The following is a 72089-nucleotide window of genomic DNA, read 5'->3' as shown; positions in this document are numbered from 1 at the left end:
ATTATTCTTCATTTAAGTTCGTGTAGCCTTCATTTCAAATTGCTACTTTATTATGTTATCAATTTTCTCAGTTATTTTCATAAAACTCTTACTAAAATGCTTGAGCATCCTTATAAACAAAATTCTGAACTCTGTATCTGTTAGCTTGCTTGGATTTTGTTTAGTTTCTCTTCTAGAGATTTCTTCTGTTCTTTTCTTTGCGACATATTTCTTTGCTTCCACATTTTGGCTGCTTTCCGGTGTTTGTTTCTATGTATTAGGTAGAGCTGCTATGTCTCCTGGACTTTGTAGAGTGGCTTTGTATACTAGGTGTCCTGTAAGGTCCAGTGGCTCAGTCTGTCCAATCACCTGAGCTGGGCCTTCTAAGTGCTCCCGTGTGTGGGCTATGTGCACTGTACTGATGTATTTGAGCTCTGGTTGCTGTTGGCATCATTGGGAGGAATTGAATCCCAGACCAATCAGATGTAAGAACCAGCTGCAACTACAGCCAAAAAGCTGCTGTTCTGGAGACATCCCTATGGAACAGGACTTACTTCAGTGAAGCCTAGGTGTTCCCCAAGTGCGCCCCTTGAGTGTGTCACTCGTGGATGTGGTAGAGTTGTAATCCAGTGTGGTGGAGTCTGACCACCAGGTGCACTGTACCTGGGGCCTCCAAGGAAGTGCAAAGTCAGCCTCTGCCAGTGCCCTGCCCAGGGACACCCAGCAAACCTTAGTTGGTTGCTACTTGTGCTGGGATTGGCATTGTCCGGGAGAGGCCACACTATGAGCCAATGCAGACTGCCACTAGTGCCAGGCCTGGGGCCACTTATCAAGCTGCATGTGGCACACTGATGCTTGTTTGTGAGATTTTAAGAATGTCCTTAGTATAATGCTTAAGACTTGCATAGAAAAGCCAATGGAAATGGCCTGGATGAGCTTGCAGGTAGGGAGGGTCAGGGCCTCTGGGAATCCCTTGGACAGGGCCAAATGTGTGAGTCAGGTGCTGGCCATTCAAATATGGCGCCTGCCTGCCAGCTCTGTTGGGGGAGGACTAGCCAAAGGATCAATGGCCTCTGCCAGCTCTTCTGCCTGGGTGGAAGCTGCCCCTCCACTTCTCGCCCCCAATTTCAGGCAGGTTAGTTCCTCCCCAAGTGTCCCAGGTTCCTTTCTAGCTGCTGCCCAGCACTGGGCTCAGAGGGAGCACGTCTGAGTGAGTCCGTGTGTGGGCTCTTTAAGAGGAAAGCCTGGGGTTCCCAGAGCCTCCTCAACCTTCAGCAACAATCCCAGCTGGTTTTCACAGCTCGACGTTGTGGGGATGTCTCTTCCAGGCCCTGGGGCCCTGGGCTGGGGACCTGATGTGGACTGGGACCCCTCACTTCTCTGGGTAACCTCTGCCACTGAGATGTCCCTCTGGGGTTTACCCCACGGCACCAGGTGTGGGCTCGTGGCCACATCTTCGAGATTCAGCTGTGATTCTCCTGCATCTCCGCCCCTCCTGCTCGTGTGGGTGCTTCCTCAGCTCCCTGGTTGTAGGGCTTCTGTTCAGCCAGATTTCAGGGGGTTCTGAGTGATGGTGGTTCTGTATTTTAGTTGTAATTTTGATGTGGTTGTGGGAGGCACCGGGGACCTTGGTTACCTATGCCACCATTTTGTTTTCTCCTCTCAAAAATGTGTACTTTCAAGAAGTACAAATTAATAGTTACAAAATAGTCACTCTGATAAAATTTCAGCATATGAAACATAGTCAATAATATTGTAATAACTATGCATGGTCCTAGTTGGGCACTTGAATTACTGGGGATTGCTTTGTAAAGTATGTAACATGCTAACCACTATTGTGTACACCTGAAACTAATAAGAAATAAAATTGAATGTCAATTGTAATTTAAAATTAAAAAAAAAAAATAATTGTTCAATAATATTGCAGATAATATTTTATTGTGTAACAAAGTATTAAATAATATTACTAAATAAAACTATTTTTATTTATTAATTTGATTTACAAAATTTTTATCTAGAGAATGGATTTTTAGAAGACAAATGATTTTTTTGGATGTGTCAAATTTTAGTGTAAATTCATGCAAAATAACCAAACAGAAAAAGTATAAGTCTTAGATTTATTACAAAATTACAATCTCTTATAACCAGAAATCTTACCATATATTAATGTACAAATAAATTTAGCATAGCTTAGGTAAAATAGTTGTTATGTCCTCTTATGAAAAATGATCAATTCAAAAATCTACCATGTAATGCTTAGAATGTGTGCCTTTAACAGAATGTCATTTAAAAATCATAATTTTAAAAATGCCACAAAACCATATTGATTGTGTGTTTGTGTGTGTTGAAGTATAAAGATAATGAAACAAAGAAAAGATATAAAATGTGGACAATGAATTTTCTAAAATAAGGTATAATTTTAAAATATGTTCAAAGATATAAAATGATACCACAGGTAAAGATACTGTATCTAAATAGTCAACTTCATATACCTACCTATTTTAGGCCTAGAAAAAAAATAAATTTAAAAAATGTATTAGTAAATCAATCAAATAAATACCTTAAATTTTATCAAAGTATGAAGAGTAAATTTTGATATTTCTGTACAAAATGGAGTTCATTAATCCACTGTGAATTAGACATTTATTAGGCTTATGTAGGAGTTAATTTATAATAGACACCCCAGTTGTCAAAGGCTAAGCTTATACCTACTATTCATCAAAATATAAGGTGAATATTAAGCAACCAATTTAATTATCAGCAAAAGAGTAAACATGATTTTCAATAGGAAATAGAGAAATAATGTGTAAGCGAAAGAATAGAAATAATCCCTTCAACACCAAAGTCTATACTTCTTTAATCATTCTCACAATTTTTTTCTTGTAGTCATATAAAATTATCAATCAATCCCAAAATGCATTCAAAATATTTTGTATGCCACATATTGTATTATTATTTTATTATTAGCTTAAGGAAAGCTAAAAATGTACTCACAACCATAAAAGCAAAAAACCAAGGAAAACACACTATAAGCTCTGAGATAGGATATTGCAGTAGGAACATATCACAAATGAATAAAATTGTTAAGCCCCTCAAAATCAGAACAATGTATTAGGGCATATTTTAAAAAACAATCTTATAGCATGTCTCCTCAGGTTTTTTCAAAAGAGACATAAAAAATCATATGTGTGCCTGGCTGGCATGGCTCAGTGGTTGAGTGTCAACCTATGAACCAGGAGGTGGCAGTTCAATTCCCAGTCATGGCACAAGGCCTGGGTTTGGGCTTGATCCCCAGTAGAGGGCATGCAGGAAGCAGCCAATCAATGAATCTCTCTCATCATTGATATTTCTATCTCTTCCTCTCTCTGAAATCAATAAAAATGTATTTTTTAAAAAAATCGTATGTGTAACAAAATAACCCATGACTATATGAACTATAATGGTTCAGAAATACATTTTATAAAATTCCTAAATATCTACCAGATACCTGGTGGTGCATTTGTCACTTGCACCAAACAATACCAATATAACAAATTGCCAAATTAAAGGATTTATAATTAAACATAAGTGAAAAAGAGTTTGGTACACAACCAAATACATGAGAGTAGATGAAAAAATGTATATTCCAGTTACTCTTTTAGTTTATATTTGCTAGGAACTAAATATTCAGTACTGTTGTAGAATGACATAAATGTTTCATCTATACTTTGGATTAAGCTATGGACATTGTGCCCTGGTTGGTGTGGTTCAATGGGTTGACTGTTGTCTGGTGCACTGAAAGGTCACCAATTAGATTCAGGTCAGTGCACAAGCCCAGGCTGTGGGTTCGGTCCCCAGTCAGTGTTCAGGTCGAGGTAACCAATTGATGTTTCTCTCTTACATCAATGTTTCTCTCTCTATCTCTCCCTCTCCCTTCCACTCTCTCTATAATCAATAAAAACATTTTTTTTTTTTTTTTTTAAAAAAGCTATGGACATTACAACAAATCAAGTTCACAACTGAGTTAAAAAAAAAAAAAAAGGAAAAGGAAAATGCTATGACCTATATTCAAACACTAAAAATATTACAAATAATCAATGTTGGTCAAGAGGTGTGAAGTATAAATTTATGTTCTTCTAGAAAGTATTGTAATATAATATAACAGTATTTAATATTAGATTCCATTTGACTCAACAATACTCCTTAAGGAATCTGTATTAAGAGGTTATTGAACAAGTGTGAAAATATTTATGCACAAGCAATTTTGTTATAACAAAAGATAATACAAAATGAATGATAGGAGCTTAAGTATTTACAGATAAGCATTGGTAAGAGATTTATAATATGAATTTAGTATAATTATATAATCTTCAAGTGTTCAAAATAATAAAATAGATCTGTTACTGATATCTAGTTATATATAAGACAGTTTTTTTCTCTTTTATTTTTATGATTTTTCCTTAAAAACATGTTTGCATTTTTACAAATTAATATTTAACAACACTAGGTCACATTCTGAGGATAAGAAAGAAAATTTTTGGATTTCCTTAATGTGTATCTAAATGTAGCTATATAAGAAAGTATTTCCAAATGTCGAAAAACTTTATGGATTAGAATGGAAATCTGAGGAAGGCTGTGGAGAGCCTTTTTGGGGAAAGACAGGCAGGCAAATTTTGGTGCCAGCTAAAAAAATTACCTATATAAGAAGAGGGTTAGAGGCATTAACTGCATCTGCAGCTGAATATAATTAAGAATACACAGGAAAAAGCCCTGCAAGGGCACATGCCTGGGTTGCAGGCAAGATCCCCAATGGGAGGAGTGCAGGAGACAGACCATAGATGTTTCACTCACATAAGTGTTTCTCTCTCTCCCTGTCTCCTCCTCTCTCTCTAAAAATCAATTTGAAAAATCTTTCAAAAAAAGAGTACACAGGTAAAACTGATATTTACAATGTTTGGGGGAGAACAATAATTTTTTGTTGTTTGTTTTCAACATTTTTTGGGAACATTTCAAAACTACAGAAAAATTGTACTTTTCACCTAGATTCACCAATTTGCTTGATTTCTTTGATCTCTTTCTCTCACTCATATGGATTGTGTGTGTGCATACATGAATGTATATGTGTATTCATGTATATATGATATATATAGTTGTTTTCACTTGACTAATTGTGAGTAAATTGCAGACATAATGACCTTTTAACACCAATAACTAGCATGGGTTTTCTAAGAACAATGGCATTCTTTAGAATAGAGACTACATAATGATCAAACTAATAAAATTTAAGCATATTACAAGATATCACCCACTCTATGGTTTATAAAATTTTCACTAATTGCTCAAATAAAATCTTTAAAATATTTTACGATTCCAATTCAAGATCAAACATTGCATTAAGTTTTCATGTTCTTTTGAGTTTCTATTAATTTAGAAGAATTCCTAACCTTTCATTTTTTTTATTCTGATATTTAATTTTATTTTTTTAAATTTATTTTTATTTAAGTATAGTTCACATAAAAATTTATTTTGTTGATATTAGTTTCAGGTGTACAATATAGTGATTCATCATTGTTCTACCTTATAATGTGATCAAACCCCACTAATTTTAGTAATCATCTGTCACCATGTAAACTTATCACAATGTTGTTGACTATATTTCACTGCCTCTTTTTACCCATCCCCCACTCCCTTCCTTCTGGTGACCATTACTTTGGGCTATGTTTCTATGATACTGTTTCTGTTTTGTTTGTTTTCTTTGTTTTTATATAACACATATAGGTGAAAACATACGGCATTTGTCTTCTCTGACTTATTTCACTTAGCATAATACCTTCTAGATCCATTCTTGTTGTCACAAATGGCAAAATTTCATGTTTTATTGCTGCATAATATTCCAGTGTATATATATATGTACTACTTTTTTATCTATGCATCTACCAATGGACACCTAGGTTGCTCCTCAACTTTTCTTTTTCTTTCATGGCACTGACATTTTGAAATAATTCAGGCTTGTTTTTAATTTTTGTCAGAAGTTCTTTTCTTTTTTTTACTTATTTCTTTTTTAAATTCTTATTGAATTCATTAGGGTGACAGATGTTAATAAAATTATATTGGTTTTATATATACAATTTTATAATACATCATCTGTATATAGTATTGTGTGTTCACCACCCAAAGTCAAGTCTCCTTCTATGACCATTTGTCCCCTTTTTGCACTCTTCCATCCCCCCAACCTCTTCTCTGGTAATCACCATACTGTTGTGTGTGTTTATGAGTTTTTCTTGTTTTGCTTACTCCCTTCACCTTTGTCACCCAGCCCACAACCACCTCTCCCCTTTAATTGCTGGCAGTTTCATAGATACAAACCTGGTGTTTTATAAAAGCTCTCAATTTTGGTTTGTTTCATCATTTCCTAACAATTAGGTTGATTTTATATTTTTAGCAAGACACCATAGAAGTCATGTGTGTCCTTTACAATTTATCACATCAAGAACACAGGAGGTCCATTTGTTATAATATTGTTAACTTGGATCACTCAGTTGAAGTAATGTCCACCAGATTTTCCCACTGTAATAGAACACCTTCTTCCTCTTTGTGATTATTAACCAATTTGTGCAGAAGATCACTAAATTATATATCTCTCATTTAATCCAGAAACATAATTAATTATAGAAATTGTAATCAGCAAGTGCAAGAATCTGGCAAGAACTAAATCAGAAGGTTCCCTAGATATGATGCTTATAAAAGTTGATAAACCTCGTGTTTCCATGTCCTTATATTATACCCATTGTTATGTATAATATCAACACAAGTATATGAGAAAGTCCCAGAGAACTTTTGCTCAAAATTTGTTATATGAATATATAAAAAATGTGATGGACTGGAACAGTCCCAATGTGATCATTCTAGTTATTGAAGTTCAAGAGAGCATTAATGAGTTCTGAAAAATATAATTTCCAAAAAAGACAAGTAATATTTGATAGATATTAAAATGGAGGTATAGGCACTGAGCATTTCAGCTGGCATAATAAATGATATATTTTCTTAGAGAGATAAACAAAATGTGAACAAAGATAAAACACCAAATGTGGTTGTTCAGACCTTAAAAACTTTTGAAATGTTTCTGTTTAAGAAGCTATTAAATATTCAATCTACAGATTGCTTTGGATAGTATGGACATTTTAATGATGTTGATCTTTCAATTCATGAACATGGTATATTCTTCCACTTTTTTATATCTTCCTTTATCTCTTTTTTCAATGTCCTGTAGTTTTCTGAGTACCGGTCTTTTACATTCTTGGTTAAGTTTATTCCTAGGTATTGTATTTTTTTGTTGCAATGGTAAAAGGGATTGTTTTTTAGTTTCTCTTTCTGAGAATTTATTATTTGTTTATACAAATACCATCAATTTCTGGATGTTAATTTTGTATCCTGTCATTTTTGCCAAATTTATCAACTCTAGTAGTTTTTTGGTGGATTCTGTTAAGTTTTCTATCTACATTAACATATCATCTGCAAATAATGACAATTTTACCCTCTCCTTTCCAATTTTGATGCCTTTTATTTTTTCTTCTTATCTGATCTCCGTGGCTAGGACTTCCAGTACTATGTCGAATAAAAGTGAAGAAATTCAATGCAATCCTTATTAAAATAACACTGGCATATTTCACAGATCTAAAACATAATTCAAAATTTTATATGGAACCAAAAAATAGTCCTGAATAGTCCCAGCTATCTTGAGAAAGAAGAACAAAGATGGAGGGATTACAACACCAAATATCAAATTATACTACAAAGCCATTGTAATCAAAACAGCCTGGTAGTGGTATAAGAACAGACATTTAGATCAATGGAACAGAACAGAGAACCCAGAAATCGACCCAAGCGATCATGCTCAATTAATATTGGACAAAGGAGGCAAGAGCATACACTGGAGTAAAGAGAGTCTTTTTAATAAATGGTGTTAGGAAAATTAGACAGGTACATGCAAATAAGAAAAGGAAACTAGGCTACTAACATATACCATACACACAAATACGCTCAAAATGGATAAAAGACTTAAATGTAAGTCGTGAAACCATAAAAATCCTAGAAGAAAATGTAGGCAGCGAAATATCAGACATCTCACTTAGCAGAATTTTCACTGACACATCACCTAGGGCAAGAGAAACAAAGGAAAAAATAAATAAACAAATGGGACTACATCAAACTGAAAACCTGCACAGCAAAAGAAAATAGCATGAAAATGGAAGGGAACTCACTGTATGGGGGAACATATCTGCCAAGTGCTCATAGAAGTCAACTGAAGGAAGACAAACAATCCCATTTAAAAATGAGCAGAGGATCTAAATAGACACTTCTTCAAAGAGGACATACGAATGTCAAAGAGACATATGAAAAATGCTCAAAGTCACTAATCATCAGAGAGATGCAAATTAAAATGATGATGAGGTATCACCTCACACCTGTCAGAATGGCTGCCATCAATAAATTAACAAACAACAAGTGCTGGTGAGGTTGTGGAGAAAAGGGAATCCTAGTACACTGCTGGTGGGAATGCAGACTGGTGCAGCCACTATGAAACACTGTGGAGTTTCCTCAAAAGATTAAAAATGGAACTGTCATTTGACTCATTCATCCCACTTCTAGGAATATATCCTAAGAATCCTAAAACATCAATCAGAAAGAATATATGCACTATGTTCATAGCAGCATTATTTACAATAGCTAAGATCTGGAAATTGCCCAAGTGCCCATCAGTAGATGAGTGGATAAAAAAGCTGTGGTACATTTACACCATGGAATTCTATGCAGCTGTAAAAAAGAAGGATCTCTTACCCTTTCAGACAGCATGGAGGGACCTGAAGAGTATATGCTAAGTGAAATAAGTTAGTCAGAGAAAGATAAGTATCACATGATGTCAATTATATGTGAAACCTAATGAACAAAATAAACTAATGGATAAAATAAATCCAGAGTAATGGAAACATGGAACGGACTCACAAATATCAGAGGGAAGGTGGGGGTGGGTGGGAGGGTGGAAATAGATTAACTAAAAACTTATATGCATAAACCATGGACACAGACAATAGTTCAGCGAAGACCTGAGGGAGGCAGGACAGATATGGAGTGGAAGGGGTCAATGGAGGAAAAAAGGGTCATCTGTAATACTTTCAACAATAAAGATTTTTTTTAAAGAGGCTATTAAACATAAGTCAGCATGAGAATAAAAAAATTCTATATATTTGATTTTTTCTCACAACTGTTTCAGGAAATAAAAAAATCTAGAGGGATTAAAATAACATTTAGCTAGAAATAAAGTTTATATTGACAGCAATGAGAGATTGGTTATATATGAGGAAATAGCTAAATAAGTGAATAAATATGAATCCACTTTCTCAGTGTTGAAGAAGGAAATTACAAATGTAGAATGGAAAATAATTAGAGTAAATCAGGTGGTATTGAGATTTTGGATTAAATTAGTATCTGAAGAGCAGTTTCTAAATACCATTCTACTCTAAAAGGAATCAGAACTTCTTGGAGAAAGGATGATTTCACATTTTGGCATAGAAAGTACAAGATGAGTTTTGGGCATTTTCTAACACTGATAAGTAAGGGTTGATGAGGTTGTGTCAAAAGGACATAGTAGGCAGTTTGCATAGATCCCACTGGTCAAATATGGGACAATTTCAGCATTAAAATAAATCATTATAGAATATATTATAGTCCATTAAATAAATTAGAAAACTATATCTATGTAAATTAATAAAAGAATAAATCATTAGTTTGATGAACACTTTTTTAATGTAGATTCTATTATCACAATATTTTATAATTACAAAAAGAAAAATACAGAAATGTTATGGTGGAGAAGCCCGGCAGACAGTTTCTTAATCAAGTAAGTGATCAAAGTGAATGTTGTCAGCAATGGAACAAATTGAAATTCTGTGCCACCTTATTGAATGCAATAAGAACACAATATCCCTTCTGCAATATTGCTGCCAAAGATGCCTGACCTAAAGCAACTATTGAGAAAACATCAAAACAAAACTGATGGAATTCTACATTCTATTTGGTCTGCCAAGATCATAAATGTCAAGAAAGATTGTGGGACTGTTCTAGAGTGAAGGAGAATAAAGGAATATAATAACTAGAGACAATGTGTGTATGCTAAACCAGATCTTTGATATAAAGAACTTTATTCATTTGGCAAAATTTAAAGGGGTCTGATGATTAGCTGGTAGTATTGTATTTATGTTAATTCCCCAATTTGACAGTCATACTAGTTTGAATGTTCTAGTTTGTAGCAATACACACTAAATTAATTTTGGGAGGTCATGGGGCACCAATCAGCAATTTATTGTGTATGGGTCAGAGAAAACTTTCTTTGTACTCTATGTACTTGCAAATTTTCTGTAAGCTTAAGATTGTTTCAAAATGTGAATAACATTTTATTTATTTTTATGTTTCATCAAACTACTACAATCACTTTGGCTGCTTATTTTACTTGAGTGTGAAAAAGAAAAGAGCCCAGCCAGACATGGCTCAGTAGCTGAGCATTGACCTAGGATCCAGGATATCACCGTTCGATTCCTGGTCAGGGCACATGCCCAGGTTGGGGGCTCGATCCTCAGTTGGGGGTCTGCAGGAGGCAGCAAGTCAACGACTCTCATCATTGATGTTTTTATCTCTCTGTCTCTTTCTCTCTCTGAAATCAATAAAGACACATAAAAAAAAGAAAAGGAAAAGAGAATAAACATACATTTTATAAATTCAAAAAATTCAGAAAGAGTGAATTTTAAATATGTAATGTATAGCTCTAAAAATAAGATAGATATACCAGTTTTTTGATTAGATAAGGTCAGAAGACTTTCCAGAATAATCTCAAGAAGGTCATTTGATAAAAAAGATAACTCAGAGAAAACATAGAGGCAAAAATTTAAAAAAGTTGAAAGATATTATTAAATGGAGGATTTGTGAGCAATTCTTATAAATAGAATGTAAAGTAAATTAAATCATTTTGGTTGTTCTTTCTCCCTCTGATTTTTTTCTTCTTGTTATAATAATTATGGTTCTTATTGGCACAGTATCATTTTAAATTGCATGTTTATTCTGAATCAAGTATAATTATTAAACGAGATTATAGCTTTATAATTCTTCAAAGATATCAAATCTACTGTGAGATACAACTTATTTGTTTAATAGCTGAAATAAGGAGAGTAGATTAAATCACCCTGTAGACTATTTTAATATCTAAAATGACAAAAAAAAAAACACCAACATTCAGGAAGGGCAGGAATGGAAAGCCTTTCAAAGAAAACAGAAAGGAAGCATTCTTCCACAGAAGGAGGATGGAGTACAAGACTAGAGAATTCCTAAAATCAAGATAGGGAAATAAAGCACAAGATATTACAGGAAAATTAAGACATAAATTAAAAGTCTGTTGAGAAACACAAGATTTTTCGTGTCGAGGCCTCTAAATCCTCTAAAACCCACTCTTGAAAACAAAGAGAGACCAGCAGAGAGCTGTGTATCTTGATCTTATGTGAACCTTTCACTGGATGATTTTTATCTAATTATTCTGTGGCATTACTCCATCATCCTGCAATGTGAGGCCTTTAAACAAACAAACTGATTACTAGAGTTATTGGGGTGATCACTTCGTAAGGTATATGACTGTCTAATCATTGCAAACCTGAAGCTAATATGATATTATATATCAACTGTAATTGGAAAATAAATTTTAAAATAAAAAATAAAAATAAAGCATGTAAAAAAAAAAAAAAAAGGAAAAAGAAACCCATGATAGTTTAATTTATTGGAAGGATTTTGTTGAAACTAAGATGACTATAACTGCAGTGTTTTCTGTGTGCAAAGTCATAGGAGTACATTCTGTGTTTTCAGGAATAGGAAAAATTATGCTGTGCAACCCCTTTGTTTTATTTTATAATCCTTATGAATCATAGGCTTAATATTTCCTTCTTATTGGTATTGACTGAGAGTAAAATTTAAGTCAAATTAAGGTCCCATTTCTATGAAATATATGAGACTAGTAAGCCTTTTGAATGGTAACTTCCCACTTCCCGTAATCACATCTTCTATATCCATTTTCAATCTTTCCAGCTCTGGTCCATCATTTTCATAGCACATTATTTAACCAAGTTGTATTGTATGTATTCTTTTAAACCACTTTACATTCTCTTTGAACAATATGGGGGGCAATTACAAAAACAAGCACATGAATACATAAATAAAACAGAGAGAGAAAAGTTGAAAAAACATAGTGAATACATACTTTCTTAAAATTAATGTGATGTAAAGAGCTTGGGACAGGATAAATATACATAGCATGTAAGTTGCTAAAAGCAGATGATCAACATATATGCATATATGCATAATCCATGGACATAGACAATAGTGCAGTAGGCCTGGGGGGTGCAGGGTGGAGGGAGTCAGTAGGGGGAAAGAGGGACATATAATACTTTCAACATTAAAGAGAAATTAAAAAAATAAAAGCAGACGGTCAAGTCAAATATTTTTCAAAAGGGTCACTTTTTCAGGTTGTTTGAAAGGTGTGAAGCCATGGACAAGGTAGAATATTTAATTTTATACTGTGAAATTGCAAAAGAATATGGGGTAACAATAGCTTTGACATAGCTAAATCTATAAGGATTTGATATCATTAAATATAAATGTGTGTGTGTGTATACATATATATGTGTGTGTGTGTGTATATATATATATATATATATATATATATGAGAGAGAGAGAGAGAGTATATATAACAGGTTGAAATATTTCTTAAAAATAGACTGTATCAATTATTATTGTAAAGAAGATCAAAAACATTAACTCAACACAAATAGCTGTTTTACAGGGGTGAAAGACAGGGGGATATTTGGTCCTGAGGACCATGCATAGAATATAAAACAAATAAATAAAACGGGAACAGGCAAAAATAGTAATTTTGAATTTATAAGGAACATGTGTGTTGAATTAAAAGATGGTTTGCCAAAATGCTGATCTTTAAATTGATGAACACACAATGCAATGTACAGATGATGTATTATAGAATTGTACACTTGAAACCTATATAATTTTGTTAACCAATATCACCCCAATACATTTAATAAAAATAACAAAATAATATTGATTTGCTCACAAAGGAAAAAGAAATAACAGCTAATCTTTATGAGGGCTTACCACATACCAATGGGTAATCCAAGGCATTTTCACCTGTCAACTCATATAATCTTCACAACAGTTTTCAGAAGAAGATACATATTTACAAGTGAGGGGACTCAAGCCCAGATTGGAAAGCAACACTTAGAAAAATCACGGGTTGTGATTGATGTTAACTGAAATTATTGCAATAATCATTTCACTTTATATATGTATATCAAATCATCATGCTGTGCACCTGAAACTAATACAATGTTACATGTTAATTTTTAGTGCAATAAAACTGAAAAAATAAAAATGTATTAGAAAGTGCTTCTATTTTAAATGAAATTATTTGCTACAGGGTTATCATAAAAATATTTTTAATGAAAATCTCAGTGGCCACTTTTAAACAAAGGGATCTGGTTCAGTGACAAATACATTAGGTAAAGTAAATATAAAAAATAAATAATTCTATGTGAAGAGTCTCCAAATAAGGAAAATGAAGTTAAGATGAACAATCTCATGGGAAAATCCCATGGACTTAGCAGGAATATACAGTCATAAAATGTGAATGTTAATTTGATGTTTTAAAAGGGAAGTAGGTGAGAGAACTAAGGGGGCATCATGTAGAAACTTAAACTATAAGACATTTTGATTTACATAACAAACATGAGCTTTCGCAACAAAAAGACACAATTTCATGAAACAGAATATCTTCCATATGAATGAGGCAAAATTTGTGCCTAAGGAAACCATTATTTTTCATTAATAGTATAGGTGAAAGAAATTGCCAATTCAATCTGCATCCCTATTATGAAATTCAAGATGTATCAACATTGAAATACATTTTTATTGACCACATTTCTTGTATGTAACGAAAGAACATAGATTATTTTCCCCAAAATAAACTGTGAGCTCTGAACTTTACAATAACAAAATAATATTGTTGCCAATATGAGATATCATTAAATTCTTCAAAAACATTAAATATAATGTTAGGATAAATCTGTTTTTCATTTTGATTTGTTTTACTTTTTATTTACAATTAATTTCAAACCCAGTAAAGCTACAAGAATAAGAATAAGCAAGAATACCAGTATAACCTTTACCAATTTCACCAACTGTTAATATTTAACCTATTTGCTGTATCATTTGCTTTCTCTCCCTCTCTCTCTCTCCCTCTTCCCTTCTCTCTCCCTCTTTCTCTCTCTCTTTCTCTGTCTCCTCTTCTCTTTCTCCATATATAGTATTATTTTTTCAGAATTTTTTGAAAATAAGTTGCATATATCAGTTGCAGTCCTTTTGAACCTAAGGACTTCAGTGTGTATATCTTAAGAATAAGGATACTCTCTTAATAATCTTAATATCATTTTCAATTTCAGTAAATTTAACATTGAACATATACTTTTATCTATCTTGCTTATACCATTATTTTTTAGTTGGCCCAATGCACTTCATGGCATTTTGTCCCTGTAGTACAGAATTAAATACATTTAATTGTCTCTTTAATCCCCTTTAATCTGGACTATTCCCACAGCATTACTTTGTGCTTATGATATGGACATTTTTGAAATGTATAGTCACCCACATTTTTTAAAAAATCAGCTTTTATTGATTTTGGATTTATCTTATATTTTTTCATGATTGGATTCAAGTTATGCATTCCCAGCTAGAATTCTCTAAAAGTGATGTCACAGTTCTCTAAGGGCACCTCATCCAAAGGCAGATGAAGTTTATCTGCCTTGCACTGAAGATATTAATTTTGAGCACCCAGTAAAGTTTTGGTCTCAATCATTCATCTAATTACCTACAACCAGTCCCCAATTCATAGCAATCATTTTCCCCTTGTAACTAATAAGCTATATTTTGGAAGAATCTTAAAGAATATGCAAAATATTCTACTCTTTTTCAAACTTTCATTCTAGAATTAACATCTACTTTTTTCCTGAATTAATCTTTATTGTGATAGTTAACAACTGAGATTTTCCAATTTGCTTTTATTTACAAGTTAGTCTTTGGCATGCTGTTTTACTTATTTATTTATTTATTTATTTATTTATTTATTTATTTATTTATTTATTTAAAGATGGATCCAGAGATACTTGTACTTTTTCATTGCTTATAATTCATTACTGTGCTTAATAATTTTGGAGTTAAAACTGCTCAGACTTGGCAAGTGAGAGACTTTGACTCCTCAAACTGGCTTTTCTGCCATTGTGCCGTGCTCCCAGTATAAGAAGATGCTCCAGGTTAATTGTGTATTTACACTTCTTCAGTCTAGAAAACAAATAGTCCCCCAAGGACTCCTAGTCCCTTTTAGAATGGTATCAGAAACTAAGGTGTAGGTGCTAATTGAGTCCATTGTTATTGGGGTGCCTTTGATTCTAGGTTGTTTCTGCACTAGATGTAAGAAATATATGCATGTTAATGGGCATATACATATAGACTGTATACATGTATGCACAAGCATACAGGTACACATACACATTCATGTATATGTATGTAAATAGATTGATAGATGATAGAAAGTAGATGATAGATTATAGAGAGATGATACATAGATGATAGACAGATATAGATGATAGATATAGAGATAGATAGATGATAGATGATGATAGATAGATGATAGATGATAGATGATAGATAGATGATAGATATAGATGATAGATATAGATAGATGATAGAGATAGATAGATGATAGATATAGACAGATAATAGATAGATGATAGATAAATAGATTATAGATAGATATAGATAGATGATAGATAGATATAGCTAGATAGATGATAGAGATAGATAGGTGATAGATATAGATAGATAGATAATAGATAGATGATAGATGATAGATGATAGATAGATGATAGATGATAGATAGATGATAGATGATAGATAGATGATAGATGGATAGATAGAGATAGATGATAGATACATAGATGATAGATTAGATAGATAGATGATAGATGATAGATAGATAGATAGATAGATACATAGATACATAGATAGATGATAGATAGATAGATAGATGATGATAGATGATAGATAGATAGATAGATAGATATAGATAGATAGATAGATATAGATAGATAGATGATAGATGATAGATAGATAGATAGATAGATAGATAGATAGATAGATAGATAGATGATAGATGATAGATAGATAGATAGATGATAGATAGATAGATGATAGATAGATAGATAGATAGATAGATAGATAGATAGATAGATAGATGATAGATAGATGATAGATAGATGATAGATAGATGATAGATAGATAGATAGATAGATGATAGATGATAGATAGATAGATAGATAGATAGATAGATAGATAGATAGATGATAGATGATAGATAGATAGATAGATGATAGATAGATAGATGATAGATAGATGATAGATAGATAGATAGATAGATAGATAGATAGATAGATAGATAGATAGATGATAGATAGATGATAGATAGATGATAGATAGATGATAGATAGATAGATAGATAGATAGATGATAGATAGATAGATAGATAGATAGATGATAGATAGATAGATAGATAGATAGATAGATAGATAGATAGATAGATGATAGATAGATGATAGATGATAGATAGATGATAGATTAGATAGATAGATGATAGATGATAGGTAGATAGATGATAGATAGATATAGATAGATAGATAGATGATAGATAGATAGATAGATGATAGATAGATAGATAGATAGATAGATAGATAGATAGATGATAGATAGATGATAGATAGATGATAGATAGATGATAGATAGATGATAGATAGATGATAGATAGATAGATAGATAGATAGATAGATGATAGATAGATGATAGATGATAGATAGATGATAGATTAGATAGATAGATGATAGATGATAGGTAGATAGATGATAGATAGATATAGATAGATAGATAGATGATAGATAGATAGATGATAGATGATAGATAGATAGATAGATGATAGATAGATGATAGATAGATGATAGATAGATGATAGATAGATAGATAGATGATAGATAGATGATAGATGATAGATAGATGATAGATTAGATAGATAGATGATAGATGATAGGTAGATAGATGATAGATAGATATAGATAGATAGATAGATAGATGATAGATAGATAGATAGATAGATAGATGATAGATGATAGATAGATAGATAGATGATAGATATAGATAGATAGATGATAGATATAGATAGATAGATGATAGATAGATAGATATAGATAGATAGATAGATAGATAGATAGATAGATGATAGATAGATAGATAGATAGATGATGATAGATAGATAGATAGATAGATAGATGATAGATAGATGATAGATAGATAGATAGATAGATAGATAGATAGATAGATAGATAGATGATAGATAGATAGATAGATAGATAGATGATAGATAGATAGATATAGATAGATGATAGATAGATGATAGAATTATAATCTCATACTGATACCTCCAATTTAGGTCCATCCACAGTATTCTTTCTTGTCTTAACATTCCATATTTTTATATTTTTTTCTTCCACAGTAAGGACCCTGGTTCAGGCTATCTATTTTAACCACAAATACTTATGTTCTTCAAATATTTGTGCTAAGTTTCCCCAAGACTACTCACATGCTCAATGCTCTGCTAAAAGGAATCACAGGACTCACAAATTGTTATACTCATGATTACAGTTTATTACAACAAGAACATACAAATGAAAGTCAGCAAAGAGAAAAAGGATAAGGGACTAAGTCTAGGAGATATCAGGCACAAGCCTCCCTTCCAATTGGAGTTGCTTAGGACATGTTTAATTTTCCCAGCAATGATAGATGATAACCCCATGCAATTTTTCCTCAATTAAGGAATCTCATCAAAGTCTTGGAGTGCAGGATTTTTTGGAGAGTCAGTCATGTAGGCATGCAGTGTCTATGTGATTGACCTCAGCTACTAAGATTCCAGTCTTCCCCACAGGCAAAAATCAGCATTCACTTTAAATCACTGTATCAACATAAACTCTCTGAGTTAAATAGTACTAAACAGTTTCATCAGACAATATCTCACGTGCCCAGTTTGACTCTCAGGAGGCAGTTGTTGGCAAACCCAGAAGGCTGGCCTTTCTTGAAATATACAGGGCATGAGTAACCCAGGCCTGCCGAGCTAACTTTTTCACTACCAATGCTTGTATATTATTTCCCCTGAAAGAAGGACTTTGATACCAAAATAGATTCTTGTATCAAGATAATAATGCAGAAACTTCTATAAATAAATTACTACAATTCCTTCTAGATTAATGACTTTGTTATTCCTATGGTTCTGTTTCATTCATGCAGTTCTAACCAAGACACCTTCTGCCTCAAATCAGAAAAAGAAAACAAAAAAAACAACACCACAGCATATTATTTTTGCCAGCAAACTTTGAAAGAATAATATGCTCATTTCTTATATCTCAACACCATTTGTATACTTATGGCATTTTCTATAGTAATATATGTTGATTTTATACATTTTGTAAAATACAGAAACATAAAAAATAAGAATTTTTTTACTAATACCACCACTATGCAGAAATGGCTGTCAGACAAACTTTAGTAGTACATCCTTCAACACCTAGTCACTCATCTCTTTACTACTGCTTTTAATTGAGTGCATTTAAAATGTTAAATTGCATAATTGGATTATTTTTATACTTGAGTATTTTGGCATAAAAATGTCTGCTAACTTTAAAATAAAATTACTAAATCCCATATTAAATATTTATAGTGTATATTTGATTCCACTCACAAAGAATTAATAACTTTCCAATAGAATTGGTTTCCGACAAGACCAGAATCATGCTATAAATTAGCGTTCACCCATTAAAAGAAAAGGTTACTCTCTATAAGTAATAAAATTGAAAACTACAAATTAAATCTTTCTCTTCATTACTGATAAATTATTTTTCTTGTTGAGCATACATATACAGAATTTAATGTGTTACTACATAGTCTAATACAGTAATTAATATTCAAAATGCTTTTGGCATCTGTAAAATCTTAAAAACCCGTAATTCAATCTGTCAGAAACACACTACAAATATCTTACAAAATGATCCTTGAAAGAAGATGCAATTGTACTCAATTCCAGGAAAAGTCTATTTGAAATGATCAGATTTGGTAATATAAATGTATTCATCAGAGTTCTCCAGAGAAATATAAGGAATAGAGAGAGAGAAGAGAGGGAGGGAAAGAAGGAGAGAGAAAAAGAGATAGATAGATGATAGATAGATGATAGATGATAGATGATAGATATAGATGATGATAGATGATAGATAGATAGATGATAGATAGATAGATGATAGATAGATAGATGATTGATAGATAGATAGATAGATATAGATATAGATGATATAGATATAGATAGATATAGATATAGATATAGATATAGATAGATAGATGATAGATGATAGATGATAGATAGATAGATAGATAGATAGATAGATAGATAGATAGATAGATGATAGATAGATAGATATAGATAGATGATAGATAGAGATGATAGAGATAGAGATAGAGAATGAGATAGAGATAGAGATAGAGATAGATAAATGAGAAAGAGAGAGAGAGAGAGCAATAGCAAATGATCTTAAGGAATTGGCTCCTGTGATCATGAAGACTGACAAGTCTAAAATCTATGGGGTAAGCTGGTAGGCTGGAGACCAAGAAAGGGCTAATGTTGCAGCTCAAGTCTGAAAAGGTAGTCTGCTAGCAGAATTCCTTCTGTATATGTATGTATTCTACACTTCTCTTCTTATAAGGATACTAGTCATATTAAATTAAGGCCCACTGTAATGGGCATTATTTTAATTTAATTACACCTTTAAATAATCTATCTCCAGCCCAGCTGGGCCTGGCTCAGCGGTTGAGCATCGACCTAGGATCCAGGCAATTGGGGTTCGATTCCTGGTCAGGGCAAATGCCCAGTTGTGGGCTTGATCAATGACTCTCTCATCATTGATATTTCTATCTCTCTCTCTCACTCTCCTTTCCTCTCTCTGAAATCAATAAAGATATATTTAAAAAAAAATCTATCTCCAGATACAATCAAATTTGAGGTGTTGAGTGTTAGGATTTCAACAAATGAACCTGGAGGAAGACATGATATAGACCATAATAATTAACAACTATAAGTATTCTGCTTTGTATTATATCATAAAAATCATTTTAAAATTATCTCAATAAAATGTCTTGGGATGATTCAGTCTATATTAAATTTTGTATTTCTCAAAATATCTGGCATAATATTTTTCCCGAATATGATTTTAGAATTTTTTTTTAATTTAACATATATTGCTTTCTATAAAAGTAGAAATCATCTTTTGTTCTTAATTTTAATTTATGTAATAATTTCACACAAAAAATCATTAAAGAAACACATTTTTATGAAACAAAATCCATAAAATGAAAAGTACCAAGCAGTTGGTGGAAATTCTGATCCAAGGCTATAAATAAATTTATGTTAAGTCTAGTTAGTTAGTTGCTTAATTAGAGGTGAAATAAGAAAGGGTTAGAAAATGTCACAGTGTTACAAAAATTGCTATTTTGAAAGAGAAGAAAAACTATACCCTTTTATCTTAACTAATTTTCAATTCTATCAGTCTTTCAAGTCCTAATTCAAAGTTTTCCTCCATGACAATTTTTTTTTTCTGAACATTTACATTCATCTCTTTTATTTTGAAGTCCTTGATATCTTTATGTTTTCTATCAAATCACAGGACACATTTTTTTTCCTATATAAAAAAGAAGTCTGTAGAGGGCAGGGACTTCATCTTCTACTATTTTATGTGCAAAATAGCAAAAAAGGGAATACATAGTAATAAGCTGTGGCTCTCCTTACAATGTTAAGATTAGAATTCAGGTGTTTTGATGAACACACCACTATTGTATGCCTGCAATTAAAAGTCCTAAAATGCAAGGCATCAGACTTAAATGGGAAAGTTGTAATTGCGGATATGCATTTCTGAGGCGTGTTCTCCAGATATTTTTTGACAACAAAGATATAAAGATCAGTGAAGCACAGCACTGGGAAATACAGAGAACAAATTACTCCTATGTGTCCATAAAAACATGGTTTCTGTTAGCAAGGATTTTTGTTATGTTTGTTACAGTCAAACTAAAGGGGAATTAATAGTGTAAACTGGCTATGTATGTTCTGTAGGGTACTGTCTCTTTTTGCTTTTTACTTTTGTGTGTTATCCCATGCCTTAGGCTCTTGCCATTTCTTCTATTCCCAAAAGTTTGGAATTTACTAGGTAGATAGTAATATAGATTCATCATCTTTTTCCTACCTAAGAAAAATGAACTTGGTTATATTAAGCCTCAATTAATAGTCTTGTCCCCCTTCTACGTCTCCCTATTTTCTTGTCATTTACTTACTCTTTTATTTTCTTTTCATCTAATTTTTTTCTGAGATTAAATATACAACTTCTTAATATTTGCATGTAAACAAATGGACCGAATAATTTATTGACTTCTAAATTAGCTATAGAACTTTGAAAATTATATTTTATTGGCATATTCTATATTACAGGTTTTGTAAAAGCATTTTACATATATCACTAAATTTAATCTTGTTAAATTTAGAAGTAGGTGTTAAATGTTCAGTTTATATGTGAGGATGCCAAGGTTTAGAATGGTGAAAAATTTACCATTATCACACATCTAGGAAGTGGTCAGCATTCCAATTTATGTCTGTGATTATAAAGCCCTCTTTTTGTTATGCAATGCTGCTTATTCTTTGTCAGCATGGATATATAGGTATTGTTTAATCACTAATCTTTAAGATAAATGACAAGTTTAAGAGGAAGAATTATCATTCCCCCCTGTCAATTGAGGAAAAGAAGGTTTCGAGTATTCCACATGTTCCCATGTTTACATATCAATAAGTGGTCAAACTGGAATTCCTGTGCAGGTCTAGAAGTTAAATTAATGGTGTAAATAAAATATATTGACCCACATCCTAAATAAATTTTTTAAATGCATAATCAACTTTATATTTCTTTTCTTTTTTTATTGTTGACACTATTACAGATGTCCCAACTCCCCCCCTCTTTTACCCACTTCCACCCAGCCTTCACCCCCTCTCTCTGGTCATCACACTGTTGTCTGTGCATCTGTAAATGAGTTCCTCTAAGATCATTATAGTTTTCATTAAAAATGCTAAGATCTTCCCCTGCCGGGCGTGGCTCAGAGGTTAAGCGTCAACCTAGGATCCAGGCGATGAGGGTTCGATTCCCGGTCGGGGCACATGCCCGGGTTGCGGGCTTGATCAATGACTCTTTCATCATTGATGTTTCTCTCTCTCTCTCTCTCTCTTTCTCTCTCTCTCTCTCTCTCTCCCTCTTTCTGAAATCAATAAAGATATATTTTTAAAAAATGCTAAGATCACCTAAGATTCTGATATTAGCATTTCTGATATCCCTGGTGAGAAATTGCTCTGGTGCAAATTAAAAAGAACAAAAGATAAAAGATACTTAAATGAGGTGATTTGGAAATGTTTTCCCTTAAAGACATTAACAATGTTTTGTCATTTGTGTATTTTATAGTAACATCATATATATACATATATATTCTTTCTAAAATTATATCTGAGGGAATCCTGTCTATGCTCTCCATTAGATGAAGTGGGAAAGGCTTTGTTGGGTAGTTTTAATCATTACCATGAGTGCCCAACTGAAGAAACCCCATTAAAGCCCACTCCCAAAAAACACCAGCAGAAAATTTATTCTGTATTCTAGTTTCATTAAGTCTGCATTGTAAAGTGTTGAATGTTAGAAAATATTAATGGAATTGAATAGTTTTGACCACCTACTTTTATGTCCCATCTTTCTTTTATCTGGGAAACTCCATGATCATTTTTCTAAATAAAGACAATTGCAATTAGCATTTTGTGTTAAATAATTTATAAATTGCCTTTTCTTGGCACTGGCATAGGTATTTTTGCATAACTAACTGCTTTCTAAGAAAGTATTTTTATACTTCACTAGCAAATGCTTTTATATTTATTTTCCTCATCAGTGCTCATCTTTGTCTTAAGGCATGGGGTAATCATGGCAAGCTATGTAAACATTTGGCCACAATACTTAAACAAACTTCTTAAGGGGAAATTTCACAGTTGGCTTTAAAATAAAACATCACATTGTTTCTTTATCCTCTGTATATCCATTCAGTCACCTAGAAAAACTTTTTAGCAGTGCAGTGAGCCACAATGTTGATCTTCCTCAACATAAAATATCCAGATAGATTTAAATGTTTTTTAAAAAAATAAAAGTTATGAAAATTATCTTTTTATCCTGTCTGTATTTCAGATAACATTGTGGCTCAATTTAGCAAAATAGAATATTATAAAAACATAATATTATTGCTCATTTTATTTTAATAAGAACAGAGACTTGCCCATATTCACACATCACTAAATATTAGTATAAAAATTAGATTCAAGATTTAATTCTGTCTCAACAAGCTGAAACAATAAGAGTAGCGGAGGGGAACAAGCATAAGAATTAGCATCACAGAATATAGTCTCAAGCCTGGTTTCTATCATTTACCTGCTGTGAAATCCTAGGAAAGATACTCACTTGTATGAATTTTATTGTCTTCTTCAGTCAATAAGAAAATGAATACCTACCTTACAGAACTGTTGTGAAGAATGGTAAGTTAAGCTTTGCAAAATGTGTAGTATATAGTAACTACCATTTATTAACTTATTTTTATAACAGCAAATGAGGCAAAATTTAAGAAAAATGCAAAGTACATGTAAGGTTGAGCCCTTACATATTCATATGCTTATGGAATGAATGTTGAAAAAACACATTTTTTTAACTGACAGCTTTATTGAAATCTATTCCCATACTACACAATTCAATGTTTTTAGTATATTCACAGAGTCGTGCAAGCATCACTACAATTTTAGAATATTTTCATCATCCCGAAGAGAAAATATGGATTTTCAGCCACTCCTTGTCTTAGTCCATTTGGGGTACCAGAACAGGGTACCATATATTGGTAGTATTAAAAACAGATATTTATTTCTCAGTACTGTGGAGGCTGAGAAGTCTGAAATCAGGGTGTCTGCACAGTCAGATTCTAGTGAAGGCCCTCTTCCAAGTTGCTGTCTGTTGACTTCTCTCTGTGTTCTCACATGGCAGAAGAAGTGAGGGAGCTCTTTCAAGCCTCTTTTATAAAAGCATTAAACTCATGCAGGAGGGCTTTGCCCTTATGACCTAATTATTTCCCAAAGGTCTCATCTCCTAATACCAATACATTGGACATTAAAATTTCAATGGATATATCTTGGGAGGACATAAAATCTTTCAGATCATAACCTTTGTCATTACCTCCAGAACTGCCAATCCCTTAGCCCCTGGCAACCACTAGTTTGATTTCTGCCTCTATAGATTTGTTTATCCTAGATATTCATATCAATGGAATTATACAATATGTGGTATTTGGCAACTGGCTGCTTTCACTTAGTACTTTTTCAAGGTTCATGCATGCTATAGTATATGTCAATACTTCATTCCTTTGCACGACTGAATAATATTTCAGTGTATGGATATGCTATTTTCCACATTTTGTTGTGTTTTTTTTAAATTTTAAATATATCTTTATTGACTTCAGAGAGAGGAAGGGAGAGGGAGAGAGAGAGAAACATCAATGATCAGCTGCCTCTTGCAGGCCTCCGACTGTGGATCAAGCCCAAAACTCGGGCATTTGCCCTGACTGGGAATTGAACCAGGACCTCCTGGATCCAAGGTCGACCATCAACCACTGAGCCATGCCCAGCCGGGTCACATTTGTTTATTCATGCATCAGTTGATGGACACTTAGATTGTTTCCAATTTTTGACTATTATAAATAATGCTGCTATTAATATACATTTTCATGTAAAATATGTTTTCAATTCTTTGGGGCATAATTCTAAGAGTAGAATTACTGGGTTATATGGAAATCTTGTATTTAACTTTTGGGGGAACTCTTTTTTAAAGCAGTTGTACCATTTTACATTCCCATAATCAATGTATGAGATTTCTAATTTATCACCACATTCTCACCACCCCTTCTTAGTTGTTGTTGTTGTTTTTATCATAATCTTCCCAGTGGGTGTGAAGTGGTATCTTAATAATAGTAATTTGATAAATATTTGTTAGAATCAAGATGTGCTAGAAGTGCTGGGTTGTTAACTTAAAGGGTGATTTCACCTAGAGTAAACATCAAAATAGGTAGCTTTTGAGTTTCTCATTTGTGTCTTTTCTGACCAATGACAGCTTCCATATTTCTTTCATGCTTTATCATATTTGAATTCCAGCCAGGCAGCTTCTCCCCACACCATCTAAAAAATTGATACAAGTGCTCACATGAATTCCTCTACCTCTTATTCCTGCTAGTCACGGAAACCTAAACTTAACCTCATCTCATTCGAGTTTTAATGTCTCAGGCTATATGAAGGAACAAAGAAGGTCAATGTCTATGAGTAGAGGGACATAAGGATCATGCTTTTATTTGAGCAAACAATAGTGGAACCTGGATGCCAAGCTATCTGATGCAATTCAAACTCTAATCATATAAGTGCACTAATTAAATGTGACCAAAACACTTCTCTGAAAAGCCTTTTGTAAGGAATATGAAAGAAAGTGACCAGTAGAATTCTTTCACAATAAACATGCTCTTCAAAATCTATGCTCAACTTTGAAAATACCATTATTTCCCCATTAAATTAAGTATTGGAATCTAATCCTGTCAGAAAGTTACATTGTTGTCCCTAATACCAGGAAGCCATAAAATCATCCATATCACATTAATATATTTTAGCCTCTAATGGTGATGGAGACAAAGTCCATGCATATTAAGGTTTTCCTATCACAATTTTGGGTATCTTCTGAAGATGGTGCATGCATGTGAAAGTATTTTGCATGTGTGAAAGACAACAAAAGATAAAGGTTCAGATGAATAATTTGTGATCAGTTCAGTGAGGGGCTAGTAAGTAGAGTTAGCAATGTTACAGCCAGGCACTGATAAGGCCCAGAATTGTAAACTCCACTAGGAGTAACTTTGTAAGCAAGTGGATGAAATAATCTACTTATCTATTTTTTATTTTCTACCCAGAGTAGTTTTTTTTTAATAATCAATTATTTTGAGAGTTGTGTTTTTTCAGCCCTGGATACCTTATCTTAGTTGTGTGTGTGTATTTTTGCTCACATATATTTTAGGGAATTACTGCCATGGAATGCTGGTGAATTCATTCATTTTTTATCATGTACAACATATTAATTTGGTCACTATCTTTTTTTGGGTATAGTAAGAAATTTTAAAATATAACATACATATTTAATTGATTTTACATAATCAGAGTCTCCAGGTATAATTTTCATAAATATATAAAACTGTACATTTATTTAAAATGAAGATTACATATAATATATTTTAGAGACTTGAACCAAAAACAGAATTCACACATTACCATGCTTGTGGAGATTAATTCTGACAAGACATGTTGTAATATTTCCTCAATAATTTCTCCTTTCAGTTAACTATAAGGTAACATATGGTCACTAGCCATTCCATATTTAAGGTTCTGATTCAGGTAAATATTTGGATATTCTTTTTTTAAAAAATGTGTCTTTATTGTTGAAAGTATTACAGAGTTCCTCCTTCCCCCCCCCCCCCCGTTGACTCCCTCCACCCCATTCCCGCCCTTTCCTAAGTCTTCCTCGCACTATTGTCTGTCCATGGGTTATGTGTATATGCATATAAGTTCTTTATTAAGCCAACTTGACTCAGTGGTTTAAAATGGATAAGGTATTCTGTCAGAAGCTGTTATATAAAATAATTTCCTTTGTGGAATGATTTGAGGGATTTAAATTATAAAGTTAATACTGACTCCCTAAGACCCAACTAAATGAATAGACCTAATGATTTTCTTTTGTCCACTTTCCACTTAAATATGAAAATCAAATCAAACAAATTACAAGAAAATAGGTGGACCCCAGGTATTTATTTAGAAGTAAATTCAGGGTATATTGTAGAGTTTTAAAAAACTGTCATCTATCTTGTATTATCACAGTATGATTTAGTGATTATTCTTGTTTAAAATAGTAAAGAAAGCCCTGGATCAAGAACATTATATTATCTATATTGTTTTACTAACACAAGAAAGAGAAGTAAATGCATAAAGTTCCATTATTGAAAAATTTTCAAATTATTTATAATTTCCATACCCAGGTTTCCAAAGTGATTTTTACTCTAAGTTCTTGGGAAAAAGGGATATTTTACTAGTATTGGCTTTACTTACAAGTCAAGACCAGTGTACTCCTTTAAATCTGTCCAGATATTTTTACATGACTACAAGGTGGTATAAGGTCTTTAGAATCTTACTACTACCAATGGGTTCAGGTAAAGGAGCAAATGTTCACTTTAAAAACTTACAATCTGAAAAGGTCAATAGATAAAAAATAAAATTTATTTTAAAAAAAAAGGTTTATAAATTGCAAGACTGCATTAGTTACAGTCAATACATACATATGTGGCTGTGACATATTGTACATTATGTACTCAATTTTTTTTCTTCAATTACAATTCACATTCAATATTATTTTGTATTAGTTTCAGGTGTAAAGCATAGTGGTTAGTCAATCATATACTTTGCAAAGTGCTACTCTCAATATTTCCAGTACCCACCTGGCACCATACATTATCCTCTTCTAATGACATATTTGGTGCCCCTGGTTACTACTACTACAATTATTTCTTCTGTTATTACTAGCATTTTCTGAGTGCTTAAAATTTGCCAACCATGAGACTTAGAACTTTATAAGAAACATCTCATTTAATATCCCTAGTAATGTTATAGAAAATTGTCACCATTTTAAAGATATGCAGACTGGGGCTTTGAGAAATTAAATGACCTAAGATTCCCAAGTTTGAAAATCGTAGAACTTGCCTGGCTGGCGTGGCTCAGCGGTTGAGCATAGACCTATTATCCAGGAGATCACAGTTCGATTCCCAGTCCGGGCTCCATCCTGGGCAGTGGGTGTGCAGGAGGCAGCAGATCAATGACTCTCATCATTGATATTTTTCTTTCTCTTTCCCTCTCCCTTCTTCTCTCTGAAATCAATAAATATGTATTTTAAAAAGAAAATTGTAGAACTAATATTTGAACCCAGTTACTACAACTCTAGAACTTCTATGTCTATCAGCATGTTATTTTGCTCCTCAGAACTGTGGTTACCTTTAAAACAAAGCTAGCATGTTATAAATATTAGATGAAAAAGTGCCAGGAAAATTGCTATCTCCACCCTATTCTTTGGGAAAAAAAATTCTGAATTGCATACTCCTTTGAATTACTGATGTCCAGGCTATCTTTTATTGGAATGAATAACTGAGTGTTAACTCTGTATTAGTGCAGAAGAATGTGCAGTGAAGGAACACAAAGCAGGTGGTGATGTATGTTGAAATTGTTTATTTTTGGAAAATAGTGATAATACTCTATCTGAGTACATTCTGAGTATATAAAAACATTAATGCTCTTTGACATACTATGGTTTTCCTTGCTGGCCTAAAAATTATAATCTGTACACTACTCTGCTTTGATAAAATTGTTACATGCCCTTCTTGCCACAGTCTTTCACACACAAACACACACACAATCTCTTTACATATGCTTTATAAGGGGAAAAAAACAAATGCATATTTTTTATGTTACAATTGCAAGTGGAAACAAAGAAAAACATTTTTGACATTTCATATAATTTTTAAATACAATAGCTGTACAATTCAGCCATACAATTCAGCAATTCTCAGACAAAAGGCATCATATGGTTTTTATAAATTATTTCTAACTTTGCCTCTAAGCTTGGAAATATACTATTTACCTCATGTTTTGCCTATATAATTACTCTACTCATACATGCAATCTGAGGGAAAAGAATGGTTAGAAATTAGTTCCTCAACTCTTACAGATAGAAAGAACATGTATTTCAAACAATTTTAATTAACTCTAGATAATGGAAAAATAAGAAATGTGTGCATTTTAATTGAAAAAATCACTAGCTAGAGAACACCAAAATAAGAAATCATGAAAGCATTGAGATAGAAATTATAAAGTTAAATAAATTGAATTTGTTAAAAGTTATTGGGAGGGGGGTTGGAGTGGGATGGAAGGGGTCAATGGGGGGCAAGGGGGGCATCTGTAATACTTTCAACAATAAAGATAAATTTAATCAATCATTAATAGTGAAATAAAAAATGATAATAATAATAATGAAATACCTTTGCATTTAAAGCTACCTATTTGGAAAATAACTTATATTGCCTTAAAATAAAATTACAAACTATATTATTTAATTAAATGCTTTATTTTAATATGTATACAAGAGCCATATATACATGCATTTTAATAAATCAAATGGCTTAATGTAAAAAAAAGTTATTGTTTTCAGAATACGATGACAGACTGAAAAATTAAAGCACACTACTTGTTATATGTATTCTATAAGTTCAGTTTTTGGAGTCTCTGAAAAGAGAATTCAGTAAAAAGGACAACATAAAGCAAATATGATGTTTGCAATGTAAAGGTTTTATTCAGTGAAGATATTTGCTACTTGTTCTGCATGTTCCCAGATTGCCTTCTGATTTCTACTGATATTTGGAAATCACATTTCCTTATAGTGACGTAAAACAATTAGTTCTAAAACTGTATGTTTAAATAGGTTTCACATATGAAAAACAAACTTTGCTTATAAAGTTATTCATATTTATATCAATATAAGATATTGTGGGTATTATCATATGCTACGCTTACTGCAGTTTTTACAGTTAATTTAGGTCATCATAATGAATAACTGTTTTTCAATTAACACACATGGCTTACAGAATTTTTTAATTGGAGAAAAATACAATTAAATTCTAGAAGAATTTACAGATGAGCTACTGAATGTAAATTCTAAAACCATTAGTTATTTTCCTGTGATTTAACACTTTTCAAGGTGATTTGCAAAATCACTGCTCTGTTACCTTAGTAAAACTCCAAAGCCCTACCCTGAGTTCTATGACATGACATGGCATATCAAGGAGATGCTTGAGAATTAAAGCAAGCCTAAAATACTTGCTTTCTTGACAATAATCTATTTAGTCATAATTTGAGATTTGTAGTATAAGTCATACATTAAATTGAACCATTAGGCCTGTTTCTATCATGATAGTAACAAAAGCTATACTCTTAGTATATGCCTTTAGGTTAATGACCAAATGATTTTCAATGCTTTTGTTGAAACCAAATAAAATAAACTCTTAAGTAAGGAAATAGCAGATGTCTACTTAAAATGACTTTTCAGATTTCCACTTATGGTAAAGACATAGGTACAGTTGGGTAACAATATAAAAAGATGAAATTTGACCCCTACCTCACACCACACATGATATATTATATGTCTATCATATATGTGATTTTTGTGTGTGAAAGACAAAGTGATACAATTTTTCAAAGATAATAAAGGACACTATATGCACAATATCAAGTATGTTACAGAAAAAGTTTGTCCACCCAATGCTAGCAGAGCCAAACATTAGACACCAAGATTTGCAGTAATGAAATATTGGCTATTTATTTATAAATGACACCATCCAGGAGAAAGGGAAGGTAATACTCAAAAGGTGGAACTCCCTGATGTGTGTAGTTTACAGACTATATAGGACAAAATCTCAAGACACTGTGGGTTGAGGGTTCCATCGTGCTGGGAGCTTTGGTCAGAGGTGAGGTAAGGCAAATTAATCACTTCTTCATTTCCTGAAGACAGTTCTGAGGTCTGTTCTGGCATCCTTCTGTCTAGTTTTATGGGAAAGTAGCCAAGAGTCATTCTACCTTGGAGTCACAATCTGAAATATAATTTAGGTCAAGATGTTTAGCCTGCTAGAGGTCCAGAAAGTGTGACCATTAAGTCCAGGCTACTGTCTTCTGCTGCCTCAGGGGTTGCTAATTATCTAGGGGAAAAGTTACATCTCTGGGTTTATATATAAATATATAGACATATGGAGAGAGGGAGAGAAAGAGATGATTTCTAGAGCTAGAATTTAAAAGTAAATTTAATCATAGTCATAAAGACCCTCCATTTCAGGATTTTTTTCTAAAATATAGTGTTTGTTGAGGTTTTAATATTTATCTTTTTAAAATACTATGCAGCTGTAAAGAAGAATCATGGGACAGTGTGGATGGGCATGGAGAATATTATGCTAAGTGAAATAAGCCAGGCAGCGAAAGAAAAATATCACATGATCTCGCTTATACATGGAATCTAAAGAACTTAATAACTGATGAGCAGAATAGATTCAACGACATGGAAGCATACTTGAGACTGGACGAATGTCAGAAGGATGGAGGGGGGTGCGGGTGGTGGAGGGGGAGAGAGTAACCAAAGAATTTATATTCATATATGCACAACCCAAGGACACAGACAATGGTGGGGAGACTGACTGGGGAGGAGGAAGGAACGGGGCGGGGGACCGGTCACTGGGGAGAAAAAGGGACATCTGTAATACTTTAAACAAAAATAAAAATTAAAAAAAATAAATAAAAATGAAACCAATAAAGGTATATTTTAAAAAATTTTTATATTTAATGCATAAGCAAGGGGATCTAATAATTTCATGCCTTCCCTGTTTGTTCCATTCCTTGTGATGAATGCCTGAAAGAAAAATCTACTGCACACAACAGACACTACATAGTTGAGTGGATGGGGAAAATATTTTTTTTTCCTGCTTATATAAAGAAAGAAAGAGGCAGCTCTCCCCCTTACCCTCAAAGAAGAGAGAAAAACCTTTGTTTCTTGGAAAGGCTGACTGGAAATAATCTTGGATTTTCACTCTAACCTTTTAAAATGTAAATGCTTTTCTCCCACAGCCAGATAAGTCTCAGAGTCTCCAGCTTTTATAACCCAAACATGTTACTACCTTCCTGCATCTCAGCTTCCCCTTGAAATGTAAATACATGCTTCCAGTTAGATAAGTCTCTCTGGAATTGTCTCACTATTTTTTTCTACATCCCACAACTTGTATCCGGAATATATAAAATACTGTTATAAATCAGTTAAGGAAAAAACATACGGCCAAGTAAAAACGTAGGCATGAAAGTTGAACAAGTATAACCTATGATACAGTGGCAATTCCACATTTAGGTTTATACCTTCAGAGAAATATATATTATTTTACATCAAAAGACAAGTGCTAGAATGTTTATAGCAGCACTATCCTTAATAGTCTTGAACTAGAAACAACCTAAAGATCCATCAATAGTAGAGTAGGTAATATAGTTATGATCTGTGAACTAGAGCTATATATAATGAATAGATGTCATGAACATAATTTTCCCGAAAAGAAGCCAGACATAAAATGCTATTATGAATATTATTCCTTTCAGATAAAGTTCCCAACAAAGGGAAAGCTAAATTATTGTGTTTAGGAATGCCTATAAGGAAATCAAGAAAGTGATAACCATAAAAGTCAGTTTGTTAAATTAACAATTGCAGCACAGTGTATTATGATATAGATAATGTCAGAGAGAGCAAAAAAGGCTCAATTAGATCAAACTTGAGCAAGAAACATGCTAGGGTTTTCAGAATGGATGATACTTGACCTTTCTTTTGAAGGACCAATAGGAGTTATTTCACTGAAGAAGATGAAGAAGGACATGAGAGGATAGCATATGTTTTAGAAAAATTCAAATAGTTTTGTAGGACTAGAGCAAAGTGGGCATGTAAGAGACTTGCAAAAGAATAATATATGCCTTCCTAAAATATATCCCTAAGTAAATTCTATCATATTTAAATTATTTGTTAATTTTTTGTTTTCTTCTTTCACTTATAAATTCCATAAAAAGGGTACTATGTCTCTTTAGTTCTATGTTCCTATTGCCGAATCCAGTTAAACTATAGAAGATATTAAGTAACTACTTTTTGAATGGGGGAATGGACAGATGGACAGATGGATGGTTAAATAAAGCCCACAGGGGAAAATTATCAAGGATTTCATTTGTTAAAGTAAGGGTTTTGACTCAATTTTAAAACCTAAGGAAAAGTATATTAATCAGGATTCTTTTCATGTGAAAATACAAAAGTATTATGGAGTGACCCAAAAAGTAAGTCACTAGTAAGTAACAAAACCTTAGATATTGGGAAATAAGCGGTCATGAGGATATGTGGAACTGCAACAATAATCTCCCTCCCCCTCCCCCTCCCCATCTCCCTCTCAATTGTGCCTCCCTCCCTCCCTCCCTCCCTCCCTCCCTTCATTCATACCTTCCCCTGTCCTTCTCTGTCTCATCCTCTCATTTTCTCCCTTGTCTATGATTCAGTGATTCTCCCTCATACCAGTTTTCTTCATAAGGTTAGGGTGGCCCTATAATTTATAATCCAAATTGGGAAATTTTGAAAATTGAAAAGAAAAACAGTATTGTTAATAATTACAAGGGAAAAACAGGCATAAACTGAGAATGCCTCCAGCAAACTGTGAGTTATGATCACCCATTGTAAAGTAGAAGACTATGGTCAGGATCATTGTTTTATATATTCTCAGCTTCATGATTAGATAAAGAGGGGCCTATTTTCCCCAACCCCATTACAGAAATCCTGTGAAGTGCACTCATTATCTTAGTTCTGGCCTTGTGATCAGTGGAGTGGCTTATTGTTTATAGAATTTCCTATTGAAATACATTATTTTGATGGGCAAGGCAGTAAGCAAGAATGATTCTGAAAAACAAGAGATGTGCATTTTCAGAATAATAGTAGAGAGTTCTAGATTTTAAAACTGATGCAATTCTTTAAAGTAGTAATTCAAATATTTTAAATATATATATGGTCATTTTTATACATTTATACATATATGTACTTCCTTCATCTTCTATATGTAATTTTAAGCAGGGCCATTTCAGTGTTGACTCATACTGAGTGGCAGACACCTGAATTCCTTAAATCTCTTTTGTATTTCACTAATAAGCCATATCTCCTGTATTGTATTTCTATTTTTATACTTATTTATTTATTTTTTATCCTCATCTGAAGATGTTTATTGATTTTTAGAGAGAGAGGAAGAGCGAGAAAGAGAGAGAGACATCAATTTGAGAGAGAAACATTGATCAGTTGCCTCCTGTATGCGCCCAGACCAGGATCGAACCCACAACCTAGATATATGCTCTGGCTGGAAATCCAGCCTGCAACATTTTGGTGTATGGAATGACATTCCAACCAACTGAGACACTTGGCTAGGATATCTTATACTGTATTTTTAGATTTAGGATTTTGTACCCAAATATAAGACATTAAACTTGATATTGTCAAAGTCATCCCACATCTATTAAAACCTTGCTGATACTTAATTTCAATTTCCTATTATACAATAATAAAACTTTCTCTGACTAGCAGTTATGAATGAGATATTATTTTTAAAAGTGCATTGAAAACTGTAAAATATTATGTACATATAAGGTAAGAGTACTAATTATATATATTTTGAAGTGAAGATTTGGTAGTGATTTTACTAGTGTATTTAGAATTTTGAGTTTGTTTTTTTTAAATAAAACACTATAATTATAAGAATAAATTATAATTTTATTTGGAGAGTGGATGTTCATTTTAAGCAGTTTTATTCACTTTATTTATCAATATTATACTTAGCATATTGGTCCAAGTTATTAGCCTTCTTAGAACATTATTTCAGCAAAATGTTTTTTTTGGGGGTTTATTTTAGTATGACAATAAAAAGCAACCATAATGGGCATATTACTAAGAATTTATGTTGTGCATATAAAAGGTTGATTATTGCTGTACTCATACTATGTATATATTTTTAAGTCCATTCATTTTTAAAATCTTGTGATTCTGAGATCAAAAGTTTAAGCTTTTTAATTTAGCACTTATTAATTTAGCCTTATTGACTAAATAATTTGAGAGAAATATGCTAACATGGACTCAATGAATTTATAAGTATTCTTTTTCTCTTTATTTTATGTTCCTTTTAAAAATAAACATAGGAATTTTTAATTTAAACTCAAAGTCTAGGGAAGTAAAAGCAAAAATAAATGAATGGAACTACATCAAACTAAAAAGCTTCTGCACAGTAAAAAAAAATCATTAACAAAACATAAAATCAATCAACCTAATGGGAAAAGATAGTAGCAAACAAAAACTCCAGTAAGTGGTTAATACCTAAAATATATAGAGAACTCACTAAACTCAACACCAAACAAATAATACAATTAAAAAATAAGCAGAGGACTGGACAGGTACTTCCAAGAAAACATACAAATAGCCAACAGATATATGAAAAGATGCTCAACTTCATAGCTACTAGAGAAATATAAATCAAAACTACAATGAGATGCCACTTTACACTGTTAGAATGGCTCTTATCAACATTGACAGGTGATGACTAGTGTAGGAGAGGTTGTGGAGAAAAAGGAACCCTCATTCACTACTGGTGGGAATGTAAACTTGTACAGACACTATGGAATACAGTATGGCAATTCCTCCAAAAAAAAAAAAAAATTAAGAATAGAGTTTCCATTTGACCCTTCAACGCCTTTTCTGTGTATCTACTGAAAAAATCTTAAAATATTTATGTGTAAAGATGTGTGTTGCAAAATAAACCATTTCTTGTACTCACAACTCTAAACCTACATTTGCCCACCCCTGTTTATACAATGGAATGTTACTGGGCCACAAGAGAAGTACCACCATTTGTGACAACATAGATGGATCTTGAGAATATCATGCTAAGTGAAATGAGTCAGACATAAAAAGTAGAGAATTATATGATTTCATTCATATGTGGAATATAAAACTGAAAGCAACAGATGAATCAATGAGACCAACAATAAAAAACTCATGGACAGCATTATGGTGTTTATCAGAGAGACAGGATAAAGGGTGACCAATATATGGTGATGAAAGATTTGATTTTGGGTGGTGGGCACACAATGCAGTATATAAATGATGTATCATAGATTTGTACACTTAAAACCTATATAATTTTATTAACCAATGTCACCCTAATAAATTTAATAAAATTAAAAGGATAAAAATAAGTATAGGTTATACTTAAGTTTATGGTTTCATAGAATTACAGCCTATGTTATGTATAGTAGTGCAATAAATCTGGTGTGTTAAAAGTTACAAAAATGTTATTACTTGGGATTATAACATTTACTGAACAAGTAGTTATTATCATCCCAAGTTACATAATATTAAACAAATCTCAGATATTTTTCGATGTTTTATTAGTAAAGCAGATTAGAAATGGTGGAACAAAATAACTTACTGCTATAAAGTAAACTGAGAGTTTATGTATATATGTTAAATAATGACTGTTCAGAAACTCATTAAAATTTTTAAAACTCAAAAACTGAACGTTTTTGAATATGAAAACCACAAACAAACTAAAACATAAGAACTCAGCAACATTCTGATGCTTTGTAGGTTTCTCCACAGTACAATAAGTCCTCACTTATTGAAGTCAATTGGTTCTTGGAAACTGCAACTTTAAGCCAAACAACTTAACAATAAAATTGATTTTACCATAGGTTAATTGATGTAAAGAAGAGTTAAGTTCTTACAGCATTAATAAAAACTGATTAATAAAAACAAGTAAGATAATTATTTTCCAACCCTTGTAACCAGTTGAGGATGGCCAGAGTCTCTCCCGTTAGGTCAGGGAACAAGGTGGGGACCAACAGTGGACAGAATACCCTTCCATCACAGAGTGCAATCATACCCACACTGGCTCACAGTGGGGAAATGCAGACCTGCCCATTCACCTCATGTGCACATTTTAGGATGTGGGAATAACCTGGAGTAACCCAAGAAACCTATGCAGACATGAGAACAAAGTGCAAACTCTACACAGACAGTAGCCCTGACCAGGAACCCATATATATATATATATATATTTCTGTCATCGACTTTATAACAAAATGACATTTCTTGAGGAACTGCTGTGTTAGTGGTTTAAGCTAACTTTCAGAACTCATCAAGTTAACTTGGGTCATACACCAATTTATGAGAACATAAAACCTGTATTTTTAGTTCATAATAAAATTAAAAAGTAATATCACTGGCAAAAAAAGTTTGTAAATATGAGAAAATGTGAAGAGAGAAAGAAATTTGAATCTGGTTTTAGAAATATGATACATGACTTTCATCTGGAGTCTTGTAAACTCTAAACACATCTATGACTAGATATTTGTAATAAAGTTCAATAATCATATTTAGTTCAACAAGTATTTACTAGCTGTGTATGATGTGGCAGATTGTAAAACATTATTTGAGAACAACAAAGAAAGAGTGGAAGCTAGTTTTGCAAAGAATTCTTAAATAGTGTGATCTTTGTATATTTATATCTGTTTGGAAAAACACTCTTCTTAGAACTTCATGTGTACTTTTTCACTTTCCTCCCCAAAAGTTAATAGAAACTTACTGTTTTTATCACTATTTTACAGTTGAGAAAACCATGACACAGGAAGGCTAATACCTTGCTTAAGGTCATACAAGTGATAAGCAATAACACCAGAATTAAAAATTCAGAGTCTGAGTGATGAACCCATACTCTTTTTTCCCCCAGTTACAGTTTACATTCAATATTATTTTGTATTAGTTTCAGGTGTACAGCATAATGTTTAGACAATCATACTTTATGCATAGGTCCCCACCCCTGGCATTTCAAGTACCCACCTGTCACCATACCCAGTTATTGCAATATTATTGATTGTATTCTTTATAGTGTACTTTACCTCCCCATGAACTATTTTGTTACTACCAACTTGCACTTCTTAATCCATTCACCTTTTTCACCAAGCCTCCCAACCCTTCTCCCCTTTGGCAATCATCAGTCTGATCTCTGTATCCATTAGTCTGTTTCTGTTTAGTTTGTTTGTTTACACTGTTCTTTAGATTCTGTATATAAGTGAAATCATATGGCATCTGTCTTTCTTTGACTGACTTATTTCACTGAGCATAATACTCTCTAGGTCCATCCATGCTGTCACTAATGATAAGATTTAATTATTTTTACAGCCAAGTAATATTGCATTGTATATATGCACCACAGCTTTTTTAGACACTTGACTATTGATGGGCAATTGGGTTGTTTCAGTATCTTGTCTATTGCAAATAATGTTGCAATGAAAGTAGGGGTGCATATATTCTTTGGAATTAGTGTTTGGGGTTTAGTTGGATAAGTTCCCAGAAGTGGAATCTCTGGGTAATAAAGTATTTTCATTTTTTAGTATTTTGAGGAACCTCAATTCTGTTTTCCGTAGTAGAGGAGCCCATACTCGTGATTATTACTCTATATTGAAAGTTTAAACTAGCAAATCCTGTAAAGTTGTAACTTTTAAGGTATCTTGGTATGAAATATGTATTACTAAATTTAAAAACTTCTGTAGATTTTGCGTGTTCATCACAATATACTTAAATTTATATTAGGTACAACCTAATATGCAATAAATGACTATTAAGGAATATCTAATTTTATACATATTTTTGTATTAACTTGTAATTAGTATATTTTCATTTTTCCCCTTAGCCTTGTGTTTCAGTAAACATCCTTTTCTCTTTTGCATTTTTGTGTATTGTCTCTGATATATTTTGCCTTCTTCTTCTCCTTCATCCTGCAACCCAGAACAATGTTAAAAAAACCAAACAGATTTAGCATCATCTGAGCAACCAAGAAAGTTTCATGTTGTGAAACGATGAAGAAAAGTGAGTAATTATCCTAAAAAATCTCTTGTTCTATTCTCAGTAGCTTCTTCTTAGGACCTCTGAGCAAATGTTCTAAAGAACAATAAAAATAGCTCTAGCAACTTTTTCCTTTAAGCATTCATTATTGATCTCTACCCAAATAGACCCCTTTATATCAATAATTCCAAAGATTTTTTTGTAATAGTAATATAAAATGTCTTATTACCAAATGATTTCTTGATAAACTTACTACAGTGTTAGTGCAAAAGTCAGTTATGAGATAGAGTTTGATACATAACCATGGGCAACTAGTTTTATATTCAATTTTTTTCCCACTTTTGTCTGGACTAAAGGAAAACTGAAAAAATCAACAGAGGCAGCAGGAAATAAAGTAACCAAGGGATATACTGTTAAAGAACTTAAATATTTACTGGGAAAGGCTTAAATATTTCATGGCTCTAATTCCTGAAGTAACACATATCAATTTTGCTCCCTACTTAAAAATTTTATTATGGAAAAAGTTGGTTTATAGAGCTTATTTATAGTATGTTTTTCCTATATACCCAAAGAGCATTTGGTGTTATTTATCTTCACAGTGGAATTGTGCATATGATTTAAAGGAGAATAAATTTTTGAAGTAATTTTACTTGTAAATTAAAATAATTTAAATATGTTAATTGAAAGAAATATATGTTGATCATTGATTAAAGATGCATAAACTTTCACATATAGACATACTTGATTCTTTTTTTTTTTAAATATATCTTTATGGATTTCAGAGAGAGGAAAGGAGAGGGAGGAGAGAGAGATAGAAACATCAATGATGAGAGAGTCACTGATCGAGCCCGCAACCCGGGCACGTGCCCTGACAGGGAATCGAACCCCGATCGCCTGGATCCTAGGTCGACGCTCAACTGCTGAGTCACGCCCGGCGGGGCGACATACTTGATTCTTAAACCTTGATATTTAAACCATTTTAATCACATTATTTTCTTATGAATACACCTCTTCAAAAACTTGAAAGTTGGTATCCTCATTTCTAAATGATAGAATGTCAAACACAGGCATAGAAATTCTCAACTTTTTCTGTTCTGGTATACCTGAGGGACATAATAGGTTGGAATCAGTAATAGCACTTTAGAAGGTTAGTTATTCTCTAAGAAACTAGAATGTGGGAGGGTGGATGGAGGTGGTGCTCGAAGCAAATCAAACCCTTGGGATAGAATAGCATCTCAAAGAGCAGTAGAGTGTGACAAATTCCCAGGCATCATTCTTATGTGTCAAATTTCCTCCTAAGAATTGTTGTTTTAAATAATATACTCAAATTTTAATGAAAACTCATTTATCCAGGATCCAAACAATTATACATTTAAAGGAGATATTGTTTGTATTTTATTTGTATAAGCAATAGAGAAATGACAATTTAATATGAATAATTTATTTTTAAAGTCACCTTTTTAAAAAGTTGTATGTAAGTCTACATACAGTATCTTTTAAACTGATTATTGAGTTTTTAAAATGATGTTTATTTTAATTTTAATGAGAATAGTTTTGTCTTTAATATTGGAAATTATGTATTCATTTATAACATAAAGGTAATTCCCATTTAATACTACACTCCTACCTCAGAGAATTTCAGGATATATAAGAATGTTTTGCTCATTGAATTAGTGATTAAGCCATTCAAAGGTAATATTAACTACAAGTTATTGAGCACATACTATGTGTCAGAAAATCTATTAAGAACTTCATTAATATAATTGCATGCTTTTTTTTTTTTTTTTTTTTTTTTTTTAACGTCCATCATTTTGCCAACATCACCTGGTGTCCTACAAATCAATTCAATTTTGACACTAACTTCCCAGAGTTAGTGCTGACCCCATAGGTTAAGGTTTCATTTCCATGAGACTGCCATCACTTTAGACACCAGCCACAAGTCTTGGATAACCCCAGTTACCTACACTCTTTCCAGGTGACCAGTAGATTCTAGAGTTCCATAACCATCTCCTCAGGTTTGATTATTTGCTAGAACAATGCAGAGAGTTCAGGAAAGTGCTACACTTATGATTTCAGCTTTATTATAAAGGATACAATCCAAGAACAGCCCAAAGGAAGAGATGTATAGGGCAAAGATGGGGATGGATGGAATTTCCAAGTCTTCTCCATGCCTTGCCTGCTACCCTCCCAGTATATGCATGTGTTCACCAACCCAGAAACTTCCTGAAACTCATTTTTAAGAATTTTGTATAGAGGTTTCGCTACATGGGACTCCAGTGCATTTCTGGTAGGTATTCAAAATGGTTCAGACATTGTTGAAACCGTATAGTGTTGTCTCAAAAAATTGAACATAAGATTTCCATATGAACTAGCAATTACACTTCTGGGTATATACCCAAAAGAATTGATAGTGGAGACTTGATCAAATATTTGGACACTCATGTTAACATCAGCATTATTCACAATAGACAGTGGTCAAAACAAGCCAAGAGTGTCCACTGACTGATGAATAAATAAACAAATTTGCCATATATAGAATGTAATATTATTTGGCCTTAAAAAGGAAGGGCATTTTGATACATGTTACAACATGGATGAACCTTGAAGACATTATGCTTATTGAAATAAGCCAGACACAAAAGGACAAATGCTACGTAATTTCTTTTGTATGAAGCACCTATGGGAGTCAAATTTTGAGAGACAGAAGGTAGAATAGTGTTTAGTGTTTATCAGGGACTAGTGGGAAGGAGGAATGGAGTATTACTTTTTAATGAGTAGAGCTCTGGTTAGAGATAAAATGTTCTGAAGATTGAAAATGATGATTGCACAACCATGTGAATCTACTATGCATTTAAAAATTGTTAGAATGGTAAAAACCAACCAAATGATATTTGAAAAAGAATAAGTGAAAATAATTTCTGGTTGCAAACTAAACTGTACAAATAACCTTATTTAGTAGAACCAAATAGAATTCCCAATGAATCAAGTTCTCTAGGTTTATGGACACTCTACTATATATAACATCGTCTCTGTAGGAATCCATTCATTTTTTGGCAAGGCCTGATATTTTGAATTCATTTTCATTATATAGAACTTTTAAAGAAACTATGCTTAAATAATATGGTACTATATTTTGTTTCCTTTTTAAAATTATATCTTTATTGATTTCAGAGAGAGGAAAGGAGAGGGAGAGAGAGATAGAAATATCAATGATGGGAAAGCCATTGATTGGCTGCCTCTTGCACCCCCCCAACTGGGGATTGAGCCCGCAATCTGGTCATCTGCCCTGACTGGAATTCGAACCCCGATTGCCTGGATTCTAGGTCGACGCTCAACTGCTGAGCCACGCCAGGTTGGGCTAAATTTTTTATTTATTGATTTTTTTTTTTTTTTTGAGAGAGAGATATCAACTTGTTGTTCCACTTATTTATGCATTCTTTGGTTGCTTCTTACATGAGCCTTGGTTGGGGATCAAACCTGAAACTTTGGCATATCAGGACAATGCTCTAACCAACTGAGCTACTATATTTTGTATAATCTTGCCTTCCTACAAACTTTTGTCACTAAGAGATAGAAATATTTCATAATTTTCTGCTTATTCTGCTTATTCAAATTCTTTCAGACTTGTCCACAATTCCCTTGAGATTAAGATACTGAGTTTACTTTTTTACCCTCACTTAAAGTTTCTACTCCAATAATCATTGAGTGAACATTTTGGTGTTTTTTTTACTTTGTTCAATGAAGATAAATATATTCTATGTATTCCTTTTATAATTACTTGAAGTTAAACAATATAAGAACTAGACCTTAAAACTTCTAAACTTAGTTTCTCTGTGGATCTTTGTAGAGGTTACTCTTGTGGAAGTTCAATCAATAACATCATTTTTTGTTATTTGTATGAGAGATCAAGAGAGCAAGAGCAAAAGAGAGAGAGAGAGAGAGAGAGAGAGAGAGAGAGAGAGAGAGAGAGAACATAGTACTTACTGAAAATACATTTTTTCAGAATATTGTCAGAAATATGACAATATTATCAGTTTCATAACTGACTGTATCAAATGAACATGTAATGGATTTAAGTAACTAAAGATGGAGATTTCTAAAGTTTAAAAATATTCCAAAATATAAGTTTCTGTCATATAGTGTGCATCCACAATTCTGTTACTATGTATCTTTCTCTCCAGGTCATCAGAACTCTCTTGGGCTCACCATAAATATCCAAGATGCTCATTAATATTATAAATTACATTTGACTCCTGAACAACACAGACTTGAACTGTGTGAGTTCATTCATATGATGATTTTTTTTTCAATGAATACCTGTATTGTTCTCCATTCACAGTTGGGAGTACAGGGACTCAGAGGAATGACTGTATGCATTGATCTAGTACATTTTATATAAGGGACTTTAGCATCCCTGGACTTTGGTATCCATAAGTGGTCAATCCTCTGGATACCACGGGTCAAATGTTATGTGCATATTTTGGGGGGAGTCAAATGTTATGTGTATGTGCAAGTGGGTGTCCCTAACCCTGGTGTTGTTCAAGGGTCAACAGTATGTTTATATATATAAGTAAACCAGATGTCAGTGCATTGAACTTCCAAATTCAAATGAAAGCAGCTTACACTATTATTCTATATGCAATGGAAAAACCAGTATCCCTCTCAAACTCTCCAGAGCTAGATTAGGGAAATAGAGGTTGCATTACTCCTAGTCATCCCTGACTACAAGTTCTTGCTTTACAGAAATAATTCAATTTATGGATAATTTTGTTATCTCACATGCATAGTACCCTATTTTTATATTATCTCACTTATGTTCCTTACTCCCTAACAAGATGAATTTACACTGAAGCATTGCATATAGCTACAAATTTAATACTTGCCATTCTTTTTTTTTACAGGTCTTCAGGCTCATCACCTGTGGGATTGGACTGTTCATTGATCATCTTTCAAAAAATTTAGTGTATTTGAAAATATACTCAACTCATATATATTTAAATTTACCTTTGTAATATTTCTTTCATTTTAAACACAGCTATGATATAAAATATATTTAACATACAGTATGTTTTTGTGTATGCATATCCAAAAGCATGCTATATATTATATACAATGTTATACTATATGTATATAATACTACCTATTATATATGCTATGTTTTTATATGTATACCTATAAATATATACTGTATATATGTGTGTGTGTGTATTATATATATGTGTGTATGTGTATATATATCAAGAAAGTTTACAGTTGTTTGTATGAAAAACAATAAAATAATTAATAAATTATACTACAAGAATAAACTTTGTGTTTTGAGTACTCACAACTGTAAACCTAATTTTCCCCCACCATAAAATATATGTATATTAATAATTCCCAGCTTTTTTGTCAAACTTATGGGAAATGCCATTTGTAAAAATAAAGGACCTTCTTTTAAGCCTGAATAAGTATATTCTCACATTTTAGAAGATAGTTTTTATCCCAGAAAACATAATTTTTGACACATCTTGAAGGAGGAAGTCATGGATGATATTTGCCAGCTCAGCTGATTGTCTCTCCCTAATGGACTGGCAAATAGAAAAATGTGAAAACATTAAAGTACTGTCCTCTATAAGTTTCCCTGGGGAAGAATGATTCTGCCAATCTCCCAGAGTTAAGTTTGAAAGCATTCATGTATTTAACTCAAGCAGAAATTGTACTTTTGTATTTAGCAGATAAGGACAGGAAAATTGCTGCCAGCTGCAGTCCTGAATTTTGACAGCTATATGCTGTTTAAGAATGTACACTCTCCTCAATCTCTTTCTCTCTTCTTTTGCATTTTGACACAGGAGGGTGCAACAAATGAGGGTGAGGTTCAGAAAGATTATAATTGATGAGGACTTTTGCACATTGAACTTGGCTTATTTACTCAGGGGAAACTGAAAACACAGTTGATTTTCTCTCCTTATAATAAGAAATTGAATAGAATAAACATATGTTAGTTATATGTAATCAGCGTTTCATTATGTGTCTTTCCAACTTTTCATTTGTATGTATACACACATATGGACACACACATACACTCTCACAATCCTACTTACTATAAAGGAGGTTCATCCATGTTTTCTATTACAACACCTTGTCCATTTCTTTCATAGCACTTCTAAAAATTTCTATTTTTGATTATTTGTTTGCTTTTTTATTATCGTCAGTCTCCTTTTCTGGACTGTAACTTCTATGAGAGTGGAGACCATTTTTATTTTACCCATCACTATATAATTCAGAACCTCAAACAGTGCTTAACATATAGTATGCCCTCAATAAATATATGTCAAATAATTGATTGGAAAAAATGAATGGGGGATTAGTTCTGAGCAATACTCTTTGCACATAGTAGGTGCTCATCTACTATACATTTCATATATAATTTAGGACATTTTTCTACATATTTTTCTTTTTAAAAGACTACTTTTTTAGAGCAACTTTTATTATTTTTTTATTTTAATATTTTAAAATACATCTTTATTGATTTCAGAGAGGAAAGGATAGGGAGAGAGAGAGATAGAAACATCAATGATGAGTCATTGATCGGCTGCCTAGCCCACAACCCAGGCATGTGTCCTGACCAGGAATCGAACCCCTATTGCCTGTATCTTAGGTCGACCCTCAACCTCTGAGCTATACCCAGTTGGGCTAGAGCAACTTTTAAATTCACAGCAAAATTAAGAAGAAAATATATAGAGTTCTCATATAGTGCTTATCCCCACACATGCACAGACTTCCCCACTATCAACAGTCCTCGCCTGAGTGGTACATTTGTTACAATTGGGATGAACACATCATTATCATTGAAAATTTATGGTTTACATTAGGGTTCACTCTTGGCATACATTCTATGGGTTTTGACGACAGTATAAAGACATGTATCCATCATGAAAGTTTCATACAGAGGGTTTTCACTGACCTAAAATTACTCTATGCTCTGCCCATTTATCCCTCCAATTTTCTACACCCTAACAACCACAAATCTTTTAAATCTCTCCATAGGTTTGCCTTTCCCAAAATGTCATATATTTGGGGTTATACAATATGTAGACTTTCCAGAATGTCTTCCTTCACTAAGTAATATGCATTTAAGCTTGCTCCATGTATTTTTGGGTGTGATAGTTCATTTCTTTAAGTGCTGAATTAATATTCCATTGTCTGAATGTATCATGCATTTGATGAAGGACATCTTGTTTGTTTCAAATTTGGCAATTATGAGTAAAGCTTCTATAAACATCCTTCAGGTTTTTGTGTGCACATAAGTTTTCAAATCCTTTGAGTAAGTACCAAGGAACATTATCAGTAGATTGTATGATGAGTATGTTTAATTTTGTAAGAAACTGCAAAACCATTTTTCAGTGACTACCATTTTGCAAGCCCACCAGCAATGAATTAGAGTTCTTATTGCTCTATATCCTCACAAAAACTTGGTGTTGTCAGTGTTCTAGTGTTTTGCCATTCTGATAGGTATGTAGTGGTATCTCATAGTTTTAATTTGCATTTCCCTAATGATATATGATGTAAAGTATCTCTTCATGTGTTTATTTGCCATCTTTATATCTGGGTGAGCTGTCTGTTAAGACACTTTGTTCATTTCATAATTGGGTTCTTCATTGTCTTGTTGAATTTTAAGGGTTCTTTGTATATTTATATAACATTTCTTTATTATATATGCCTTTGCTAATATTTTCTATAGCCCATGATTTGTCTTTTCATTTTCTTGACAGTGTATTTGGCAGAGAAGGTTACCCTCTAATGAATTCTAGCTCATCAATTATTTCTGTCATGGATCATGCCTTGGTGTTGTATATAAAAACTTTATTATCTAAATCTCTTCTTAGAGTTTTATAGTTTTGTGTTTAACATTTATGTCTCAGATTCATTTTGATTTAATTTTTATCAAAGGTGTACCGTCTGTATTTAGATTTATTTTTGCATGTATGTATTCACTTATTCCATCACCAATTGTGAAAGGGCAACCTTTTATTCATTGTATTGCTTTTTCTCATTTAATTTCTATTCTTTTAATTGTGTTAAGGCGTATCTTATGGGGCAGAATGTGGTCTATCTTGGTGTATGTTCCATATGAGCTTGAGAAGAAAGTGTTTCTTGTTGTCATTAAATTAAATAGTTAATAGCTGTCGATTTTACCCTGTTGAATGATAATGCTATTGAGTTCAGCTATGTCCTTACTTATTTTCTGTCTGTTAGATCTGGCCATTTCTGATAGAGAATTGTTTAAGTCTCCAACTACAGTAGTAGATTCATCTATCATTCCATACAATTTTATTAGTTTTGCCTTATGTATTTTGATGTTTTTTTTTAATTATTGTTAAGTTCATACACATTAAGGATCGTTATGTCTTCTTGGAGAATTGATCTCTTTTTATTAAATAATGCTACTCTTTATCCTGATAATTTCCCTTGCTCTGAAGTTTCCTCTGTCTGAAATTAATGTAGCTACTCTAGCTTTTCTGTTTGTTTAGTGTAATATCTTTGTCCATCCCTTTACTTTTAATCCATATATTTGTTTCTTGTAGATATCATATCGTTGCATCTTGTTTTTACATCTACTCTGACAATCTCTGTCTTTTAATTGGTGCATTTAAATTATTGATATTTAAAATGGTTATTGATATATTAGGCTTAATATCTACCACATATGTTATTTTTTATCAATTGCCTTTGATCTTTGTACCTGTTTTTGTCAACCATTCTTTTTCTGCTATCTGTGGTTTTAATTGAGCATTTAATCTGTTTCCAATGTCTCTTCTTTCTCAGCATGTCAGTTACTTCTTTTTAAAACTTTTAAAAATGTTTGTGCTAGAATTTTCAATGTGAATTTACCACTAACCCAAATATACTTTAAATAACACTACACCTTTTCATAAACAATCAAAGTATCTTACCATAACAAAATATTTTTAATTTTTCATGTTCATGGTATAATTTTAGTCATTCATTTACTTATACATATGCATACATTATATATATATATGTATTTGTATATACACACACACATATATAAGTGTATTGTTGCTAATATTATTTTAAACAACTTTTTATCTTTTAGATCAATTAAGAATAAGAAAAATAAGTGTTTGCCATTACTTATTCTTTCTCTAATTCTGTACGTTTTTATGTAGAAATTAGTTAATGACCTATATCAATTTTCTTTTTTCAAAATAACTTGAAAAACATATTTTGTTAATATGTGGGTATATATAACATTATTTTTTCTCTTAGCTTCTTAGTTCCTTTAAAATGTACAATAATACTAAAAGCAAAAGTTGCAAGGTTTATTACAATAATAAGAGTTTATACATATAGGTATAATACATAATCAAGTAGAATGAAAGTACGGAGGGAAGATAACTTTATAATTGCAAAATTTCTATATTTTACACAAAGTGATACAATTTGAACTCTAGAAAAGCTGTGCAAAATTAAGGGCCTATAATCTCTAGAGCAATCACTAAAAAAAGAATGCAAAAAGCTATAGCTAATAAGCCCAACAAGGGTTTTTCACAGACCTTCGCAAATTAATCTTACATTGTTCTAATTAAAACAGGTAGCCAAGAAGAAACAAGACAAATTTGAAAAGCAGATTATTCATAAAGAAGGAAACCCAAAAGACAAAGAAACATCTGAAGTTTTGAAACTCAAATAATAATAATAAAACAATGCAGTACAATTTCCAACTCAACAAACAAACAAAAGTGTAACAATACCATGTCTTTTAAAAGATGGGAGGCAACAGGGATGCTAATAATCATCAGTGGAAATATAAATTAGTATAAATACTTTGAAGAGCAAGGTGGTGATTCTTAAAGAAGTTGAAGATTTAAAGCAATTATGGCAAAACATTAATGTCTATTTAATCCCAGTAGTGTGCACATAGTTCTATATTATATTAGTTCTGTACTTTAAAATAAAACTGGGTTTTATATGCACAACCCAAGGACATGGACAATGGTGTGGAGAGGAACTGGGGAGGGGATGGGACGGGATGGAATGGGTCATTGGGGTGAAAAAGGGACATCTATAATATTTTAAACAAAAATTTAAAAAAAAATTAAAAAAAAAAAACTGGAAGTAAAACAAAATAAAACAAAATATATTTTGTAAGCAGTTCAACTGCAAGGCAACAACATTTCTTAGTGTTTGTCTGAGAAAGTATTTATTTCTCCTTAACTTTTGAATGATAATTTTGCAGAGTACAAAATTATAGGTTGATAGGCTTTTCTCTCTCAGCACTTTAAATATTTCACTCCATTTTTTTGTTGTTGTTCCTTGGTTTCTGATAAAAAGTTGGATGTAATTCTTATCATAGCTTCTCTATATGTAAAGTTTCTGTCAAGGTTTTATCTTTGATTTTCTGGGGCTAGACTATAATGTGTTTAAGCTCTGGATTTTTCACATTTATATTTCTTGGTGTTTTCTAGTCTTCCTAGATCTCTAGTTATGTGTCTGACATTAATTTTGGGAAATTCTCCATCATTATTGCTTCAAAAACTTCTTCTGTTCTTTCTCTTTTTTTCCCTATTGTTATTACATTTATGTTATATCTTTCATAATTGTCTTACAGTTCTTGGATATTCTATTGTATATTTTTCTGTTTGGTTTTCAAGGTGAGAAGTTTTTATTGACAAATTTCAAGCCCAGAGATTTATTTATTCAGTCATGTCTATTCTAGTAATGAAACCATCAAGGGCATTATTCATTGTTGTTTAAGTGTTTTGATATCTAGTATTTATTTTTCATTCTTTCTCTAAATTGTCAATTTCCTGCCTACATTATACATCTGTTCTTGCATGTTGTCCAAGTTCCCTTTAGCATATTAATCATAGTTTTTAAAAATTTGTCATTATTGTTGAAAGTATTACAGATGTCCCCTTTTTTCCCCATAGACCCCTTCTACCCCACACCCCCTTCCCCACCCCTGACCCAGTCCCTCGCCACATTATTTTCTGTGTCCATGGGTTATGCATATAAGCATATAAGTTCTTGGGTTAATCTCTCCCCACCTACCCACCCAACCCCACCTTGCCCCTGAGATTCATCAATCTGTTCCATGCTTCTATGTCACTGAATCTGTTTTGTTCATCAGTTTATTTTGTTCTTTAGATTTTCATTTTGTCCATGGTTTTCTTTGTTGTACAAAACTTTTTAGTTTGATGTAGTTCAATTTGTTTATTTTTTCTTTTGTTTTCCTTGTGCAATGAGATATATCAAAGAAAATATTACTAAGAATAATATTATAGATTTTACTGCCTATATTTTCTTCCAGAATTTTTATGGTTTTGAGACTTACATTTAAGTCTTTTATCCATTTTGAGTTTGTTCTTGTGTATGAAGTTGGTGATCTAGTTTCATTTTTTTGCATGTACCTGTCCAATTTTCCCAACACCATTTATTGAAGAGACGGTCTTTACTCCATTGTATGCTTTTGCATTCTTTGTCAAATATTAACTGACCAAAATAGCGTGGGTCTATTTCTGGGGTCTCTGTTCTGTTCTACTGATCTATATGTCTGTTGTTGTACTAATACCAGGCTGTTTTCATTACAATGGCTTTGTAGCATAGTTTGGTATTTGGTATAGTGATCCGTTCAACTCTGTTCTTTCTCAAGATTGCTGTGGCTATTTGGGGACTTTTTTGATTCCATATAAATTTTTGGAATATTTGTTCTATCTCTGTGAAATATGCTGTTGGTATTCTAATAGGAATTGCACTGAATCTATAGATTGCTTTGGGTGGTATAGACATTTTAATGATATTAATCCTTCCAATCCATGAACATTGTATATTCTTCCACTTGTTTATATCTTCCTCTATTTTTATTTTTATTTTTTTAGTGTCCTCTAGTTTCCCGAGCATAGGCCTTTTACATCCTTGGTTAAGTTTATTCCTAGGTATCTTATTTTTTTAGTTGCAGTGGTAAATGGTACTGCGTTTTTAATTTTTCTTGCTAAGAGTTCATTGTTGGTGTATAAAAATGCAGTTGATTTTCAGATGTTAATTTTGTATCCAGCTACTTTGCTGAATTCAGTTATTAAATCTAGTAGTACTTTGGTGGAGTCTTTAGGGTTTTCTATGTACAATATCACAAATAATGACAGTTTTACTTCCTCCTTTTCAATTTGGATACCTTTTATGTTTTCTTCCTCTCTGGTGGCTGTGCTAAGGACTCCCAGTACTATGTTGAATAAGAATAGTGAAAGCGGACAACCCTGTCTTGTTCTTATTTTTAATGGAAGTGGTTTTAGTTTTTGACCACTGAGTATGATGTTGGCTGTAAGTTTGTCTTATATGGCCTTTATTATGTTGAGGTATGTTCCCTCTATTCCGACTTTGCTGAGAGTTTTTATAAGAAATGGGTGCTGATTTTTGTCAAATGCTTTTTCTGCATCTATTAATATGATTATATGATTTTTGTCCTTCATTTTGTTTATGCGATGTATCACATTTCTTGATTTGTGAATATTATAACTGCCTTGCATTCCTGCAACAAATCCCACTTGGTTTTGGTTTATGATCCTTTTAATGTATTGCTAGTTCTGGTTTGCTAGTATTTTGTTGAGGATTCTAGCATCTATGTTCATCAGGGATACTGGTCTGTAATTTTCTTTCTTTGTATTATCTTTATCTGGTTTTGGAATTAGTATGATGCTGGCCTCATAAAATAGATGCTAGGATAGTTTGAGGAGAATAGGTGCTAATTCTACTTTGAATGTTTGGCAAAACTCACCTGTAAATCCATTTAGTCCAGGACTTTTGTTTGCTGGGAGTTTTTTTTGTTACTGCTTCAATTTCATTAGTTGTTATTGGTCGATTCAGGCTTTCTAATTTGTCTTGATTCAGTTTTGGAAGATTGTATGTTTTTAGGAATTTGTGCATTTCACCTAGGTTGTCTAGTTTGCATTTCTGTTGGGTCAGTTGTTATATTCTTTCTTTCATTTCTGATTTTATTTATTTGGGTCCTTTTTCTTTGTTTCTTGGTGAATATGGCTAAAGATCCATCAATATTATTTATCTTTTCAAAGAACCAGTTCTTGGTTTCATTGGGCTTTTGTATTGTTTCTTTTGTCTCTATGTCATTAATTTCTGCCCTGATCTTTATTATTTCCTCCCTTTCACTTCCTTTGGGCTTTTCTTGCTATTCTCTTTCTAATTCTATGAGTTGCTGTGTTAGATGGTTTAGTAGAGTTTTTTCTTGTTTCTTGAGGTATGCCTGTAATCATAATTTTTAATTCATGGTTTAAAACTTCCAACTTGTCTGTCATGTCTGATTTTATACTGATGTTTCTTTTGTCTCTTCAAACTATTGTTTTATTGAATTTATTGGGGTGACACTGGCTAATATAATTATATAAGTTTTAGGTATACAATTCTGTAATACATCATGTGTATCTCATATTGTTTGTTCACCACCCAAAGTTGTGTCTTCCATCACCATTTATCCCTCCTTTATCCACCAATGATACATCTGACAAGGGGTTAATTTCCATTTCCAAAATATATAAAGAATTTATACAACTCAATATCAACATGACAAATGACCCAGTTAAAATATTGGCAAAGAACCTGAATAAACTCTTTTTCAAAGTGGACATACAGATGGGCAATAGACACATGAAAAGATGTTCAATGTCACTAATCAATAAAGGAATGTAAATTAAAACCAAAATGAGATCTCACCTCAGCCCTGTCAGAATGGCTATCATCAATAAACCAACAAGTAAGTTTTGGTGAGGATGTGGAGAAAAGGGAACCTTCATGTACTGTTAGTGAGAATGCAGATTGGTACAGCCACTATGGAAAACTGTTTGGAGTGTCCTCAAATGGAACTGTGTTATAACCCAGCAATTCCACTTCTGTAAATATATCCAAAGAAACCTGAGACACTGATTTGAAAGAATATATGCACCCCTATTTTTATTGAGTGTTATTTATACACTGTTTTTAATCTTGTTTATATACCTTATTACTTTTTGTTGAAAGTCAGATTTGATATATTAGCTAAAAGTTACTCCAATAAGCAGCCCTTTAATAAGGTGGGGGCAGAGAGGGGAAGTATTCTATCATAATTAATTTTCAGTTATTTAGTGAACCTGTGCTCCTTGGCTGTGAAGTTCACAAATACCTCTGTTTTTTCCCCTTGACTTAGACAGGGAAGGATATTGGAAGGAATGCAACTAGGTATCTCTATTCTCCCAAGTCATTAACTCTAATAAAATACTAGTAAGTTAAGCTCTGGTAAAATAGTTTCTCTTGAAAGAAAGCCTTGTTTAGAAGAAATGTTCTCTCATATTTCAAAATTGTACTTTCTTCTCCCCATTTCAGAAACACAAGAGGAATTTTTTCTGATCTTCACTATGAATATCTGATAGGGCTCCAGGATATAAAACTCACAAAAGTCAGGGTACTTATCTGGAGGATTTATCTCTCAGATTTGTTCACTCTGAGCAATTCATCAATTACACTTCCGATTTTCCTACCTCAGGACTGATTTCTACATAGGTTTCTGCTGGAAAGGGGTTTTGTTTTGTTAAGTGGCAATTCACTGTATTTGTTTGTCTTTACAATTTGAGGAGCAATAGTTTACCCTGTGACCTTACTTCTCTGACAAATATAAGAAGAGTTGCTATTTTTTCTAGTTTGTTCAATTTTTTTCTTGTTAGGATGGAATAGTGCCTTCTTACATGATAATCTGGAATCCAGAAGTCTCAAATTTTTATATGTTAAGATACTCAATATAAAAAAAATAACTAAACTTTCTCCTAAGCATATTATATAAATATAAAATATTATTAACAGTGAAATATTTATTCTGCTTTTTATTTTAATAATTTAAATAATGAAATACAACTGTTTTCTTTTTCCTATTGTAGTAAGTGTGTAGAGTCAGTATTATAGTAATTCAAAACAAAGAAAAGATGCTTGCTGTTAGGATTCATTGCAACTAAAGGAAGAAAGGTTCCAGATTCAGTTTTAATTATATTTGTGTAAAAATGATTTGGTGATGATGACTCAGAAGTGGAGAGGATTTTGTTTGCAAACAAAATATAAGATTTTTCTTGATTTAACACACTCATTTAGCATTCAAATTTCTTCATTTCTAATTTATTTTAAGATAAAAGTATATGTTATCACTCTTGAAGTATCTAAGTGCTTACACTAGTAAAGAAGTGTTTTTTTCTTTTAAATACTAAAATTAGAATGCATTACTGAGGATTATGAAATAAGAAAAATGTCACCAAAGTGCATCCAATTTTTTTGTTAAGAATTATCAACACCTTTGTCTTTAAAAACAGAGTAAGAGTTATTTATGTTTGTTAAAAAGTACATACTCAATAGTAGAGTGCTTATTGTTTCTTTCCATTTGTACCTTTCCTACTCTTTTGAGAGCCTCTACTATCACAGTATTAGGAGAAAAACAAGGAAAGCTCTTTATCTTAAGGACAGTTTTGATGTTGTTATGCAGCAGTACCCTCTTTTCCATGGAGATGCATCCCAAGGGAGTACCTAAAACTGAGGATAGTACAGATTCCCATATACACTATGTTTTTTTCCTACACATACATACCTACCACAAAGTTTAATTTATAAATTTAGCACAAAATGAGATTAACTACAAAAAACTAATAATAAGATAAAACAATTATAAAAATATACTGTAATAACATACAAATGCAGTCACTCATTTCAAAGAATCCCTTGCTAATGTCTTTGTAGAGGCTCAATGTTTTTGGTGCACCATGTTGACATCAATCACAACACATTTTCTGTTCATGTCCTCCACACACAAATTTAATATCTTTTCCATCTTAAGTAAGCACTTATCACACACTGTGGCCTTAACTTTTGCAGTTTAAGGTGCAAAAGCAAAACTAGAACACACTCCTTTTTCTTTTTTCACAATGTTTCAAATATAAGATTCCTTCTTACTATAAAATATATCTACCTCAGGAAACCCCCCCCCCCTTATTAAGTTGGAAACTGTCACTTTTTCATTTAAAGGAAGCACTATGTTGTGTTTCTTTGGCACATTCTAATTGCCATTATCATTACTTTTGTGCTTTGGGAGCATTATTAAGTAAAATAAGAGTTACTTGAACACAAGCACTGTGATACCACGACAGTGGGTCTGATAATCAAGAAGACTATGTGACTAACAGGTGGGGGGTCATGCACAGCATGGATACACTGGACGAACAGATGACTGATTCACATTCCATGCAGAATGTAGCAGGACTGCTCAAGATTTCAGCATGCTACTCAAAACAGCATGCAATTTAAAACTTATGAATTGTTTATTTCTGGAATTTTCCATTTAATATTATTGGGCTAGTGTTGACAGCAGGTAACATGTTGCAGAAAGTGAAACTGTGCATAAGGAAAGATTACTATACTAGAGACATTTTGTTCAATTTATCAAATCAACAAACCATAATATTTGTTCAATGTAAGCTGTAATAACACTTCGTGAAGGAATAAAGACTATATTCCCTATAGTTCCCAAGCTCCAGCACTTCTATTAATTTACAGATACTGATATTGGTACTCACTTTCCCTTGCCTATAAGGACTTCCTCCATGCATACATGTTTTCTTTGGAAACTGAGTGGTTACATGGGTAGAGGCAAGATCATCAGATACAAAGAGTTTCACAACATTGTTTTGCATGTTTATATAAAGTGTGGCATGGTATTGGAATTACATTTGCTACTTGGCATCAATATTCTATATTCTTAATATTGTGGGTGTTCATTGGTTGTTGAACTCCATATTCTTTAACATTTTTTTAAATGGAGACTTTGGCATTTTCCTACAATTTAGTGAAGCTATGCTGAAAGAGAATATGGCTCTGTTTGAAAATAATTTGTTTGATAATAATTTGGTAGTCCTTTTAGTAATGAAAGGTAATAAATAGAAGTAATAACTATTGTCTTTTAGGAACTAAATTTGTTCCCAATAGTTTGTCCTCAAACTCAGTTCAAATAAACAATTTTATATGTGCATGTTAGCTTCCTAATGGAATATATATTATTCTATATCACTTCAAAATGCCTTTGAATAGAATGGGGATTGTTGCAACTAAGAACCTTTTCATATACATAATATGTAATACATTATATATCCAAAATATATGCATAATATATAATACATATATTATATATATTTATATAAAAGCTTCTCTGATTGTGTTGGTTAAGTGTTTCTCCAAGTCAGACACTCGCATTCAAATGGGCCTATTTAAGCACAATTCTGAAGGGGTTGGCGTTTCTTTCATTACCCTCTCTAGTTACCCAGATTTTTATTACAGCTGTCAGATATGTCCAATGAATTCAGTTCCACTTATTTTAAGAGCAACATCAGCAAAACAGCTGGTAATAACTGAAACTATATTATTAAAAATGTATAAATATTCAGAGAAGAAACTGACAATAATAATATAGGAATTTTTAAAAAGTGATGTTTTTTGGTGGTGTAATTTCTTATAGTACATAATTGCTTAAAATCTTAACAGTATTCACAGCTCAAATATTTTCATAATTTCATTCTTTAGATCGCTCTCATCCAGGTCCCATGCTAATTTGGTAAATCAATCACATCTTTATTTTACTGCTAATATAAAAATTACAGAGCAATATGTCATATAAATAATATAATGTATGTGAATGGACTAACAGATATACTTTTTAATGATTTCAGTTAGTTATTCAAATTTCAGAGAAAATTTATGGCTTAATAACAATATCTGAAAATAATTTATATTATATTATATTATAGATGTTCTCTATTATAAATATCCAAGCTCCCCATGTCCATTACACTTTCTTTGACAGATAAGCATTTATCTTTTTTCTCCTAATTTGATGATTCAGGAGATATTTGTTTGAAATGCATCTATTAAACTTGAAATACAAATTATGAGCCATCATTGTACCGATAAATTAAATTTGATAAAAGTATCTTCTCTTATTATCTGAACTGATTTAGGATGGTACCATGTGTAACACTAAGAAAAAGTATTAACAGCCAGAATAAAGACATAGTCTTTCACATAAGCTATGAAATTTATGTAAACAACATCTCTAATGGGCAGACTCTAGAAACATTATGTGTCCTTGTTATTGAAGTGTTTGTTTTTTTTTCCTATTATTTTTTATTTTTATTTTTTAAAATATATTTTTATTGTTGAAAGTATTACAGATGTCCCCATTTTTCCCCATTGAGCCCTTCTACCCCACACCCACCCCCTGTTTCAGGCCTTTCCCACACTATTGTCTGTGTCCATGGGTTTTGCACACATGCATATAAGTTCTTTGGTTAATCTCTCCCCACCCACCCCCACCTTCCCTCAGGGATTCTTATAACTCACTCACAGCTTCCATCTGTAAGTTTTTTAATTAGAATAACTGGTAAAAATAATAAATCAACTATCAACCCAATAAATAATTTTTCATTTTAAAACCTCCCAACCAATAAATAATTTTGGTATATGTAATTTTTATTTTAGAAGCTTCACCTACTTCTGAATGATGAATAATAAGATAAAACCTTGGACTGTTTAAACCCCTTTAGAGAAAATATATGAATATACGTGAAAATGTATAAAAATTATGCTTTTCTTTGAAATATGAAAACATAAATCTACTGAATACAATTCCAAGCTTTAAAAGAATAAAAACCAACTTTCCTCATACCTTAGTTTTTTTACATCCCTACCTACGGAAAATCATGAGTGGTGTTCTTGAATACTGAAAACATATTTTATTTATTTATTTATTTATTTATTTATTTATTTATTTATTTATTATTTATTTTAAAATATGTCTTTATTGATTTCAGAGAGAAGAAGGGAGAGAGAGAGAGATAGAAACATCAATGATGAGAGTCATTGATCGGCTGCCTCCTGAACACCCCCTGCTGGGGACTGAGCCCTCAACCCAGGCATGTGCCCTGAGTGGGAATCGAACAGGGATCTCCTGCATCACAGATTGAAGCTCAACCACTGAGCCATACCTGCTGGACTGAAACACATTTTAAAAATCATGATGCAGTGTTCAGATGATGTTTTATTGATTTGTACACTTAAAACCTGTACCCCAATAAATTCAATAAAAATAAACAAATAAATAAATAATAAATAATCATGTCTCTGTTGGCCTTTTAAAAATACGTACCTATTAATAACAAATAAATAAACCTAGTGAGTTACTTCTTATGTAATTCTACTCAAAATAATATTATTTCTTTATTTATGTTAATCTTTTGATTAAATACTGTTTGAATCATAATTTCTGAACATGTATTTTCACTCTTTTAGGCAAGATTAAATACCACTGAATTCCATTTTCTTTTTTACTTCATATAGGTTAGTTTTCTCCTGCTATTTTTTTCTTTACCCAGTATAATTTGTTTACATAGTTATTTAACATCTTTCTTATTTTTCTTACCTACTTTTATGTGAATTTCTCATTCCCTCAATACTTGCAATATGTTTTAGAACTATTAACTTGATGCATAATAAATACTAAATGGAAGAAATCTAAGCTACTGTCTTGAAAATAGTTTTAACTACATACGAAGGGATTAGGAAAATCTTTTTTTCTTTTAACTATACCACTCACAGAAAGAACAGTTCTTTGACACAATTGTTAGTGATTTGAAGGATATATTTTTAATTTGTTTTATATAGAAAAGAAACTAAGTTAAAACTTGTATCAATATGTTAATGATTTCTGGAAGCAAATATCAACTGAGACTGAAAAATCTATAAAAGTAAATTGTTCACATTGTATTTCACTGTGTAATCACATTCTAATTTGTTGCTAATTTAGGGATGCTAGTGTACTATGAACTCCACAGATGAATAAGAGCCAAGAGCAGAAATAAATAAATCCTAGGTAAGACTTCATAATTTAATATAAGCCAAAATTACAAATGAACATTTTGAAATATACTAGAATTATCAAAATAAGATTACAGTTACTTAATCCGGGAACACATATTTTGGATCATGTGATAATAACCACTTAAAATACATTATTTTCAAAATAGTTCAATTACATAAGTTTCTCAGAGCATTTAAACTGAGAAAAAAAGCAGTCATCATTTTTAGTATATTTTATATCACATTTTAATATTTTTATTGCACTCGATCTTATATTTACAGGGTTTTTATTTTACTACAATCTTTTAAAATTACCAGCATATTTAACAATAATTTCTATTTCATACAAATATATATTTACTCAACTAAGTTACAGTTTTCTAAGTTTCTGTTTAAATCTTTAAAGTAAAAGCAGAAAAATATATTTGAAACCAGGACACAAGGAGTGTGGCAGTGATTTAAAGATTTTCTATTAAGTCACTGGACAAAGTAAGACTGCAGCAGTTTGTGGAAGTAACACAGACAACAAAAAGCTAAGATGCATAATTGCAAACTCTTTGGGCAAGACAATTACATTTTAAGACTAGAACAGAGGCAATGAGGTAGTTGTAATAGGAATTGTTGGAAGGCAGTTTTCTTGTTCATATAATCTTCATCTCTGACATGTTCTATACATCTATGGCTTCACTAGTCATAGTAAGGGGTTATCATCAGTTGAAACAAATATGGCTTATATACTACATGAAAGAACATGTCTCAATACCACAATATTATGATTTAGCATTGTTTCCTGAGCTATCTTACAGGTACAAAGCAAATATATCTTAAGGCAGTCACTAAACGGCGACTTCTCATTAACTTTTGCATATTTTCTCTAAATAAATTAGTTTTCTTCTTGCTCAAAATGAAATGTCAAAGGTTGTTCAGATTGAAATGTTGTGTTTATTATAATTGCTTTTTAGTTTCCAATATCTTTGTTTCTACTTAGAAGACTTTGAATTTATTGTATTAGAATTTGTCACACATACATACAACACAAAAATTATTTTTTTAATGAATGGGTACATATTTATATCTTAACAGAGTAGATATGCATATACATATATTGTGATCTAATTGTTTTCTTTAAAACAAGAATAATGACCCAACAAAGCCCTCCATTCTTTATTAAAAGCTTTTACAGAGAATCCTTCTCTGATGGTACACAACCTGCAAACAACAGGAAAAACATAATGGGTCTGTCAGAGATCACAGTAAATAAGTAGGAACCTGACTTTGCCATTGATTTTCTCTTACTTTTGGTGAATTGCTGATCTTCTTTCTTTTATTTCAAATATTTATATGAAATAGTCTCTGACTCATTTCTAAACCTTTTTATGAAAACTATTAGGCAAATTAATATTTAAAGGTGAAGTAGAATTCAAGTATATGTAATATGTGCCTTTTTAGTGCCAGTGTTTTTTTTCAATTACAGTTTACATTCAATATTATTTTATATAAGTTTCAGGTATACAGCATAGTAGTTAGACAGTCACATGCTATACAAAGTGTTCTCCCTGATATTTCCAGTAACCACCTGGCACCATGCATAGTCATTACAATATTATTGACTATATTTTTCCATGACTATTTTGTAACTACCAATTGTACTCCTTAATCCCTTCACCCAGCTCCCCAACCCTCTTCCCCTCTGAAAACCGTAAGTATGTTCTCTGTATCTATGAGCCTACTTCTCCTTTTTTTTGTTTTGTTTATTTGTTCTTTAGATTCTGAATATAAGTAAAATATATGGTACTTGCCTATATATATATATAATCTTTATTGATTTCAGAGAGAGGAAAGGAGAGGGAGAGAGAGATAGAAACATCAATGGTGAGAGAGTCATTGATTGGCGGCCTCCTGCACGCACCTTGCTGGGGATCAAGCCAGCAACCCAGGCATATGCCCTGACTGGGAATCGAACCCCAGTCTCCTGGATCCTAGGTCGACACTCAACCACTGAGCCACACTCGGCCGGGCTGGTATTTGCCTTTCACTGCCTGACTTATTTCACTAAGCATAACACTTTATGGGTCCATTCATGTTGTCACAAATGGTAAGATGTACATGGTTTTGATTATTTTCTTCTTATTTATCAAGCCATATCATTACCTTTGTTGTTCCATTGGAATTTTTTCTGTGTGTATGTGTGTGTGTGTGCGTGCATGTGTGTATTTAAACCAACAGCATTTTCAATGTTCATTTGAAAATGTCTATACATGTATTTTCTGTCTATGTTTTGGTTTGATCTGTAAAATAAATGTTCTAAAAAAGTGCCTTAGCTCTTTAACAGGTACTCATTTAAGTGAAAACCACTGTAATTGTTAGTCTCCTATGATAATTCAAGATGTCCCTCTCATTCTGATTTAAAGGTTGAAAAGGAATAATTTGCATGTATTTGCAGAGTTGAACATGCTGAGAAGTAGAGAATAAGATGTCTAATAAGACATTCATTACCTATACTAGTTTTCAAGAGTAATTTTTAAGTTCAAATTTTGAACATCATTCAAGATAATAACTATGTTTATTAACTGTTATTATTATCTGCTGCTGTTCAGGCACTTTGAATTTCATCTCTGTCATGCAGTTTGCAAAGACACTTTTTTTTTTTATGACAAAGCTTCTACTGGATCTACAAAAGGAGAAGATTCTTATTTAAAATCTACTACATCTCACATCAGTGGATCAAAGACTCCCCATTTTAATGCAGTATTGCCAATGTCTCCTATGGAATGATGTTTTGAAAGTTTTGCCTATACTTTTTTAGTCTATTTTCAGTGACTTGAAAAATGTGTAAAATGGCTCCAAGAAATGCATTGGTACATATATTAATGCTTTTTTCTAAATGCATTTTTTTAAACCCATCTCTAAATAATATATATATATTTTTAACCATTATTTTAAATAACAGTTTATATTCAGTATTCTTTCAGTTGTACAGCATAGTGGTTAGACAATTATTCACTTTAAAAGTGTTTCCCCAATATTTCAAATACCACCTGGCCACATACATATTACATAATATTACAATATTATCGACTATATTCTCTCTATATTTTAATTATGAAATTAATATATGCTTATTTTAGAAAAATATAAAATAAAAAGTGTGATTTAATGACAGAGATTAACATAGTAATTTGGCATATTTTCTGTCATTGTATTTCTATTCAGTTATGTTTGACATAAATGGCACCATACTTCATATACAGTTTAGTGTTTAATTTAAAACTTGCATAATGAAGAAACTGTCTAGCCTTTGTCTCTGGTTTCTGGGAAGTAGACTCTAAATCCTTGGAAATTTCTAAGTGGTAGGCATGTCTTTGTTATTTACTGAGGTCCACTCCAAACACACCTAAGTTGTTTGTGCTAATAAAATGACTCATAGTGGATCCATAGATATTTTGGTAATGCAGTGATTTAGGATTGGGGCTGGTCATGGAAAAAAGTCCAACCATATGATTAGAGAGTTGGGGCGTTGGCGCACATGAAATCTGCCTGACCTGGAAAATGACTTCAATCAAGTAGCCAATAATCAATCTGTCATACCTATAGAATAAATCTACCCCCAAAATATGGACTGCAGAGCATGGATGAGCTTCCTTGTTGCCAACATGGCAATACTCAATGTATTCACACATTGATGTGCCAGGAGGGTTATGTGTCCTGACTGCATGGGGAAAGGAAAACAGAAGCCTATTATATAGGACCCCCCTTTCCTCTTCTTATATATCTCTTCCTGGCTTAGAATTTTTCCTCTTGTAACTGTAAGCTGTAATCATATATATAGCACTTTCCTCAGTTTTACATGACATCCTAGAGAACTATCAAATCTGATATAAAAATCTTACAAAATGTAGTCAACTGTTCAGAAGTACATGAAGCCTGGGGTCCCCCAAACTGATGGTATCTGCAGTGAGCGAAGTCTCATTCTGAATTGTGCCTTTGACATGTGTCATTTGTCCTAAATCCAGAAAGTTGGTGTCTAAAGATAATGCAACATTCATAATAATCATTTCTAATATAGTTAAATTTATTTGGAAACTTTATATCTAATTTTTCAATACTATACTATTATTTATTAAAACATTATTTTAGTCATTCTGTAATGAGTGTATTATAATTAATATATTTTCTTTTTAAAAAGTCATGCATATTCATTCATAAAAATTCACATACTAAAAAAAGCCAGACATAAAAATGAGAATTAATTGCTGTTATTCTTTTTATATATATTTTTAAGGTTTTTTGTTTACCGATGTTGTTTTTATAATTTTGTATTATACTAATATACTTTATTAAAATATTTGTGTATTAACAAAATTTTAAGTAATATAGTTAAAACTATGGTTTACGTTCTTGTAAATAAATCAATATGGACACCTTTGATTACGCCTTTTGCATAAAATCCTAAAACAGAATTAGTGTTTAAAAAGTGAACACTTTTTTTTAAGAGTGAACATTTTTAATATCCACACTAGATATTATTGCCAAATCCAAAGTCCTGAGGCCTTTTCATCCATCATTTGCTCTCAGAGTTCTGTAGTTTTACCACTTAATTTAAATTTTTGATCAATTTTTTGTTATTTTTTGCATATGGTGTAAGGTAAGTGTCCAACTTCATTTTTTTGTATGTGAATATCCAGTTTTACAAGAAACTGTCTTTCACCATTGTGTAACCTTGGCACGCATCAGAAATCATTTGACCGTATATTTGTGAGGTTTTATTTCAGGGCTCAAAGTTCTGTTCCATTGTTCTATATCTCAGTTTTTTACCAATACCATCCTATTTCATTTAATGTAGTTTTGCTGTAACTTTGATATCAGGAAGTGTTAGGCATTCAATTTTGTTCTTCCTTTCCAAGATTAATTTGTGATTCTCTCTCTCTTGATTCCATATGAATTTTAAGATGGTTTTAATTTGCATCATTCTGATGACCAGTGACATTTTGAAAAACATGTCACTAGGATTTTGATAACATATTGCATTGAATCTGTAGATTGCTTTGTATTATATTGACATCTTAACAATATTAAATTTTCCTGTCCAAGAACTGAGGATGTTTTTTCGTTTACTGGTATCTTTGATTCCTTTCCCCTGTGTTTTTAGTTTTGAGTCTGTAAGTTTTTCACTTCCTAGGTTGTTTATTTCCAAGTAATTTATTATTTTTGATGTTATTGTAAATGGAATTGTTGTCTTAATTTTCTGTTAAGGTGGTTTATTACCAGGTTATAGAAATGCAGCTTATTTTTTCATGTTTATTTTTTATCACGTGTTTTTGCAGATTTTTGCTTATTTATTCTTTAGTACTTTCTACATATAAGTGTATTTAATATGCAAACATATGGTTTTACTTCTTGATTTTAAATTTAGACACTTTTTATTTATTTTTTACGTAAATGATCTGGTTATGTTTCCCAATGCTATTTTGAATAGAAGTGAAAGTGGGAATACTTGTTTCGTTCTTTATCTTTGGGTCTTTGACTATTGTGTATGATATTAGTTATGAGTTCTTCATATCTTTTCTTTATTATGTTAAAGTAATTTCTTTGTATCCCTAGTTGGTTGACTGCTTTTATCGTTAAAAGGTGTTGAATTTTGGCAAATAGGTTTTTGCCTCAATTAAACTAATATTCTTTTATTTTATTTTGTGAATGTGGTGTATGGTATTGATTGATTTTTGTATGTTGAACTATCATTGAATTCCAGGAATATAAATTGGTTATGATGAATCTTGTATTTAATATACTGTTGAATTTAATTTACTTGTATTTCTTGAATATATTTTATAAATATTCATATAGGATTTTCATTTGTAATTTCTTTTCTTGTATGATTTTTTCTTGTTTTAGTATCAGGGTAATTCAAGCCTCATAAAATGAGTTAGGAAGTGTTCCCTCTTCTTCAATTTTTGGGAAGAGTTTGAGAAATATTGATGTTAGTACTTTAAACGCATTGTGCAATTCACCAGTTAAGGCACACTGTCTCAGATTTTTTCTTTGTTGGGAGATTTATGATTACTTATTTAATTTCATTACAAGTTGTAGATAGTATATTTAGATTTTCTATTTCTTCATGTTTCAGTCCTGGTAGATTGTGTGTTTCTAAGAATTTGTACATATTACCTAAGTTAAACAATTTGTTCACATACAATTTTCATAGTATTCTTATATAACCTTTTTATTTCCATATATTTCATAGTTATGTCCCTTTCTACATTTCTGATTTTATTTGAGCTTTCCATCTTTTATTGTTATTTTATTTAGTTAAGTGAATTTTATTGTTCTTTTTGAAGAACCAACTTTAGGGTTTCTTGACATTTTCTTTTGTTCTCTAGTCTATTTTATGTATCTCTGCTGTAATCTTCATTATTCTTCTGTTGTCTCTGGATTAATTTTTTTCCTGGTTCCCTAGGATTGTTAATTTGACATACATTTCTTTTTTAATGTGTTTATGACTATAAATATATATATTTTTATAAAGGATATTTTCTTTTATTTTACCATGTTGATTACATATATCTAAAAGTTATATCATTCTATTTTAAATTGTATGAATCTTAAATTCAATGTATATAAAACTACTCCTTTACAGCTCTGCCACCAGTTTATGATATTAATGTCACAAATTATATATTTATTTATTGTGTGACCATCAATATAGATATAGAAGTTTTATGCATTTGTATTTTATATTTTGTAGAATTAAAAAGTGGAGCTACAAACCAAAATTACAAAAGTAGTGGTTTTTGTATCTGCCTATTTTATTACTTTTAGTGGAGATATTTATAACTTAATATGGCTTCAAGTTACCATGTAGCATCCTCTCATCCAGCCTGAAGGATCTCCTTTAGTATGTCTTATAAGGCTGGTCTAGAAGCAATGGGCACCTTTTACTTTGCTTATATGAGAATGTCATAATTTTACCCTTGTTTTTGAAAGACAACTTTACCAGATATAGACTTCTCAGTTCACATAGTCTTTTCTTCCTTACTTAAAATTAACATCTCACTAATTTTTGGCTTCCAGATTTCCCCTGAGAAATCAGCTAATAATCTAACAAGAAGTCAATTTTCCTTGCTACTTTTAAGTATCTGTTTGACTTTTGACAGATCATTAAAATGTCTCAATGTGGGGCTCTTTTGGTATATCCTACATGGAAATCATTGATATTCTTGCATTTATAGATCTATGTATTTTCTCAAATTGGGGAAGTTTTCAGCCATTGTTTCTTTAAATAATCTCTCAGGCCCTTTTTTCTTTTCTTTAGGACTTCCATATTGCATGTTGTCTTACTTGTGTCCTGAAAGTTCCTTAGGCTTGTTTCTCCATGTTTCTTCATTCTTTTGCTTGTTTATTTGTTCTTTTACCTCCTCAGACATGATAGTTTTTAATGATTTGTCTTCAAGTTCACTGATTGCTTCATCTGCTTGTCTGAGCTTCCTGTCAGTCACTCTAGCTAATTTTTCAATTCAGGTACTATGCTTTCAGTTTCACAATTTGTTTTGGTTTTCTTTTTATAAATCTATCTCTATTGGTATTCTGAGTTGAGTCATATATTACTTGCCTGATTTCCTTTACTTCTTTTTCCTTATATTTTTAAACTCTGAAAATATTGAAGACAATTGTTTAAAAAATCTTTGTCTAATAATTCTCTTGACTCTAATAGTTTTTTGAGATATATTTTACTCATTTGAATTGATCATGTTTTCTTATTTGGTATATAGAATTGTATGAATATATACATATATATATATATATATTCATACATAAAGGTGATATTTATGTATCACTTTTTATTCCAAATTGCCAGTTTTTTCACTGTAACTTTAAAACATAATTTGCTTTATGTTTTAAGTACTATTTAAAATATAATTTCTTGTTCAATTCACCATACACTTTTTAAAGCTATATCTTTCCCACTGATAAAGAATTTTTATTACTGTCTCTATATTTTGGGGTCATTTAACCTTCTTTCCTAATTTTCAAAAACTTTCCTGACAACATTAGTAGTCTTGAATTTCTGTAGATTTGATATGAATAAAGTCATATAATTGATGTTTGTTATACTCTTCAATTAAGGAGAATGAATGAGGGCTTAAATCTTGTCTGTGCTTTTTTTTATTATTGAAATTATTACAGCTGTACCCTCTTTTTCCCCCATTGAACCCCTCCACCAGGCATTCACCCCCACCCCCCAGGTCTTCTCGACACTATTGTCTATGTTCATAGATCATGTATATATGCACCTGAGTTCTTTGATTAATCTCTCCCTCTGCCTCCAACTCCCCACGCCACGTTCCTATAGAAATTCGTCTGACTGCTCCATGGTTCTATATCTCTGTATCTATTTTGTTCATGTTTATTTTGTTCAATAGATTCCACCTATGAGAGAGATCATGTGGTACTTGTCTTTTGCTGCCTGGCTTATTTCACTTAGCATAATACTCTCCAGGTCTTTCCATACTGTCCCAAAGGGTATGAGATCCTTCTTCTTTACAGCTGCGTAGTGTTCCATGGTATAAATGTCCCACAGCTTTTTTATCCACTCATCTACTGATGGGCACTTGGGCTGGTTTCAGATCTTAGCTATTGTAAATTACGCTGCTATGAACATAGGGGTGCATATATTCTTTATGATTGGTGTTTCAGGATTTTTAGGATATATTCCTAGAAGTGGGATCACTGGGTCAAAAGGCAGCTACGTTTTTAACTTTTTAAGGAACCTGCATACTGTTTTCCATAGTGGTTGCACCAGTCTGCATTCCCACCGGCAGTGTACTAAGGTTCCCTTTCCCCACACCCTCGCCAGCACATGTTGTTTGTTGATTTGTTGATGGTAGTCATTCTGACAGGTGTGAAGTGATACCTCATTGTGGTTTTAATTTGCATCTCTCTGATGATTAGTGACTTTGAGCATTTGTATGATAGCTGTACTGGATAGAGTAAACTTGAATTCAGTCCCTTAGTTTTCATTACTCTGAATACTTCATGCCACTCCCTTTTGGCCTGAAGTGTTTCTGTTGAGAAATCGGCTATCAGTCTAATGGTGCTCACTTGTAGGTAACTTTCTGTATCTCTCTTTCTGTTTTTAAATTTCTTTCTTTATCTTTAATGTTTGCCATTTTAATTATGATGTGTCTTGGTGTTGGTCTTCTGGGGTTCATTTTGATTGGAGCTGTGTTTCCTGAACATGAATGACTTTTTTACTTCACCACGTTAGCTCCTGTCAGCTGCCATCTTGGAACCAGCCCAGTCTGTGCTGCTTTAACTGCTTAAGGCAAGCCATCAAAAACTACATAAATTTACAGGAAGCCAGCACTTAGAGGAAATTAAGTTATCATCTGAAAAATTGTCTATGGTTCACTACTCTTGATTTGATGTGATCTCATAAGTTAGTCTTTTAAATTTAAAAGGGAAACAATTCTTTGGACAGAATAAATTTTGTAGCTAAATTTCATACCTTTCTATTTTACCAACCAAAATAGATACACAGTAAAGCCATTAATACCACTTCAGAATATTTGTCCAAAGAAAATGAAAACATTAATTCAAAAAGATACATGCACCCTAATGTTCATTGCAGCATTATTTATAGCAGCCAAGATAAAGAAGCAACAATAAAATAGAATGAAATTTTACCATTTCTGACAACATGAATGAATCAAGAGGTGTTATACTAAATGAAATAAGTCAGGCAGAGAAAGACAAGAACTGTATGGTTTCACTTATATGTGGAATTTAAAAACAAAACAAACAAACAAAACAAAAACAGACTCATAGATACAGAGACCAAAGAGATGGTTTCCAAAAGGGAGTGGGTGGAAGGATGGGTGAAAAGCAAAAGGAGAATATAGTCTATAAAATTGTAATAGGTTTAAATAGTGATAACTTGATTATTAGAAATAGTAGTGTGATTATACTGTAAGGTATAAAAATGTCAAATTATTATATTGAACACCTGAAACTAATATAACCAATATAAGATTGCACAATAACTATACTTAAATAAAAAATAAATTAAAAAAATCAACAGACATAATGGAATTTAAATAGATGGTTAAATGTCGCAATTAGTGCAATTTCTGGGGGACTAAATGCTGAGGTTATTCCTAAGAAGATTGGGACATAGTAAATTGCTATTAGTTTGAAATACTTATTATTCTTGTTTAAAATTTTTTGTGTGTTGAGTATATAACACTTTTTGATATTTTATGTTTCTTATTTTAAAAATTAGTCCATGATTATATATGAAAATTGGGAAAAATAAAGAAGCCAAACATAAATATGGAAAATAATCACCAGGTTATTGATTCAAAATTTTCAGAATTTTCATGTGCATAATGTGCTTTTATTATTTTTTATATTAAAAACTAAAAATAACGGTTCTTTTTGTCACCAAAAATTTGTTCCATAACTTCTCAATATTTCATATAAATGCAATCATATATGTGATCTTTGTGACTGATATTTTTTACTTAATTTACATTTTTAATCTTCATCTATCTTGTGGCATTCCTTTCTTTAATTGGCTATAAAAAAGGTTTATTCCATTAAATAGGTTTATTCCATTTTTCTCATCCAATCAATTGATGAACATTTGGGCTGTTTCCACTTTCTTCATACTATGTGTAGTACTAATGTAAAAATGCATGTAAAATATTTGGGGTCAACATTTTTTTTCCTTTTTATTGAATTTATTGGAATGACACTGATTAACAAAATGGAGTACTACTCGGCTGTAAAAATGAAGGAAATCTTACCTTTTGCAACAGCATGGGTATACCTGGAGAGCATTGTACTAAGTGAAATAAGCCAGTCAGAGACAGACAATTAACATGTCAACCCCAAATTATACAGGTTTTCAGGTGCACAGTTCTACAACACATCATCTGTACTCTATATTGTGTGTTCACCACCCCAAGTTAAATCTCTGTCCATCACCATTTATCCACTCTATAGCCTCCTCCATCTCCCTCCACTCCCCCTGTTCCTGGGCAACTACCATAACTTTGTCTGTGTCCATAAGTTTTTTCTCTCTATTTGTTCTTTTTTGCTCAATCCCCCACCTTCCCCACACACAGCCCCTTTTCCCTCTGACAGCTGTCACCTCACTCTCTATCTAGGAGTCTGTCACTATTTTGCTTGTTAGTTCATTTTGTTCATAAGATTTTACATATGAGTGAAATCATATGTTAATTTTTATATCCGAGTAGTATTCCATTGTGTAAATGTACCACAATGTTTTTTTAATCCTCACCCCAGGATATTTTTTCTATTGCTCTTCAGAGAGGGGGGGGGGGGGAGAGAGATTGATTGGTTTCCTCTCACTCTTGCCCTGACCGGGATCGAGCTTGCAACCAAGGTACATGCCTCTGGCCAGAATTGAACCCAAAATCCTTCAGTCTGAGGGCCCACACTAACCACTGAGCAAAAATGGGTAGGGTTGTACCACAACTTTTTTATCCACTCATCTACTGATGGTTACTTGGGCTGCTTCCAAACCTTGGCTGTTGTAAATAATGAAGCAATGAACATAGGGGTGCATATATTCTTTCAAATTAGTGTTTCAGGTTTCATTGGATAAATTCCCAGAAGTAGAACTGCTAGGACTTAAGGCAATTTTATTTTTAATTTTTTGAGGAAACTCCATAGTGTTTTCTAGTGTCTGCACAGATCTGCATTTCCACCAACAGTGCACAAGTGTTTTCTTTTCTCCACATTGTTTCCAACACTTGTTTGTAATTGATTGATGATAGCCATTCTGAAAGGTGTGAAGTGATCTCAATGTTTTAATTGTCATTTCTCTGACGATTAGTAACACTGAGCATTTTTTCGTATGTCTCTTGGCCATCTATACGTCCTTTTTAGAGAAGTGTCTATTGAGGTCATTTGTTCTTTTTTTAATTGGATTGTTTTTTTGTTTGTTTTGTTTTTTTGTTGTTGAGTTTTATAAGTTCTTTATAAGTTTAGGATATTAACCCCTTATCAGATGTATTGGTGAATATGTTCTCCTATTCATTAAGTTGTCTTTTTATTTTTTAATGGTTTCCTTTGCTGCACAAAATCTTTTTAGTTTGATGTAGTACCATTTCCTTATATTTTCTTTTGTTTCCCTTGTCTGAGGAGCAATATCAGAAAAAATATTGCTCTGAGAAATGTTTGAGATTTTAATTCCTGTTTTCCTCTAGGATTTTTATGATTTCAAGTCTAACATTTAAATCTTTCATTCATTTTCAGTTTATTGTTGTGCATGGTGTAAGAAGGTGGTCTAGTTTCATTTTTTCCACATATCTTTCTAATATTCTCAACACCATTTATTGACTAGACTGTCTTTAACCCATTATATGTTTTTGCCCCCTTTGTCAAATATTAATCAACTATAAAGGCGTGGGTTTATTTCTGGGTGTTCTATTCTTTCCATCGATCTATATGTCGGCTTTTATACCAGTACCATGCTATTTTGATTACTATGGCTCTGTAGTATAATTTGATATCAGGTAGCATGATTCTTCCAACTTTGTTCTTCTTTCTCAAGATTGCTATTGATATTCATGGTCTTTTGTGGTGCCATATAAAATTTTGAATATTTGTAGTTCTGTGAAATATACCATTGCTATCTTGATAAGAATTGTTGAATCTATAGGTTGCTTTGGTTGCATAGATATTTGAACGATGTTTATTCTTCCAATTTATGAACACAGTATAGGCTTCCACTTATTTGTATCTTCTTCAATTTCTTTTTTCAGTATCCTATAGATTTCTGAGTACAGGTCTTTTATCTCCTTGGTTAAATTTATTCTTAGTTATTTTATTCTTTTTGAAGTCATTGTGAATTGGATTGTTTTCTTAGTTTCTTTTTCTGATAGTCCATTATTGGTGTATAAAAATGCAACTGATTTCTGAATATTTATTTTGTATCATGCTACTTTGATGAGTTAATTTATCAGTTCTAGTACTTTTTTGGTGGAATTTTTAGAGTTCTCTGTATATAGTATCATGTCATTTGCAAATAATGACAGTTTTCCCTTTTCCTTTCCAATTGGGATGAATTTATTTTCTTGTCTGATTGCTGTGGCTAGGACTTCCAGTACTATGTTAAATATGAGTGGTGAAAGTAGACGTCCCTGTCTTGTTCCTAATCTTGAGGAAACTGTTTCTAGTTTGTGTCCATTGATTATGATTTTGTTTGTGGCTTTGTCATATATGACCTTTAGTATATTGAGGTATGTTTCCTCTATTCCCAGTATGTTGAG

Source organism: Miniopterus natalensis, chromosome X (assembly GCF_054644295.1).
Source record: "Miniopterus natalensis isolate mMinNat1 chromosome X, mMinNat1.hap1, whole genome shotgun sequence".
In the NCBI taxonomy this organism is placed as follows: Eukaryota; Metazoa; Chordata; class Mammalia; order Chiroptera; family Miniopteridae; genus Miniopterus; species Miniopterus natalensis.
The sequence above is the reverse complement of the archived record's forward strand: the minus strand, read 5'-3'. Positions refer to the sequence as shown.